The following is a 72,089-nucleotide window of genomic DNA, read 5'->3' on the forward strand; positions in this document are numbered from 1 at the left end:
AGCAGTGGCAGTGGAAGTAGAACGCTTACGCAGTTTTGACTACAAAGCATACACAGTGAGGACCCATGCGGAGAGCGACAAAGCAGGAACTCTGCTGGCATGGTTGGCCAATCCTATGAAAAGAAGCTCCCCTATTGTAGCCATAGATACAGCAGAAGGACGGGAAGTGCACACCCAAAACGAAATACTCCAATGCTTCGAGCACTACTATGGAACCCTTTACAAAAGTAGATTAGAGACTGGAGACCCGACGGTAGATATATTCCTCAGAGCCCTGCAACTGCCAGAGTTAGATCGGGAACAGGCAGAGGAACTGGGGAAAGATATTGAAATAGGAGAGACATGAAGCGCCATCAAAAATATGGCCCGCAATAAAACCCCGGGACTGGACGGCTTGCCCATTGATTTTATGCGAAATATGTAGACCTACTCGCACCCAGACTCCACTAAGTCTACAAAGAGGCGAAGACGTTAGGGAGATTGCCGCAATCAATGCGAGAATCGTTAATGATACCCCTACTGAAACCAGGGAGGGAAGATAAGAACACAGCATCTTATATACCTCTATCAATGTTAACTACTGATTATAAAGTCTCGAGTAGTATCCTAGCGACCCGGTTGCTGCAACATATGACCACACTAGTGCACGAGGACCAGGCAGGTTTCATACCGACGCGAAATACAACTGCGAATGTCAGGCGATTGGTGCGCCTACTGGGAGAAGATTGCCCTGAGGCGCGACAACTGATGATACTGTCGGTGGATATTGAAAAGGCTTTAGACAGCTTGGAATGGGACTATTTATAAAAAGTGCTGGGATGATTCGGCCTGGGAGACGAATATTTACAATGGACAAAAGTACTATACACATGTGCGATGGCTAGAGTAAAGGTGGGAAAACTAGTGTCCTCACAATATCCAGTAGAGAGGAGGACGAGGCAGGGGTGCTCATTGTCCCCGTTAATATTCACCTTAGCAGTAGAGCCGCTGGCGATCACGATCAGGATGGGGAACCACTACTAGGGACTGAGTAGTAAAAACAGACAGCAGTATATATTTCTATACGAGGACAATCTGCTACTTTTCCTCGAAGATGCTGACGAAGCAATGTCATGAGCTGAATGATTGCTTTCTAACTTCGGGGAACTTTCGGGACTGAGAGTGAACTGGTCCAAAACGTGTTTGTTCCCAATGCTTCAGGGGGAACAACGGCCCAACACATCATGGGCGGTACGATGGGAACCTAACTGCCTGAAATACCTGGGGGTACACATATACCACGAGGCGGCAGACCTGCTGGACGGAAACATAAGACGAGGAGTAAGGGCCTTGAAAAGCAGCATGTCCTTCTGGTCCACTCTCCCATTGTCAATGACAGGCCGCATAGCGCTGTTAAAGATGATAGCGCTTCCCAGGCTTCTGTATTATTTCAGAACACTGTCAGTGTGGATACCTAACTCTATCTTTAGCCTGTTGAAATCTATGGTAGTATCCTTTCTATGGGGCTCGGGGAGGCGTAGAGTAGCACAATCAACGCTAATGAGACCTAAGGCCGAGGGGGGACTAGCGGTACCAGATTTTGAAATATATTACCTGGCGGCCCAACTGCAGGTTTTTACGCAAGAGGTAGCAAGAGTGTTCAGGGGGCCAGAACACAAGCCAACAGGGGGAACCCCACGACATGTCTTATCATTTATAGCTCTACAACAGAAACTGAACCACAGGGACTTGACACTAGAAGAGAACACACTGTGCTGGAATCGATCTCAACGTAAGGCAGGGGTGCTTCATCCGCATGCACCCGAAATTCCCGTAGGAATGATGACGGCATTACCAAACGGAGGCGACTGGTCACACTTACAAGTTTGGGAGGAGGCGGGAATCCAAATGGTGGAAGACTTATTCGAAAATGGAACAGTGCTGCCCTATCAGATACTTCAAGACAGATTTGAATTACCGAGAGGTGACTTTCTGCTGCACGCAGTAGTGATAAGAGTGATGCAGGCACACTGGCAAGAAGGACTAACGGAACCTAAGACAAGGAGGGCTTGCCAATATGTTATGATGGCAGGAGGTACCTTCAAGGTGGTTACGTGCTTATACTCTAGAATGCTTAATGAAACGATATTACCGTTAGACACTTTGAAGGGGAAGTGGGAGGAGGACTTGGAGAAAGCCATCCCTGATGTGGCGTGGGCGCAGATAGTTCGAAGGACCTGGAAAAGCACAAGGAACGCTAGGTTTCAACTAGTACACTTCTATGTCCTACACCGAGCGTACTTAACACCAGGGAGGGTGAAGAAATTCTTTAAAGTGGAAAACGTGGCATGCCCCAGATATAAGAGAGCAGAAGTGGAATTGGCACACATGCTATGGTCATGTCCCGAAGTGACTAAATACTGGGAGGAGGTAGGAGACACACTAAACGTGATAACAGAAAGGCGGCTCGATGTTGATATGGCCGTCAGTATCCAAAACTGGTTCCCTAACACACCTAAAAATAAGAACACTAGCAAATTTATAGACGTGGGACTCATACTGGCAAAGCGTGAGATTACAAAACACTGGAAAGCAGCAGTAGGCCCCAGCAGACATAGGTGGAAGAACAAATTACTCAAGTGGCCAGCAGCGAAAGCACACTAAGGTATCAACAGGAGCGCCGACTCAAGAATGACAAAATGCTAGAAACAGCGACAGCATGGGAAACGCTAGTTCAGGCGTTACGGGACCATGAGACGCAAGAAGAGAATGTGACTTAGATCATTGATTGAGGTATGACCCTAAACCATGACAGGGCATCAAGTGTGGGAACTCACATACCTTCCTGCGCACACATGTATAGAAATTACGATCCATCTGCAGGCGTCAGTGACGGGTTTGGGGAGAAGGGGAGGAGGGTAGGGTTTAGCTAGAAATATGTTGGGGGGAAATAATCAAAACCTTGTTTAAATAGAATGCTGAATGTCAGAATGGCTGTATCCCATGATATGCCTCCAGGAGATGAGAGGAATGCATGTTTTGTAATAATCAAGTATGTTTTTGTGTGCAAAAAACAATAAACTTTGTTTTGAAAAAAAAATCAATTTATCTTTTGAATCTCTGTATTTGTTTCAGTACAAATGAGGTATGTACACATTATAATCCTGTACACAGAATTCCGAAAGTGACAGAATGAGTGCGGGAAGTGATGGGTCAGCTTTCAGTAGACAAAATAATAGAACTTGTATTCCTGCTCTCTGTGAAGTGCGGTCCCCTGAAACTTTAGTGTGTGTGTGTGCAGCACCTTGAAGTCATCATCTTGAACAACTCCCTGCACCTCAGCAAATGCCACTAAATGTTCTTGCGTAGTTCCACTCACAGACGCTGCAGTGCCGTCCTTGTAGAACACACTTTTGTAATAATATATGGGTAAAATATTTGGAGTTTGTGGAATATTCTGTGTTTACTGTAGAACTTCTTGAACTCTACGTGTAAAAACTTAGGGGCATATTATCAATACAAGCGATAAAATGATCTCCGTTTTAGCGGTAGAAAACTGCCGCTAATACGGCAATAATGGGCTTGATAATATGCTCTATGGAATTCCAATTGAAACACATGTTAAATGGAAAGGACATCTAACATGGGCTTCAGATGGAATTCCATAGAGCATATTATCAAGCCCATTATCGCCATTTTAGCGGCAGTTTTCTGCCGCTAAAACGGCGATAATTTTATCGCCTGTCTTGATAGTATGCCCCTTAGTGTAATTAAACATCAGTAGCATTTAAAGATACAATGCACTGCACCCAAAGAAGGTGTAGAATAAGAATACTAGCTTTAGTAGATTTTTTAATAAAGGTACAGAGGAAACGATATTTATTTTTTCCCTGTGGCACAGAACTTCCCTTCAATATGGCTGCCTGACCAGGGGAATTTTTGATAGGAGTAAATTGCCCCACTGCTATGGACTATAATTGTGATTTATATGCTAAGGGGGTTACCTGTTCTTTATTCCTCATTGTAAAGTACATATCGGTAGTCTGAAGTGGTAGAAACAACAACCTAAATTACCAGGGTGGGTTTGTTACCTTGCATCTGTTAGTATGTATTGGGCAATTCATACAGGTAATTTACAATTGTCAGTAATTTACACATGTAATTTACTCTTACACTTTAAATAACTTCACAACATTTGACTGCTCAGAAGATTGAAGTGTAAAGCATAATTAAAAGGGTAGACTAAGACATCTCCAGTTCCTGAAAAAGGGAGTGGAGTCACACTTACGACTAAGGGGTAGTTTCCGATGTCGTGGCGTGTTTGGCGAATCCGATCCGGAGCTCCAGTTTCTGACTAAATCGTTCTCTGTTCCGAACTACTAAGTACGATGCCTGTAACCCGTTAAGGCTGACTGAATCATTTCCGAAAGGCACTGGAACAGGACAAACCTTTCCAGAGCTGATTCGTACAGCTCTATGGATTTGGTTTCCGACCAAATGAATACGATGACCGATTCGGACAACCTTTACAATGAGGGTTGCCCGGAATAAAAAGGCTGCCAGAATTGGTGTTTGGGGGCCCGTAGCAGGCCCCTCTTCACCTGGGGCCCTCTGAATCGTGCCTATGGGGCTACCCTCCGGTCCCCTTTTTCCAACCATGTACAGTGTAGCTGGCACCGTGGGGAGCCTGCCACAGGGTGCAGGATTTTTCCCAGCCACCCCTTTCTTCAGTACTAGCCTGTGTTCTTGTACTGAACACAGGCTTCCATTGAAGTCAACTGGAGTCTGACTGAATTGGATTCGAAAGCATAGGGATGCATCGTACTCATTCTGACTCCACCGATCCGTGTCGTACGGAAAGCATTCAAAAACCAATTTGCCGGTATGCTTTCCGTTCAAGATCGGAATCGGACCCTCAAAGTTAATACTTCCAAAAAGAAACAGTACTCTTGCTTTAACTCCCTAAATGGAATTATCTAAAATAATAAAAAATATAAATTCAGGATTTTAATGTTAAAAGTAAAACATATTTATTATTTAATTGTAAAATGTTTTAAGAAATGTATCAGAATCCTTAAAGAAATAAAAAAGACTTTTTATTAAAATAAACTAAAATTACTTTCAATTAATTCTAATCACTTTCGACAATTATTAAGCATAAAAAATATATAATAATCTTTTTTTGGTTAGGTGGAAATAGATTTTTTAATTTAAACTTCAGAAAAATGTATTTCATTGTATTTAATATATTCTAATTATTTAAAGATTTGATGAATATTTAATTTAAAATTAATTTAATGATTAAGCTTTTTTCAGTTCTTCAGTTGTAAAATATAATATTAATATACATCAATATTTAACATAAACATATTTTAACTAACATATGGTGAAGTTTCATAAGCTTATTTATTTGTTCCTATACTTTACCATAGAGAGATCGTCACTCGATTTTGGAATCCCCCAATTTTAATCTATATGAAGATGAATTTAAAATAAACTAGGTTTTTCAAAATCTTTTGTAAACTGCCTCAATAACACTCACCATCATTTGATATTCACTTTCAATTATAAAAAGAACCCCTTAACTTTTTGGACCTCAGTATCAAATTGTTTGATGGCAAAATTAGTATGTCTCTTTGCTGTAAATCCGCAGAGAGGAACGCCAACCAATTCTATAAAAGCACTCATCTGTGATATTAGGAATGGATGAAAAACCAAAGGAAAAGATGACGGAGCGTTGACAATACAAGCACTCACCCCCAGTCAACTGATCTGGGTTTCATCCATCACCGTTCTTTAGCCCACTCTGCCACCCCAGTTCAGACATGGCCATATGCAAATCACTCTGACCCTGTGCCTCATGGGAACAGTCCAGCCCGATCTGCCAAGCCATGCCTTCCCTGGACCGGAAAGAAGCTACCGAGGACCGGTTTCTGGCATTCCAGCCTTCTTCAGCCCGGCTTGCTTGAATCCAGTGGCAAAGTGACCTGACCTCAGGACACCCCCACCTCGCACGGCCCTCCAGCTGTAGGCGAGTCTGTGCCCCAGCATCTCAGGTCCGCCCTTGACCTCGGTGCCCCCTCGCTGCTGCTCGTTCTTCCTTCCGTTTTTTTGCCCTCCTGTGCCTCTGTTTTGTTTCGTTTTTTGATTGCACTGTAAACTCTGTTTTTCTCTCTGTAGGTTAGCGATTTTGCTGCCTGCTCCCCTGGTGTGACCCCCCCTCCGCTCCCCGCTTCCCGCCGCTGTTACATTGCGGCCCGCCCCCTTTTCTTTCTGTGTCCTCCCCGCTCCCGCCTCCCAGCTGCTCCTCCCTCCCACTTCGCCTTAAATGGAGACCGCGCGTACGTGCAGCGGTCACACGCATCGGGTGCGCCGATTGTGTGCCAAAGGCATGCCAAAGGCAAGCCTGTCTACACCCGTCTGCGCCTGGACCGCGCCCAGCGCCAGGACCCCTGGCCGCCGCCGTCGCCAGACCAGACGACGGACCTACGATGCCGCCACCCTCAACGCACTCAACACCGGCCGAACCACCGCCTGTTACCAAGCCACCCCGAAACGCACCCACGGACCCTTCACCTGCCAAGCCTGCAAATTCACCTGCCTCCGGACCTGCACCGCACCCGCCAAGCCGAGCACCAGCAGCAACCACCTCAAGTGCATCCTGCTCAACACCCGCTTCGTCCACAGACACGCCGTCGAACTCTTGAACCTGCTTGACACAACATAACCAGACGTCGCCTTCCTGACGGAAACCTGGATGAACGCCTCCTCAGCGCCTGACATCGCCATCGCCATCCCGGACGGATACAAGATCACCCAGAGGGACCGCGTCAACCAGACCGGAGGAGGCATCGCCATCATACATAAGAACACCATCCGCATCACGACCAGCTCCGACGACACCTTCACCGCCGCCGAACACCTCCACTTCCAGATACACACCGACCCCAAGACCACACTCAGAGGCACCCTCATCTACAGACCCCCGGGACCATGCACACAATTCAGCGAAGACATCACAGACTTCATCAGCCCGCACGCCCTCCCCTCCGCTGACTACATCCTCTAGGAGACCTCAACTTCCACCTGGAGAACAACAAGGACAGCAACACCACCACCCTGCTGGACAACCTCGCCAACCTCGGCCTCAAGCAACTGGTGAACACCCCCACTCACTACGCCAGCCACACGCTTGACCCAGTCTTCTCCTCCAGCAAGTACATCTCCTTCAGCCACTCCACCAAACTTATTTGGACTGACCACAGCTGCATCCACTTCAGCTTCAGAAGAACCACAACCCACCACCACCCGCAACAGGTTCCTCGCAGGAACTGGAACAAGATCACCACCAACCAGCTCACCACCTCCCTCAGCAAGAACCCTCCCGCCAGCACAATGGACCCCAACGTAGCAGCCAGCAACCTCACACAGTGGATCACCAACTGCACAGACGACCTTGCACCACTGAAGACCCCTCCCAGCAGACACGGCAGCAAGAAAGCCTCTTGGTTCACCGACAAACGTAAGAACTCCAAGAAGAACTGCCGCACCCTCGAGAAAGCCTGACGCAATGACCAGACCACAGACAACATGACTGCCCTCAAGCATGCCACCTGCAAACAGCAACAGCTGATCCGCACCACCAAGAAGACAGCATTCAAAGAACGACTGGACAACAACGCCCACAACAGCAAGGAACTCTTCGGCAACGTCAAAGAGCTCTCCAACCCCAACGCCGGAAACAACAACATCACTCCCTCGCAAGACCTCTGCGACTCACTCGCCTCGTTCTTCCACCGCAAGATTGCCGAAATACACAACAGCTTTGGCGCACCAACCACGCACCCAACCACTGAAACAACACCCCCCACCACCACCCTCTGCGCCTGGATCCCGGTCAGCACCGAAGACACCACCCGCACGATGAACACCATCCACTCCGGATCCCCAACCGACCCATGCCCCCACCACGTCTTCAACAAGGCCGACTCCATCATCGCACCCCAACTCCATGACATCATTAACTCCTCCTTCAACACCGCCACCTTCCCGGAAAGCTGGAAGCACGCCGAGATCAGCGCCCTCCTAAAAAACCAGCAGCGGACCTCACCGACCTCACGAACTTCTGCCCCATCTCGCTCCTCCCTTTTCCTGCCAAAGTCATTGAGAAGACCGTTAACAGACAGCTTGCCGCTTTCCTCGAGACGAACGGATCCCTCGACCACTCGCAGTCCGGCTTCCGAGCCAACCACAGCACCGAGACCGCCCTCATTGCAGCCACTGTCGACATCAGATCCCTGCTCGGCAACGGGGAAACAGTGGCCCTCATCCTCCTGGACCTCTCTGCAGCATTCAATACTGTCTGCCACCGCACCCTAGTGCAGCGCCTTAGCACCTCGGAATCCAAGAGAAGGCACTGGAGTGGATCAGCTCGTTCCTCGCCGGTAGAACCCGGAGAGTCCGCCTCCCCCCGTTCAGATCCAAGGCCACCGAGGTCATCTGCGGAGTACCACAGGGATCATCGCTCAGCCCCACCCTCTTCAACGTCTACATGAGCCCCCTCGCAGCCATCGCACGCAAACACAACCTCAACATCATCTCCTACGCCGACGACACCCAGTCGATCCTCTCCCTCACCAACGACACAGCCACCGCCAGAACCAGCCTACACGAAGGGATGAAAGACGTCGCCGAGTGGATGAAGAACAGCCGCCTGAAACTGAACTCAGACAAGACGGAAGTCCTCATCTGGGATCATCGCCCACTGCCTGGGATGACTCCAGGTGGCCCCCTGCCCTAGGCACCACTCCCAAGCGAACGGACCACGCACGTAACCTGGGCTTCATCCAGGACTCCTCCCTCTCAATGACCAGACAAGTCAACGCCGTCTCATCATCATGCTTCAACACCCTGCGCATGCTCCGAAAGATCTTCCGATGGATCCCCACCGAAACCAGGAAGACGGTCACCCAGGCACTCATCACCAACCGACTGGACTATGGAAACACCCTCTTCGCCGGAACCACAGCCATACTCCAGAAAAGACTCCAACGCATCCAGAACGCCTCCGCACGACTCGTCCTGGACATCCCCTGACACAGCCACATCTCCGGCCATCTGAGAAACCTGCATTGGCTCCCCGTCAGCAAGAGGATCACATTCAGACTCCTCTCCCACGCACACAAGGCTCTCCACGACCTGGGCCTTAAGTACCTCAACAACCGCCTGGCCTTCTACACGCCCACCCGCGAGCTACGGTCAACCAGCCTCGCCCTTGCCGCCGTTCCACGCATCCGCAGAGCCACCGCCGGAGGAAGATTCTTCTCCCACCTGGCAGCAAAGACATGGTAGTCCCTCCCCATCCACCTTCGGCTAACCCTGGACCATCTCTCCTTCAGGAAACTACTCAAGACCTGGCTTTTCGAGCAGTAACGGCCCCCTCATCCCCAGCGCCTTGAGACCCTTCCGGGTGAGTAGCGCGCTATACAAATGTCATGATTGATTGATTGACTGAAAGTGAGCAAGGGACTCACGTCTGAGCATACCCTGCCAACTTATGGCAAACAAAGAAAAACCAAAGGAAATGATGGACGGAGCGTTGACAATACAAGCACTCACCCCCAGTCAACTGATCTGGGTTTAATCCATCACCGTTCTTCAGCCCACTCTGCCACCCCAGTTCAGACATGGCCATATGCAAATCAGTCTGACCCTGTGCCTCATTGGAACAGTCCAGCCTGAACTGCCAAGCCATGCCTTCCCTGGACCAGAAACGAGCTACCGAGGAGCGGTTTCTGGCATTCCATCCTTCTTCAGCCCGGCTTGCTTGAATCCAGTGGCAAAGTGAGCAAGGGACTCACGTCTGAGCATACCCTGCCAACTTATGGCGAACAAAGAAAAATGATGGACGGAGCATTGACAATACAAGCCCTCACCCCCAGTCAACTGATCTGGGTTTAATCCATCACCATTCTTTAGCCCAAACTGCCACCCCAGTTCAGACATAGCCATATGCAAATCAGTCTGTTAGCTCAGCTAAAACAATTAATTAAAATACTTAGACAATTGGTACAGTATGTCATGCGAACTTTAACAGTCCAACCTGCTATTAGAATTCCACAACACACCCCTCAACAGGGGAATACAAACAAAATCACACCACAGACTATACAATCAGTCATTGGTAAATTGCCCGCAAAAAGGGAACAAATTCCATTCTGGTTAGCCCAGAAAATTACTCAAATAGAGGCAGTATTTCCCGATAGTACACCTCATGAGAAACACAGGATTCTAACAATCTGTTTACCAATGGGGATTGCACAACTGAGGTTGAGGACTGTGACACTTGGGGTACAGTCTTTGCATCAATCTACACAAAAACACATGGTGTCCCATCTATGGCGGTGATACCAGACGTTCTGAGACAGATTCAAAATTAATACGGTCCAGAACCAGCCTTGAATCTTGGTATGAGATTACTGAAAGATTTCAAACAAGTCTCAGCTATTTTATCAGCTAACTTTAAAGGTGAAGCACCATCCGTGACAATCCGCCAAAAATTAAAAGAACTCAATATTACTGAGCAACCGTATGAACTTGCCAGAATTATTGAAAAATCCTAGAAGAAATAGGAAGAGATAGTTTGGGAGGGAAACCTGTAAAGCCTGAATTAACAGAAAATCCTGGAAAAGTTTTTATCAAAAACAATCTAACTACTCCGAAAAAGAAATGGGAAAATAGTAGACAGCCACTTCCTAAAGAGAAGCGCTCTCAGTCCAGAGGTAGATCTCCTCAAAATGAGCACTCTGAAAAGAGGTATAACCTTAGAAATAGGGATAATTTAGGAATCTGATAGATATCAAGATACTGATACACAATTCTCTCGTACCTTACAGACTTCCTCGCAGAACTCCGAAAGAAGAGGACGATCAGAACACAAAGAAAAACGTGTGAAGTCCAAAGACGATCAACACGTTATAAAAAATAAGAAAACTCAATTCTCCAAAAAGAAGGTAGCAAGTATTAAAATCAAACATGCCGAGGATCTTGAGGACACAACTCAAGAACGAGGAGTGGGCCCAGACAGTGCTGGACAGTGCAGCAGAGATCACCATAGCTCGCAGGATCCTGAAAGATCATCTGGAGACAGTGGATCTGAATGAATACATTCAGGTTGAAACTGCCGACACCAGGGTTAGTGTACCCCATACGTTTTATGAAATAACACTCTGAATAGAGGGGGATATAACTTGGAAGATAACCGCACTCTTTTGGGAAAAATTATCTAAAGGTTATGACATCCTTTTAGCTGAAAAAGACTGGCCACCTGAATTTGTCAGGGAAGAGATCATTATGCCAGCCTTCTCTAATAATATTCCTATTCATGAAAAATACACCTATGCCAGAAAATGGGCTGTTGCCCAGGTTGCAGCATTATATAAAAATCATGTGAGATGGGATGAGGACCCTCCTCACCACCTAGCATTCAGAAAGCAGCTTAAAACTTGGATATTCGACAAATAACCCCCCCCCCTCATCAAGCGCCTTGAGACCCTATGGGTATGTAGAGCGCTATATAAATTTTTTGACTTGACTTGACTTGACTAGGAAGCTAAAAAAGAAGTCAGGGAGGTCTTAGATCAACCTGAATATCAAGGGGTGATTGAACCATGCACCTCATCAATTAACAATCCTTTGTTTCCTGTCTCCAAACCAGACGATACATATCGTCTAGTTTTGGATTACAGACATTTAAACTCTTGTTGCAAAACTTTTGCAGTACAAAATTCGCATAGTGCAGCACTAATGAATAATATCGTTCGGAAAAAATATAAAACTACTTTGGATATTTCAAACGGTATCTTCTGTCAAACCATTGCACCAGAAAGCAGGTATTTGACCGCTTTCTCAATCATGGGGACACAGCGTCATTTTTGCAGTCTCCCACAAGGATTCAAGAATAGTCTAGGATTATTTTCAGCCAGAGTAACAGAGTTACTACAAACGTATGATGATGAGGCATTATCTTATGTCAATGACAACTATCTTACAGATGATGATTTGGACAGGCACTTGAACAAGGTGAACACCATAATACTTGAATTCGCCTCTAAAGGGTATAAATTCAACTTTAAAAAAATCAAGAATTGCCCATCTCAACGTCCTATTCATAGGATACGAACTTTCAAGTGAAGGCATATGCCTAGCAGCAAACATTTTAAAAAAATGTGCGCTGCTCCAAAAACGCTGAAAAACTTACAGTCAATTCTAGGATTCCTAAACTTCGGACGAACTTACATTCTGAATTACACAGAAAGGGTTAAACCTCTCTATGAAATAATAAAACCTGATTTCAAAACAACTAATTGGACTCAAAAACACACAGAAATTTTGCGTTCAGTACAAACAGACATGTTGGCAACAACACACTTATAAAACACGCGACACTGTACGCAACCTTGTTATCCGAATCATCCCAGGGAGATGTGGATTCACATACCTAACCTTTAACGAAGCTGAAAAGGTACCAATAGCTTACAAATCACACTTGTACACACAAGCTGAAATGAAATTCACTTCAACAGAAATAATTCTGACAGTGGTTCAGACTGCTGTAGCAAAGGAGAGAGCCCTCGCACAGGGTAAACACATTAAAGTCATTACACCTGCACCTGCCTTAGAGGCAGTGACGAAGGCAAGCATTCCAAATGCAAAAGCTCTACAGCCAAGATGGATACAATGGGTTAATTCTCTTGCTGCAACAGACGTTGAATACGTTTTTGACCCTTACTTGAAGACACAAGAAGTTCTCCAATATGAACAAGAATGTCCTCTGCCCACTGAAATCCTACCTCTAGAACATTAATGCTGTATAATATATACAGACGGATCAGCACAGCCCGCAATTGGAGGTGAACAAGCTTATAGTACAGCGTGCACGATTGTTAAAGGTCGCTGGCGCGATAGTAAATTCCGACCTATGGTCACAAAAACTCAATCTCTAGGAGACTGTTCAGCTCAGCGAGTTGAACTCTAAGCTTTCAAAATGGCACTTGAAAATACCGATCGCAAATTCCCCACACTCATAGTGTGTGATTCGTATTACTGCGTCCAGTCTTACAATGAATATCTGCAGAACTGGGTTCAAAATGGTTTTAAAGACGCAAACAGTGGCACAATCAAGCATAAAATGCTTTGGGCACAGGTAGTTCTCTTGCAGAAAGAACTACAAAAGACTCGTACAATGAGTCATCAGCGTGATGGCGTTCACGTTGAAGGGAATTCATTGGCTGATAAAGCCGCAAAGGCAGCTGTGCAAACGGCTTCCGTAGCTACAATCAATCGTTCTAAAAAAACAATAGACGCTGAAACCATGCATGCTGTCAATGCCATGGCAAAGGCAGCAGAGCAGCGTTACCTCTAAATTATCCACTCGAGTATAAATACATGATTGATGCAAACTCTGTTCCTTTTCCTCGAATCCCTGGAGTGGGGGATAGGGTAATTCCAAACAGGAACCAGAGAGGTGCTCTGATTCACAAAGCACATATGGAAGAGGGTCTGATACATCAAGGGATCTCTAAATCTCTATTAGAATTAGAAGAGATGTACTGGTGGCCAGGGATGAAAGCTCACGTATACGAATTTGGAATTAATTGCGATGACTGTTACAAATACCACAGCTTTAAACACCACCAGATTCATGACTACAGCGTAGCCAGCCTAGTACAGACACCACTGTTAGACAGCATAAGGTTATCTACATGCGGACGTCCAAATGGACAGATGCAGTCCCACAAACAGTGGTGTAACGAAACTTGAGGGGGCCCCCCTGCAGGTTACGTGGAGGGGCCCCCTCTAGACTCAATCATGAACTCCCCAGCCGAAGTACGGTGCTGACGGCGCCCCCGCACTGCAGGGGCCTGTGTTACACCCCTGATTGGTAGTATCCTAGCTCAAAGGAGATGGTGTATGCTTGAGCCAGGGCACTATGTAACACAGTTATAGTTACAATACTGTTCAGCCCCCTTCCAGTCTCACCAGAATGGAAGGTGGCTGATTGAAGAACTTGGTTCTTAAAAGGGCAAGTGCGCTGTGCTGTCATTTTACTAGCCGAACACATTCCTTATCTGCAATGAATTGTATTGTTTTGTTCTTCATCTAACCTGCCCTTTGTGCTGCGGTCAAGCATGTAACTGACTACCCAAAACATAATACACAATATAACTGTATTTCAGGGCTACACTGTGCTAAAACCACACTCCTGCAAATGGGCACTGTATGCCATTTGTGATCATATATGACCTGGATAACTGAAGCACTTCTGAACATGAGAAAGAGCGTATAGTTCGTAATGGCAGATACCCTGGTTTATCACTGTATTAATGTTGCACTGCTGTTGTATTGCTCTTTACAAACTGAACCCCATGCCTACTTGAGATGTACACTTCCATAAATATATTAATCTATTTCTTAGGTACTATTAGACCAGTATCAATTAAAATAACTCCGGACTCGTGTTCTGATATTAGTGATCATTACGGCAGGACCTACACGCAAACATTCAAACAAAAGTAAACATGAAGGGACCATCATCTGCTTCAAGTTACTGGACCTAATTTACAAAGGAAAACTATCAGGTTACACCCCAAGGTAAAGCTATTACTTCCCAGAACTAATACAAATCACTGCCAGAAACAGGCCCTGTACAGAGGAGACAGACAGGGCTTCCACATGTATATGATAGGGAGATACATGAACGGTCTGTTTATCGTAAACCATAATAAAGAGTGTACCGGAGGAGCATCATAGTTGGATTTTGAAAGGTCCCCTTGGATCAGAGCCCCACAAACTCTTGTCAAAAGCCAAAAGATGGGAACTGCACGGGCAAATGAAGAAACGCAGCAATAATAAAGCTGCATCAACGGTCGTGCACTTTTTTCCTTACATATTGCTCTTCTCGGGTTAGACTGCAACGGGAAACTACTTGCCACCAGGAGTGGCTTGTTTATCTAAACAGCTGAAATTCCCTGAATCCATCCACATTCCCACGGGATGTTCAACATGCCATCTCAATTGCTGCCTCGATGACAAACTCCGGGTAGAGAATTCCACTGTGTGTTTTTGACTCCTCCTATGGAGTTGGGAGAAAACCCAATAAAAGCGAAGATCAAAGGAGTCAGCTTGGGCAATCAAAAGTTGCCGGAATCCGGTGCCTCACACAAACTTTTCAGGTGACCAAAAGCTCCTCCTGGGATGTCAGAGCTACAAGCAGAGAAACAATAGAACCATAGTTCTCCATGAAGTACTGGCAACCAATACCTACTGATATCCAAGAATGAGGAAACATGTCTGGGTGTTTGGGCTCTTCCAATTTAAATTGGTTCGAATCTTGGAGTTAAGAGTATCCACCCTTCCACCATCCACATGGGGACCAAGGCTGCACAATATGGACAAAGCTTACGTCAGGCACTTGTTTGCTTTCATTGTGAGGTTAGCTCACTTCAGCACCCACAACATTAGCCTGAGGAGAATCTGATAATTGGCCCAGTGGTCATTCAGCAAATATGTTCTACATAGGCAACACAAATTTTATCCAGGTCATTCAAGACATGATTTGACAACCACTGGAAAAAATATAATGTTTAATCCACAAGGCAAGGGCCTTACAAAGCCCAGGATTTCTTAAGTGGAGGTTAAAGTCTTCTCCTTGGAACCAGAGTTCCAGGCAATCTGTCAAGAGCCACTAATCCATGCAAATGCAGTCAAAAAATTAGCAGCTCCCAACTTACTGATGAGCTTATCACGTAAAGGAAGAAGGTTGCATGGCAACATTTAGCGCTCTCTGGTTCACTCAAAAGTGGGGGTGTGTTGAGCCCTACTCAGCACTAGTACAACAGAGTTTATCAACTAGTTTGAAGAGAGCTCAATGACTCCAAAGTTCAGCATTTGCGAGACTTCCACTTTGATGCAATCTGAAAAAGCTTGGCCCAGGGTCTCATTTTTCTTCTTTAACCTCTCCATATGGTGTCACATTACTACCCGTACAGTAGGTGCCATCTATCCACCCAGGTCTTATGGTGGTAGGTCCCTTTTTTTTCCAAGGGCATCAAGAAAGATGGACATCAGGGTTGAAGGATAGTGGCAGGTCGTTTCTCAATTCTTTCTCTTCTACACATACAATTATTTCCCTTAACAAATGCAATAGCTACTAATGGCCAAAGACCTGCTGCATGTTCACCCTGAGATTTTGGCCACCTACTGTGTAGCTGCCCACCTACCAGCACCATGCAAGCACATTTCAAAGTGGTGTACTTTGTTAAGACAATGTTTTAAGTGCTTCTATGGTGTTTAAGTACTGTGGAAATGTGTTCTTGGCACTAAGGATTACTCCACCCAAACACAGTTCAAAAGCATCAAATAAGGGATTACTTACACTGGCTATTTCTCCGAGGCCTGGGAATAATATCAATCATGCTGGAGTAATCAGACTAATTTCAATTCTGTAACACTTTTTAAAGAGAAATTACCATAAAAAACTAGATTACGCCATTTACGTAATTAAGAGTAATTTAGGGGGGGTTCTATGGTGAGATCACATTTAGAGAATGTGAGCAGCTGCTTGCACTGCAGTTTATGTTCTGTTGCATTTATTGCTATTTTCTTATACTAAAAATACACCCTCGCATCCATTTTGAAAGTGGTGGTGTATTTTGTGCTAAGAAACTGGCACTAAATGCCTTGAGTCCTTTGGGGGAAAAATCTTTTTCCACTTTCACATTGTTATTAATGTTCTGTTGCAGTTAGTGCTATTTTTAGAGAAAATGCATCCTGGCGTGCATTTTGAAGGCGAGTGGGTATTTGTGCCCAAAGAAAATGGTGCTAAATGCTAAATTACACTTACCTGATTCTGTGTAATCTCGCTGAATTTTTAGGTAATTCGGAAAGATTACGCTACACAGAATAATGTGAGTTACGCCCACCCCTAATTTCGACATGCTTTATCATAGTTATTGAATTCCTTGACAATTGTCCTTCTACAGGGGCCTTGTAATTTTGTGTCTGTGCGAATATTTTGAAAGTTTTCTCTTCCTTGAACTCTGACACTGCTGGGTGAAGACTGGTGGTTTGGGTGGTCAGTGGATAGATGGTAGAGAGTATTATGCAATTTTTCTCTGAAAGCTGTGGTAAGGAGAAAATGTGGAGCAATAACCAGTTCTGGACTGCGAGCTAGCCAACTTTCTCCCATGTATATTACCTTTATAGTGGGCACGAATGCTGTGGACCTTCAACAACACCTGGCTGGATCAATCAGGGGGGATTTTATAATGAACGTTTGTCTTTTTTGGTTCTTGGATTACCGTTGGGCATTCTTTTATAATTGTGGTCACTTTTAAGATCCTGGATGACACTGGCCATGGGTAACAAACCGTGACCAACATTCTGATTGAAATCCACTGGCTCCACTTTTAGGTCAGCACTATCTTCAAAACCAGCTGCATCATAACCAGCACCCATGCATATCTCTATAAAAAGCGCTCCGTCTCTGGTAACTCTCTGCACATCCGCAGCTGGGGCACCATCATACTGAAAGTAAAGAAGTGAAGGGGAAAAAAAGAGCCAATGTTGATTAATCCATGCACTTCGGATATAGAAATACATTCCATATCAATCAGGATCGCCTCAGCTCTGCTTTCATTTAGTAAAGCCCTGTCTACCCAACATACACGTTTGTCTGGGTCGTTTTAAAGATTTCATCTTTTCACGATTCTATCACACACAAAAAAAAACATGACATTAAAATCTCTGCACCTTCAAAGTTACAATGTATGAAACGTAGGTATCTGAAAAGCACACAACGCTGCATTTACGTCCGAGGTAGTAATACAATCTGGAGAGGGAGGCATGGCCATGGTTATTGACATAAAGTGAATGTTTCTATTGAAATTACCAAAGTGCTGACACTTTACTTATCATCATAACTGGAATTACATTTTGGTGCACATAACTGGTGCTAAACACCACTACATAATAACCCGCCTGCCCGGGCAGTCTCCCCCACAAAAACGCAGAGGGCTGGCTTCTATTCCCAAGCATGGGCGTTTTAGGAACAGTAGTCGTATAGAATGTGGAATGTACAAGTGATGTACGGAATCCACCTGAACTGTCTGTTTGATTAAACAATATTCTACAAAATATGTTGCCTTTGAATTGTCTTTACATAAATGTAACTTTTAATCCTGATTAAGGGGTCTTGCTTTAACTTCATGGGATCGAGTCTCTGGCAAAGGAAAGTTTAAAACATGAGGCTTTTTAGTTACTTTCGTTTTCTTCATGTCCATGCAGAATTAAAATTGGACAGGAGTACATCTGGAATTCAGAAGGTGAGGCTAGACCAGACACGTAGCGGTAATGCTGGTGGAGAAGGGAGTGCACTCAGAGAAAGACACAGAATCCTAAACTCAGGTCTGGGGAGGGGGCAGATTTTCCTCGTGTCTGGCAATCAACTCGTCGGACACCGCCCACACTAAACACAGCATCTGCAAATACAATGGAGAACTTCTTAACTTCCTAACAGAAAAGGTAAATGGGTGGACGACTCTGAGATTTACTCCAGCAAGACAACAATGCCCTCCCACCGACCACTTGTAGCTTCTTCCACCGGCGCCCTGACATCCAGCACACAATGCCGAGGCCTACTTCCCCCTGTTGAAGTAACCCCAACCACCCTATTCTCCCCATTCTAAAGAGCAGCCAGGGGCATGCCGCACAATGCCAGCCTGGGACCCCGTCTATCCACCGTTGCTCTCAGTCGAGACAGTCGCCCAGACAGACTGCCAAATATAATAAGTGCGGTGGAGCTCTTTGAGAAGCCCCTAACAAGCCAGGAGCGCTGGAGGGCCCCTGTCCTGAGCCCTATGCCATAGCCGTAAAACAATTTGTCACAATAAAAATACTCGTATCCCTGCCAGATCTTGCTATTTATCTGCCTTGGTCCTCGCGCAGGACTTTTGTTCTCCCCGCCCGTGACTTTGACCTCAATTAAATTATGAATTTAAAACCGATAGACTGCCCCACTTACCCTGCTGCTCTCCCTGGCTGGATTAATTAGCGTTGGCCAGATCTCCCCCAGTACCACCTTAAGGATGAAGAGCTGGCGCAGAAGTGGAGACAACTGCGCGCCGGGCACCATTTAATTTAAAAAAAGACCGTGCGAGTTGCAACGCCGGTGAGCGTAATCAGGTAAGTGACGTAACCCGTCACCTCCAAGCAAGACTGATGTATTTTGCATTCTGGCTGCGGAGGGGGCCCCTGGAGTGCTAGGGACCCCCCCCCGCAACGCGGGGTCTGTGGGGGCCTGTGTTACGCACCTGCCCACAAATATTAAGACCAGATTCATTTTTTGATGTGGCCTCAGTGCTGAGCTGGCGCTCGAACTGTTATAAAAGATTTGCCAGTCTTTATCGGCACATATGCAATCGGCACGCTACATTCTGACCAGGGTCCTGCGTTTAGCTCTAGAGCTTACAAGGAGGCCAATGCCAGCTTGGGCTTTGCATTCCGATTTTCGAGTCCATTCCATCCTGAGGGAAATTCGGTTGTGGAGAGAAAAAAACGTGACATAAAGCAATCTATAACAGCTAGGGTATTAGGTTCGGGTGATGGGTGGGTCAACCATCTAATAAATGTCTTAATAACCTGCCAAGAAATTCTCAGGGTGGAATCACTCCATATGAAATCCTTTTTGGTACTAGAATGTTGGTTGAAGACCTCGATCGTCACATTTCAGTGGTGGAAAGAAAAACCTTTGATATCAAAGATCGTTTGGCAGTTTTACAGGACTTAAATGAAACAAGAAGAAGTATAAGCAACGCCAGCAAAAAGCCAATGACCACTGAAGAAAAACCACCTGTCACAGCAAGACCTGTCTGGATTCCAAAGATTGGGGATCTAGTCAGGGAAAAAATAGCGGACAAGAAGGAATTTGGGCCTTCTTACAGAAAACCAGTACCTGTACTAGCAATCCACAGATCAAGAACAGTACTACTGTCGTCCTTTGCTGGAAAAAAGGAGAAACGGTCTGTATCAATTGACCTGGTAAAACCACACCATGTGGTCAATAATAGGTATAGTAGTAGGCCCAGTGGGCTCCCAAGATGTAGCAAATGACCAAATCTTGCTACTATCCAAGAGGTTCAAACTGAAAGACTCATCACTTTTGAAGATTCTAAAGTGAGAAAAAAAGGACTATGCAATAAAGCCATGGAGCTTGTGCCTCTTGAAACCCAAAAACCAGTTTGTCAAGAAACTCCCATCTACAATGATGTAGCATCTGACTATACAAACATGTCAAGGGAACAAGCAACTCCAGCGATTTCAAAGAATTCGGATGCAATACCAACTATTGACAGAAGTGCCTCTGGCTATTTTATCAACTTTGATAACTTCTCTTAGGATCCCAGTGAACCTGAAACTACGCCAGCAAATAAAACTTTCAAGGAAAAAGTAAAGGAACTTGGTCAAGAGCTTATAGAAACATATCTGGTTTCACCTTGGGTTGAACTTTGGATTGTGTTAGGTGTACTTTATCTCCTGCTATGGCTCATTCTTGTATTAAGTTTGGGAAAACTGATAGATGAAAAGCACATTAAAATGGACACAGCAAGTAAAATCATCAACTTGCTTCTGAAGCCTCACAAATCATCTCATCGTGAACGAGACCTGTCATCAGTGAACATCACAGCGGTTCCTCTACCTGGTGGAATAGCTTGGGATACAACTGACTATGACATTTATGGCCCAGTCAAGCTGCTGAAAATTCCACACCAATTTAAGGTTTACTTGATTGATTTTGTTTCACCCAGCGCATGTTCTGCTGATTGGGACTTTGAGACTGTTAATAACATAATGGCAGACTTAGAAATGTCACCAAAATTTAGAAAACATGAATACTTAGAAGGTTCAGCAATTTATCAAGAAATGTATTGTTTTAATCATTTTGGACATCATTATTAGCATAAATCTGCAAACTCTAGAAATGTTTTAACTTATAATCAATGGGAACATTACCCAACTCCTCGAATAAGGTAGCTCTAAAACTTTTCTTAGAAAATTTCCATAGTTAAAAGGTTTTAATGTTACAAACCCAGAAAGTTTTTACTTTAAAAATATGAATAAGATAGGCATGAAAAGTATGTTGACAAACACTAAACAAATTTATTCTGCGACCTTTTATGCTCAATTGTCCACCTTAGGTTTTGAATTTTGGAAAGACAACGTTGAGACAAAAACTGTTTGGAGAACAAAAAACTGGCAGGGTCAAGGTTTAGAAGCATTGTTCAGAGCCTGCATCATCCCAGAACAAATGATGTTCCTAAATGATACTGTTCAACAGACATCTTGTCTTGGCATTGCTAAGATAAAAGATTTAAACAAACCGTCCATACCTAAGCCCACACCTGATAGTAATTTAACTTCAGATGAGGAGGTAGACGTAAACTATAATTTACAACAGAATAGAACAAATACTGAATGGAAGAAATGGTTAATCTGGCCCTCAGACACAAATAACTGTCAAGATAGATTCCAGAACAAGACACAAGGGTTCACAGTAACTCGGCCAAATCCAAGATATATCCAAAGACAACATCCAGAGATAATAACAACTTGTAGTGTAGGAAAACTGTGCCTTGAGTGGCTACAGAGATCCACACTTCCAGAAATAAAACAACACTTATCTTTGCCATCTTTGCTTAAAGATGGCGTTGATTTACGAGAATTCTTACTGGGACCTCGTAATCCACATCATAAATGTTTCATATTCGCCGGTATATACGTTGCATACAATGAAGCACGGAAAGTCACGCAAATTGAAACAGCTGAAAGAATACCAGAAATTGATCGTATTCATTTAGAGAAATCACTCTCTGTAGTTGACAATGGGTTAACAACTCTGTCGTACGGAATATATTCTTTGGACAGCATTGCATCCTCTGCCATAGATATAATGGAACAGGACTTGCTGATGTTACAACATGGCCAGTCTCAATTACGTTCTATAGTACTGTTAGGCTGGACGTTACAAATCCTTTGTCTGGCTATGTGCCCTGGCGTTTAATCTACACTACGTCATTGTTTACTGTATTTAACCCACAGAGGGGGGCAGACTATATGGTGCTGAGCATAGAAAAACTGGAGAGATTACCATTGACCGTTTCTGAGAAACCATCAGTTGAATGGATAATACATGGCACCATCACGATACCAGTGACGACTTTCCAGTTTCAGTATTGCTTAAAACACATACCAGCAGGCCTGTATGAAAGGTTGGGTAAAGAATACATTAAATCGACCTGGGATTAACCATACACACACAAATGTTGGAGTGGGGGAAAGGAAGTATTTCTTAGTGGTAAAAATTTTGAAAACTCACTATTGTGTCAAGGTATTAATTTACATGGAGCCTGCGAAGGTTCATCCAATAACCTTTCTTGCCACCTGCAGGGTTCGCCCACAGCGGTGATAGATCCAATTTTCAGGCAGCTTTCCAATGGTAGCTACATTATGTTAAATGATCACAGCTGTTGTGGAATAATGCCAGGAATAAGCTTTTTCGTTACTGTGTCAGCCAGGGTCACTTGCTGTATGCAAGTATTGTTTCCTAAAACCAAGACAGACGGAGAGTCACCACTATGGCCTTCACTGAACATCTCTTCTATACGAATTGATAATTTAAGCAGAATGAAAGCCATTCTTTGACAAAAAACGATGCCACTGACCTCGTCCAGAGAGACTTATGATCTGCAAGTTGCAAGGACTTCTGCAGAGATACATGCATTATTATCAACAAACTGCCCAATACATTTTGCAGAAATGTTAGGTCGTATCTTTAACATGTCTGATACCAACGGTATTTCACATGTATTTAAGACGATTTTTATGGAACTGTTAGCACCCTTTGAAGCAGTCCTGGGCATTTTTCCTAACTTCATCCACTCTGTGTTCGGCGGCTTGCCTCTCATTTTGGGACTCGTAGCAGGGATCCTATTTTTATTCCTCCTGCTCTGTTATGGCACATCCGGCCACCAGCGATACCCAAGCCAGCATGGAAAATGCGCTACAGGCTATGAGGTACTGTGACAGAATGACACAGATCCTTGGCTTAGCTTGTTTGAGAGATCTGAATACCACATGGTTCCTGTCATTCAGACCAATCTGGCAAGATTGCATCTTACCTGTTCTACAGTGCCTGCTTTGTGGAGAGGAATGCATGTTGGATATCTGTCTAAAACTACCATCGGTTATGCCAACGGATGCTGACGCATTACTGGGTCCGGTAACGGCTCATGTGTTGTGTTGCCCCCAGAGGCTAGCGATCCTGATGACGGCTTTCATTGCGATATCACCGAAAAATACAACTGGAGGTGAGATACGCGGACCATCAGGCACACAGGTACCATCTGCTATGAACATTGCTAACGCAGCTGACGCTGACAGCGATGCTTCGCATCTGTGCACAATTGACCTTCTTAATGAAGTAGTCGAACTTTCACCTACTGCGGTAGAAGATTTCTTTGCCAGGCTTGATCACTTAATGTTTTCTCCTGACACAGAGAATAACCTTTGAAATTAGCACACAGTGTTCTTCCGAACTCTGAAAATTCGACCTTCACCTTTTCTTTTTTCTCTTTCTCAAAACTAAGCTACCAAGTGTGGAACTCTATTTTTACGACAGATTTATTTGACTTTTTTCCAGAAAAAAACAGAACTTTGGCACAAAAAAGTAATCTGCTTAAAATAGAACTATTCTTAGAGAACAAGAATTCCTTGAACACTTCCTAGAAACAATATTAGCCTAATACAGGAAACCAAAACAGTTAGTATATTCTGCTATGGGATGGTCTCAATTTTTTTTTCTGTAACTCAGAGCCATTTCATAAATTTAATTTTCGTGATTTATTCAGTTAGCATTGCTAATATCATATCATATGCTTACAATGAAATCATTGCCTTCAAATGTGTACTGTACAAACCATTTGCAACCATTTTAAATGCATTATATGATTTATTGGGGGTTGTAAACACATGATCTAGATTATGTTTTAGTGCTTGAACTTAGATGAACATGATAATGTGGAGAGGGTGATATGTATTATTTTAGGACCCTATTGTAAGTTTCCTGATTCATGCCCTTATACAGGTATAAATCACCATATTCTTATATAGGCATAGAAATCATAACCATATTTAGGCATAGCTCATGCAGTCCAAATATGGCAGGGCTATTTCCACTGGTTCCGAAAATCCACAACGATTTCTTGAAAAACTCAGCTTCAGCAGCTAGGGACTTCCCCTTGCTTGAATATTGATTTGTCCAAGAACTCATGGAGTTTTCAAAGAACTGAGACTCTTTGATGATGTTATTATGTCCAACTGTACGTTAAACTCGGCACCTTCACGGTATAAATATGCCCACACTCACCCAAGCAAACACACAGTGGTTTGGAGCAGTTCGACTATCTACTTGCCCGACGTGCCCTGTTACAGCAAGTACTACAATATAGTGTTTGTGAATAAGGCCCTGTATAGCTCAATTGTCTCATATTTTTCAATTGCTAACAATAATATGGCAAGAAGCAAGTTTTGCACTCACAGCAGCATTTTACATTTCATGGTTGTTGGGGATTTGAACAGAAAATGTGTGCAAAGTTCCATATTTGAGTATATGGGGAGCTACAACAGCAATAGCTTCCACGTGCTTCCTTAAAATTTGACAGAGGCATTGCTTAATATCCTGAGCAACAAAAACAGGAGCAGACATTGAGCAAATTTCTCCCCGGTCCATAGACCACCATACATTCTTGTGGAGAAGCGTGGCTCAATGGTTAGAGCGGCAGACCCTGATGCAGAGGGCTGACCCAAGACCAGGGTTCAATTCCCACCTCAGCGGCTCTTGGACTCAATCTCCCCGGACCTGATAATTCTCACCTTGGTGCCTAGTCTAATCATGGGTCCCACTCTGTGACTCTGGGCAATAGCTTGCTTAATCTCCACAAAGGCCCCAGCAGCGCTTGGATGCCTGGCTTCACCTTGGGAGTGCCCAGGAGTGGACATTTCACATGGGCAAGCCAGCAAGGGTTCCACAGCAGTATGAATGCAGTGCCGGGACGCCCGGTCGCGTGGGCAGCCATGTGCTTTACAAATACAACGCATTTACATATATGAAATAGTGATGAGATAGAAGAAGGCAAATGAACGGGTTGCCTGAGAGATACTTAGCAGCCTGGATCCAATTTCAGGCATAAAGGCATGAGGGTATGTGGAACATAACATGACTGCCTAAATATACTATATTAATTCTCCAATGCTGCTGCACTACTCCACTTCCTCCTCATTTTTCTAAGTGTTTTTTCCTTCTTTTGCTTCCTCTTTTACTGCTTTTAGCTTCTCCTCCCCCTTTTTTCTGTTTGCTTTCTCCTGCTTTGCCTAATTTTTCACTGCTTTCTCCGCTAAGCAGCTAGCAACTCCAGTGCCTTGAGACCCTCATGGTTGATTTGCTGTGTTTTATAAATCCTAATTGATTGATTAATTGATTGAATCAAGATGTAAACCAGATAATGAGAACATTGGCAGTGTGTGTGATTAAGTTATTAGGAATGTGTGAAGAAATATTGGTGTGTTTTTAACATTCACCAATTTTTCCTTTTTTCCAAGTAGTTCATAATTTCGGTTTTAATTCTTACTCATATCATTTGTAAAATAATAGCACATAACAAACATAAGTTATGAAATACCAATTTTTGTTAGGGTGTGCTGATTTCTGGCCTAGGAGCAGCTCATCATTTCCACCTGCTAATGAGATATTTTCTGACTGGTCACCATTATCCATGTAACCACAACCCAGTGGAATGAATGAGCGACACCTGCTATTTTTCTTTTTCTTTGAAAATGCCACAGTTTACATTTGAGGCTCACAAAATCTGCCAGTTGTGCCCCCTCTCACTTCAGGGAACAAGACAGGCTGCTAGAAAGATTCAGGTTTGCATGTATTAACCCGTTTGATGCGTTCACCAGCCAACGGCCGTCGCGAGCACTTCCTCCGTAGTGCTGTGCACATCTGTTGGATGATAAGGCCCCGCCCACTCTGCTAAACCGCTGCATGCGCAGTGGAATTGCCGCCGCGGTTAAGGGGATTATACTGTCTGGGGTGTTAGTAACTTCTTCCTGAACTTTTTTTTGGATATGAATTATGTACTTGAGAAAAATGTAGTGGTGTCTATTGAATTGGTACTGCTATAATGTTTAAAGCATATTTCTGTTTTGAATACTGCCTGTATTGTAACATCAGAAATCACTGACGTGTGGAATTAGAGAGAAATATTAGAGCTATATAAAAAAAGCCAAAATACAAGACTCAAGAATTAGATATGTTCTCTGTAGCCCCTCAATGCATTAAAATATTATGTTTTCTCAGCGTTATAATATGGTGGTGCATTAGAATCTCATGTCTTCTTTTAATTAACCGCTTGATTAACTGTGCTGTGTTTTCCCTTGGTTAGTTCTCTGGGATATACATTCCATTAGTGCCCTTCTTTCTTTGATATAAAGTTAGTTTCTTATTCTTTTAACCAAGGGGGGTTATTATGTGATTGTTGAATTGTCTTTCAAATATTGTTCATTTGCTTCATTAAGGATTCTGATGAATAATGTCTATTGATTGCAGTGATCTATTTCCCTGCAATAATTACTTGAAACAAAATAAAGCATAGAAATGTGGGTAGAAATAGCTATGAATGTTTCAGGAGCATAGCAAATGGATTTGCTTTTCTATGAAATGGTTCATCAATCCTGGAAAAGTTAGGACCAGGTGCAGATGGGCCATAAAGGATGCTGTAGGTTTGTTCGCTCACATATTTGATTATGGTATGGAAATGTCTCAACCTGAACTAGGGGAATTAGTATATCATTTCCTATTGGTAAATGGTAATTCAACAATATTGTCAGACAGGAAGGGATCTTTAAGGAGAAGATGGATCTGGAAGCACCATTGATGACATAGAGGTTAATTAGTACAGATGTAAGATTTGCTTCTTCGTTAAGGTATAGTCAGACATGTGATGAATTATGTAAAGGCTTTAACATTTCTCGAGCATGCACAGTCAAACGTGCACACGTTTGAAATATATTGTAGTTTTAAGGTCTGGGATAAAGGGGCATTTCCAAGCAAGGTTTTTCAAAAATAACTGCATTGCGCAGGGTTGAAGATACATTTATTACAGGCTTCTCCTATCACTGAGGCAGATTTGACAGGGGAGGGATCTATCTTGCAAGATAGCAAGGCCGTGTGTGATCATCTATAGGTCTCCCAGCGTATGGGGGGCGTACAAAAGATGTTGTGCAGCTTTAGTGTAAGAATATTATGGATGGGTATGCACTGACAACTTTGAAAGTGTATTCAATCGAATTTTAATTTCCTCCTTTTGTAGGAAACATAGCACCATAAGGACAGATGAAGCTGAGTGAGTGAGTGAGTGAGGGCATCAAGGCACCCAACAAAACAAATATCAAAATAACAGGTCTCAGATCACCGCATCCATGGCTACGAGTAGGCCTCTCGAAGGAGCCAGGTTTTCAATTCTTTACGGAAACGTGCCAAAGAGGGTTGTCCTACCAGATCAGGGGGAGGGAATTCCAGAGCTTAGGTACTAAGGTGGAAAAAGCCTTACCTCCCATCTTGCTTTTGCAAATCTAGGGGAAGCATGGGCTGAAAATCCATTCCGCTCGCGGATTTTGTGGATATTCGGTAAATTCGCAATCCGCGAGATTCGCAAATTTCCCGCAAAATCTGCGAGCGGAACGGATTGGGTCAAAAGTTCAAGCTTACTTTTTGTAACTATTTTAGAATGGCGCCGGCAAGCTGCCAGAGCCTTTAAAATAGTTACAAAAGTCAGCTTAAACAGGAAGCATTAATAGATAAAGTAAAGCAGGTGCTAGAGTTGCATCTCAAATTCAGTTACTCAATCATTAATCACCCCAAACTTGGGGTGATTAATGACTGTGTAACTTAATTTGACCTTCAACTCAAGCACCTGCTTTACTTTATCTATTAGTGCTTCCTGTTGAAGCTGACTTATGGCTGAGGGCAAAAGGGCACAAAGTGGGACAGAGGGCATGAGTTAGGCAGAGGGCAGAAGGGCACAGAAACCAGTGGGGCAGAAGGCAGAAAGGCACAAAAACAAGTGGTACAGAGGGCATAAAAAACAAGAGGGTGGCAGTGATGAACCAGGCAAAAAAAAACACGAACACGCAAAGCGCTCCGCGAATATGCAAAGTTCCGCGCGAACACCCGCGAACACGCAAAAATAAAAAATCCGCAAATTTGCGGATCGCGAATTCGCAAAATTCGCCCATGCTCTATCTAGGGACTAAGAGGAGATTTTTAGTGGAAGACCGGAGGGCTCTACTAGGAAGATAGGGAACTAGGAGAGACCTAATGCCCTCTTATCCAGAGCCATAAATAGCCCCATTGGCAAGGCAAAGAAGCTTAAAGGAGATCCTGGTCTGGACGGGCAGCCAGTGAAGGTTTTTCCTGGCCAGGGAAACAGAGGAAAGCCTAGGGAGATTGAGGACCATCCTGGCTGTGGCGTTCTGGACCATCTGTAGGTGGTGAATGAGGCTCTTGTTCATGACCACATTCAGTGTGTTGCAATAGTCCAGTCTCAAGGAGACAAGAGCCACTGTGGCCTGCTTCCTAGCATCAGGGGAGAGATAGGATGCAATCTTTCTGAGGATCCTGATGATACCACAACAGGTGGACACGATCCTGCTGACCTTCCGGTCAAAGGAAAGAGAGGTATCTATCAGGACCCCAGGTTCCTAGCAAAATGGGAGGGGAGAGGGCAGTCCCCGAGGGAGTCCGGCCACCAATCTTTTGACCAAATGTCATGACCACCCCCGAAGATCAAGACCTCGGTCTTTTCTCCGTTGAGTTTTAAGAAGTTCTGCATCATCCAGCGGGATACTGCCTCCATGCAAGTTCTAAAATTGAGGGCAGAATCATTCACAGACTGAGTAAGGGAGACCATGATTTGTGTGTTGTCGGCATACAACAACACCTCAAACCCATAAGATCTCACTACCCTGGCAAGTGGGGCCACATGGATATTAAAGAGGGTGGGACTTAAAGAAGATCCCTGGGGAACCCCACACTGCACTGGTTTGGGAGGGGACAAAAAATCACCCAGCTTTACTCTCTGTTCCCTTTGATGTAAAAAGGAGGCTAAGAGACCGAGGGGTGGGCCTCCAACACCTATCTCCCTGAGCCTGGAAACCAGGTGTCGAAGGCTGCCGTCGGGTCGAGTAGGACTAGAAGAGTGGTATGGCCCTTGTCGACCTTTCGAGTAGATGTTATTAATCACCACAGTAAGGGCAGATTCAGTGCTGTGGGCTCTTCGAAAGCCATGTTGCGAGATGTCCAGCAGATTCGAGTCATCTAAAAAGGTGGTAAGATGGTGATTGAGATGGATTCCAGTATTTTAGCGGGGGTCGGTAACAAAGAAATTGGTAGAAAAATATTCAGGACCCAGGGGTCCAGGGAGGCTTTCTTTTTTTGTTTGTCCTCATTTGCCTTCCCCTCCTCTTAGTAAGCCGCCAACCACCATGCGTGTCGTACTCCGAGATACGAGGTGTTTACTGTTGCCTACTCGGTGACACGATTTATGAAGATTGGCAGTCGATGGACCTTAAGAGGTATAGGGAATAAACAGGAGCGAGCCTGCACTTACTCCATCTTGGTATTAATTGCCTGTAGGATCAACCATGGTACGAAGGGGAGGGACCCTGGTCCTTGAAGTCGAATGGCATAATAATAGGACAGGGGAAAAAAAATAAAAAATAAACCCGGCAGCTATTTCCACTGAACCAAAAGGTCCCAGAATGCCAAGTTGTGATTACTGCAAGATCTGGCCATATACATTTTAGATGTTTCGTACATAGATGACAACCAGTTTGCGTGTAATGGTGCCGTATTTTCTGCCCAGACTTTACAAATCTGTCTCCTGGCCAACAAAACTGCATAAAACAAAAAAGCCCTTGCATGACCAGTTATACTAGCATCCCAGCCAAAGATAATAAGTGGCAGTGTGATGGACACAGGTATGTTTAGGATTGATTCTAGGGTTACTTTCATTTCCTCCCAGAACTGGGCGATGCAAGGGCAGTCCTTGAACATATGGACGTCCGAGGCCTCAATGTAATTGCACTTATTGCATTTCTTACCAGGGATAAATTTAGACAGTTTCAAGGGTGAGAGGTAGGCTCGGCGTATCGTAAAAAAATGATTACGCCTCAGCCATGCTGGTTTAACAATTTTGTACAGAAGGGTACAAGATCTCTTCCAAGTTTCTGTACATTGGGCACCTAACTCTCCCCCCCACAATTCCTCCGGGAGAGTAAACACTCCATCAGCCTCCTCTAGCAAGCTCCAGTACCACTGAGTCACCTCTTTACCCCCCCCTTGTTGTTCCACCAACTGCTGTTCCATGGTACTAATCTTCCCAATTGTTACCCCTGTCCTACACAGGGCCTTGACCCAACTGTCTATTTGTAAGAACTTACATCTAGAGAACCCAGGGCCCAACTGTTCCCGTAGCTCCTCCTAAGACCTCAAGGACCTTCCTGCCATCAGTTCTCCCCATCTTGTTATTCCTCCATCCCTCACTGGAATTGCTTGTCTGTCTTTCAGACATAGTGGCAAGCCCGGGGAGTCCCATATAAGTGCATAGTTTAAAAAGTACGACAGACCTAATTGTTTCCTTATCTGTAGCCAGGCTTTCGCCTGAGACATAAGGATTTTTAACTTAACTTTTTAAAATTATTTTTGGTACCCAAATTTGAACAAATATCCGTCGGTTGGTAACGCCGCACCTACCAGCATGGCTTTAAACATTGTCCCAACAGATGAAGTTGACGGTGATTTTAAAAGCATTCTAGATTGGGACAGCTGAAAAGCCCATGCATAGTATTGCAGATCCGGCAAGGCTAGCCCCCCTTTTCCCTCCTCCTTCTCAGCTTCTTCCATGCCACCCTCGCCGTTTTATATTTCCAAATGAAGGAATTTATCTCTCTCTGGCACTTATCCAAGGTTTTACCATCAAAGGCAAGGGGGATAGTGTTAAAAATAAATGTAAATTTAGGAAGGATAGACATCTTTATCAGACTCACTCTGCCTAATATGGTTAGTGGAAGATTGGACCAAGTTTTTAACAATTTTCTACACTCATTATACACTCTCTCTAGATTAGCTTGAGCGATGTCTCCAACATTTTGAATCACCCGGATTCCCAGATATCGCATTGAGTTAGTCACATCCAGCTGTAAATTAGGGATGTTCCATGCCATGATGTCGGTTTTACTAGCATTTATGTCATACCCCGAGATGCGACCAAACTCTTCAGTCCTCTTAATAACCACAGGCAATGATGTCTCCGGATCTGATGTTAAAATAAGAATGCCATCTGCATAGAGTGTGACTCGCCTTTCCCACTCCCCAAATCTGAATGATGGAATATTTTCATCTCCCCTTAAGGTTTGCGCAAACTGTTCGATGTACAGATTGAAGAGGAGGGGAGAGAGCGGGCAGCCCTGCCTCGTACCTCTCATAATTTTAAAAGAGTCTGTCAAAGCACCATTAATTAGCAGCCTTGCCGACGGAGGATTATACATGAGGGATACGGTCCGACAAAAATTCTCCCCAAAGTTAAACTTCTTCAGCACTGCGGCCAGATAGGGCCAATTGACCCTATCAAATGCTTTGGTCGCGTCTAGGGTGAGTGTAGCCAGTGGAAGTGAAAAGGTCGAAGCAATATCTATTGCCCCCACCAAGTCGTACATCAGGTCAGATAGCTGACGCCCTTTGATGAATCCCCTCTGATCCTGATGTACAATTTCCCCTATTACTGACCCCAATCTAGCTGACATAATGGAAGCAAAGATCTTATAATCGCTATTCAATAACGATATCGGTCGATAAGACCCACATAAAGTTGGGTCCTTTCCTGGTTTGGGGATCAGTACTATGGTCGCCTCACCCCAAGATTTAGGGGGATCTTGCCCCTTTCCTAGGATTTCATTGAAGAGGGCAGTCAGAGTAGGGGCGATGATATCCCCCAAGGCACGGTATAGTTCACCTGGTAGCCCGTCAGGACCTGCCGCCTTCCCATGTTTGAGTTGCCTAATAGCTTTCCTAACTTCGGCCTCAGATATTTCCATCTCCATACCTTCGCTCTGTATTAGTGAGAGAGACGGTAGGGAGATCTGGTCCAACCATGTATACCATACCAGCTGGTCGTCTGGGGTATCTTCCCTATACATCCCCTCAAAAACTCCCTAAAAGCAGTGCCTATCTCCTGATTAGAAATCCTGGTTACGCTCTCACCTTCAACCTTGATTTCTCTGATGTAATTTTGGGCTTGGTCTGCCTTAACCTTCCATGCCAATATCTTGCCCGGAGCCTCCTCAAACTCAAAATGAGAGATCTTACTCGCCTCCCATCTCTTTGTTACTCTTTCTTGTAAAATGCTCTCTAATTGATTTTTCAGTTCGCCCAGATTTTTTGGGTTGTCAGGTGATCCAATTGAGGCCCCAAGCCTCTGCTCAATCGACTCCATTTCCTGCTCAAGATTCTTGATCTTCTTTCGATACATACTATGTCGGTAGGAGGCTCTGTTTGTTATGCATCCTCGCAGGAATGCTTTCAGAGTCTCCCAAACTGTATCTAGTGCTGCAGAATCTAGATTTGCATCCAAGAATGAAGTAGTCTCACCTACCAAAAACCTAACTTCCTCTTCTTCTAATAGGATTGTACGATCGAATGACCAAGATGGATGTTTAGTCTGGGCTTCAAGTTTAAGAGCAAACAAAAGAGCTGAATGGTCCGATAGGGAGGGAAGATAGTTTATCCCAGAGAGGGAATTTTTAAGACAATAACTAAATAGCGAGTAATCGATTCTTGATTTATGTTTATATTTGAGGTTCCTATAAGAAACCCCTAATTTGTTACCCGCCTTTTCTCTCCATAGGTCTGCCAAACCCAGCTGTGTCATTATTCCTATAAGGGACTGTCTGGATTTGGAGGGCATGCAGGCTCTAGAGTTGGAAGATTTATCTAGTTTTGGGTTAAGTACGATATTAAAATCCCCAGCTCAGATGATAGGAACTTGGGAGGTCATTAAATGGTTCCTTATTACCTCTAAGTAGGACGGGTCATCAATGTTAGGCCCATAATACCCAACTAGATTACACACCCAACCGTCAATAGACATATTCACCAAAAGCCATCTTCCACTCTGATCTTCCTTATAATCTAAGATCTGAGCTTTCGCTGATTTTTTACATATTAGAAGTATTCCTCTTATATTGGCATTATGGTCAGTGCTGATAAATTTGTCTATCCATCTCTGCCTTTTTAAAAGGATATTGGCCTCTGCTTTTAGAAGATGTGACTCCTGGATGACAATGATCTGTGCGGGGAATCTCTTAGGTATTGTAAAATGCGCTCTCTTCTGCCCCTCATGCGCAGACCATTGACATTCCATGACAAAAATTGAACCGAGGTCATCGTCTGGTATCTATCCTCTTTCCCATTTCCTTCCTCTTAACAAATTCTTTTTTCCCAAGGTTGGCAGTATACCCAGCTAGGGCACAAAACACAGATAGGAAGACCTGACTTCTGAGGATTTTTACCTTTTTTATCCTTCCCCTCCCCCACTCCCTCATCCCCACCCTTGAAGAACCCTCCCATACTTACTCCGACCAGATGTGAGGCCGGATTTGCGTCCTAGAACACCGTTCCCTCCAGCACCGCTATGTGCCCCTTGAACCACTCTGGAGCAAACACACGTGGTTAGATTTTTGATTCTTTTTTTCCTTTTTCCGCTTTTCCCCCTTCACCCCTTTTTTTTCCCCTTCTCTTCTTTTCCCTTTTTTTAAATACATTTTTCCTAGAGGACTCAAACTGAAACCCAATCTTCCCCTTTTTATTATTCATACTTCCTTTTTACCACCTCAACCTTTATACTCTACCCTATTTTTCGAGCTTGCTCAAGTCACGTTACAGGTCAGAACATTAGATGGCATGGGAAGAGGGAAGTGGTAACTTGTACAAAATCCGCTAATATATCCTATCTATGAGTGGGGAGTATGGGCAACAGTGCCCAGCCCGCTCTAATTGTTCCAGCACTAAACTCCACCCTGAGAGTGACTTCTGATGGACTCCAACAATTTGTCGGCCTCCAGAGGGGATCTGACGTTGTGCATCTTGTTATTGTACATAACCCGCAAAAATGCGGGGAACATCATCTGGGCAGTTGCTCCGGCAGACCTAGACTTGTCCATCCTCTGGCCCAGTTCCCGCTGTCTATCCAGAGTGGGTTTGGAGAGGTCGGATCATACTTCGAAGGAGAAGTCAGGGCCCTTTAATGATTGTACTTTTAGTGAGAGATTTAAAATTTTCTCCTTCAGAGTGTATGTAAGAAAATTAATCAAAATCTTCCTATGCTTGGTTCTGCTAGGATTTAAACGAAATGGGTCGCGATGAATGCGTTGGATATCTTTGTCAAATTCCTCGACAGATTCCTCAAGATTAAGGGAGTCCTTCAAAATTTTGATTGTAAAGGCCTTGAGGTCCCCCCCCTTCCTTTCCGTCTGGTATCTTCAGGAGTCGCAGGTTGTTTCTCCGTGAATAGTTCTCCAATGATTCGACTCTCTCTTTCATGGCATCTCCTTCCCTCCGTAAATTTTGGATCTTTAGTTCGGCCACTTCGAGGCTTGCCTTCATTACCCCCACAGAGCCCTCAAGTATTTCTGTCCCTTCACTCAGCCCATCTACTTTCCTCTCCAACACCTCACATGATGCTCGTATATCATTCTGATTTGCTTTAGAAATCAGGAAATCATTCCTGATTTCTTCTCTCATTGACGCTATTGAGGCTGCGGGGGCTTCCAAAGCGCTCTCGGTATTAATTGCCTTCTCACTTTTGGCCCCTGCGTCAGCTCCCTCCTCTAAATCAATTGACTTCTCTTGACCTGTTGGATCTTGCTCACACCCAACATCGCCTTCAACACCTATGGCTGGAAGAGGCGGGGATTCAGCCATTGCTGGAGCTAATGTGGGGATTTTACTGTAGATACTATCAGCGAGAGTGCCCAAAGATGTAGGTGAATTCGGGAGAGATATAGGCTGTTGAACGGATTTATCAGGGTTTTTTTGCAGGTAGCAAATCCAACACCTGGGGCAAAACTTTGAAATATGAGCGCAAAGAGGGGGTGATCTTTCCAGTGCCACTATTTGAACTTAAAGTGTTAGACCTCTTTTCGGGACCTCCTTTGTTTTTTTTATCCTTAGCCTCAGCCTTAGCCTTACTGCTATTAGCCCCTTGGTTGAGCCTGGTACTTTCTATACTTTCTATACCAGAGGCAGGTGATTCCGCGAACTTAGCTCCCTCTGTGATGGAGGATTCTGGGACTTGTAGTTTCTTTTCAGGTTTCTTTTCAGGTTTCTGATTCTTCCCCCTCTTCCTGCTCGCACTCTTAGAAATTACTTTACGATTAGGGGCTCTCCTGCTACTGAATTTATCTGACTCCGTATCCTCCTCTACCCCCCGACCTCCTTTATGGGATCCACTGTCACAATAGGAGTGCATCCAGACTCTCCCTCCGAATAGACTTTTCCCTGATTTTTCTCTCCGTCACTGGGGTTTCTGGCTAATTCTGAGGAGGTCTGCTGTTGAACCACGCTCCCATCGCAGCCCAGCTGACCTCGAAGGAGCCCCCGAGCCGTGCGACCTCTGCGGAGTTCCACGGCTGCTTTCTGCCACCGGCTCCACAGAGGCAGCGAGGTAGGGGGGAGGGGTCGGGAAGCAGTGCCTTCAACCCGGCACATCCGCGAGTCTCACGGCGGGGAAAAAACACCAAAACACCGAAGAAGCAAGTGGGAGACGTCTCCGCGGCTGCACAGAGCGAGCGAGGTAAGCGGGAAACAATTCACTGACTTTGGGGCTCCATCAGCGCTTCAGAAGGGCAGCAGCACCGCGGTGCCACAGAGAACCGTCGTCTGACGCGCGCGCCGCATTAGCCTGCAGCCGTCATGTTCTAGGGGGAGGCTTTCTTCAGGAGAGGTTTAACGACCGCCAATTTCTAGGAGAGGGGAATAACCCCCTCTGTAATTGCAAGGTTCATCACCTCTAGAAGGGGGGGCAAAACCACCTCCCTACAGGTCTTCAGGATTTTCAACGGACAAGGGTCCAGAGGGGAGCCAGATTTGATGTTATCAAGGAGGCAGTTAGTCTCATCTAGAGTGAGAGGAGGAAAGCTGGATTAGGAAATATAAGAAATGCTGGAATAAGGCAAACTTGTGCAGGTACTCATGTGTTTTTATGGTTTTCTAACCATTGCACTTTTGATCAGGAAAAAGCTGAAAGTCATAGAGTTTTTTTCTAAGTCTATGGGCCTGATTACGTGTCTGGTGGTCCACCATTTTTCCAATGACGAATTAATAAGTAGTATCGGTGGTGGATCGTCAGTTGCGCCAGTTTTTCTTTGGCAGTGGCGCAGGTGCGCCACAATGCATTATGCTGAGCACGGACTGACGCAGTCCCAATCAGCATATTTTTAGTTTCTGGACCACCAGCCTTTCCATAGGGGAGCCTGGACATTAAAAGCTGTTGGTGTAGGAACCAAGGGGGGCCAAAGGGCCCCCACGTCCCCCTTTCATAGGGATACATTCGGAGGGAAACAACATGTGCCCCCCCTGTTTGCATTCCCACCAGTTCCAGCACGGCATGGACGTTACCGTCCATGCAGTGCTGGAAATTTTTAGCCGTTCCCATTGCGGAGCCTGTTTTTAAGGCACCACCACGGAAAAGGGCAGAGTGCCTCCGACCATATTGCGAGTTGTACTTTTACAACTCGTAATATGGCCGGCAGTCCATGCACAGGTGTGGAGCAGCGGAGCCGGCATTGAGCCAGCGCCGCTGAGCCAAACTCGTAATCAGACCCTATGTTCTCTGTCAAAATGTGCATGTTACATGCAGTCAAATATGTTGTGACACATGGTACTTTCAAACAGCGTCAAATCACAATGAAGTGAAACTTCATGTGCCTTCCATTTGTGCTTTCATCAGTGCTTTAGTATTTTTCAAAGCCTGTGAATCCAGTAGTAGCGTGCCTGGGATGAGGTACAGAGGAATGCAGTCCATTCTCCATTTGACTTGCCCTCTTTGTTAGTCTAAGGATTTGAAGCAGCTAATTGGGGTTTTCACACAAAATATCAAGTTTCAGATACTGCCATACCAGAATGTCAAGTCAAATGTGTTGTGATATGGGAATATCGACAGCTAGAATATCGATGTCAAGAATATCAATTTTAAGGTAAATACTATTAATTTTCCAAAAATCAAAGTAATTAATATCATTTGCGAAAAATATAGTTGTTTAAAATATTGTATTTAATTATTGCTATGTATTTGAGTAGGTGTTTGAAATGTATATGAAGAATTTTTTTTGTCTAATTATTGTTTATGTTTTTTAATATATTTGCACATTTTTTAGTAGTTATTAAACTTAATTTATTTAATTTGGTGTTTTTTAGTTCCATAGCGGGTTCTGGGTTTATAGAGGTATAAGACATATAGTAATTGAATTATAATAAATATATGATTATTTTTTAATTAATACTATTTATTTAATTGATGTTTAATTATGTTTATCATGCTATTACGTTTTTTAAATGTAAATTGTATGTGTGTGCTGTGGCGTTTATAGGGGTCAAGAGTCGGAAGTAATTTATTTTTAATTAATAATTAATTTGTTGTTAATATTAATTAATTAATTGATCATGGTAATTGTGTAATTATTTTTTTTAGGTGCGGGTTGACGGGTTATAGGGGTAAAGGGTGGGAAGTAATTTATTGTTAAATAATCAACAATGAGGGGCTTATTACGATGGCTGTCGAAAAGCCGCTTCTGTTTCAATCCTGACCGGCTGAATATGAATCAGCCACTTGTAATTGAAACCGGCCAGTCATTCCTGCTGGCTTCCAATGGACTCAAGGAGCCAGTCGGCTAGTCAGAGACCAGACCGTAATCCCAAAGGGTAGCCTTTCTGCCATTGGGATTATGATACTCGGTCTCTGGCAGGCTTTTCATGCCGGGATTCCAGCAGAGTGAGTATGGGGGCCCCTAGCAGGGTCCCTTTCCCTGGCAGCCTTGGGTTGATGGCCGAGGGGGCACCTAAGGTGCCCACCTGTTAATCCCTGCACCACGTGGGAGGCATCTCAAGGTGCCCGCCAAGGGGTGCAGGGATTAACACCACTTCCCATTTTCCTATGGGAGCATGTACCACGGCCGGTTTACAGCGAGACATATGCTCCCATAGGGAAATGTCAGAAGGCGGTCCCATTTCCGAGACGGAGAATATGCCCCTTAGTTTTTAATTATTATTAATCAATTAATTGATAATTAAATATTTTAATTATGTCATAAATTCTTTTTCTGTGTGGGGTATGTGGTTTATAGGGGTAAAGGGTGGGAAATGATTTATTAAGAAATAATTATTAGTTTGTTTAATAATAATTACTTAATTGATAATTAATTATATTTATTGTTTAAAAAAAATTCGTGCAGGTTTTGGGGTTGTCAGGGGTAAAGTGTGAGGAGTAATTAATTTGTAATTAATTAATACTTAGGGCATCATTAGGATGGCGGGCAGACTTTGTCCGCCAGCCATCCTGACATAAAGAGGGACCGCCCGCCATAAGTGCGGCCATCCTAAGGGGGTGATTAGGATGTGCCCTGGCAGGCATATCCTGCAATTTTAACATTGCGCAGCATCACCCGCCGCAATGCCAAAAATGCATGTTGTGCATATGCATGCACAACATGGCAGGCACTGTACGGTGCCTGCCATGTTGTGTATGCACATGCAGGGGGGTACCATAGGTACTGACCATGTGCCTCTCATCCTCCCAACATCTTGGGAGCCCGCAACAGGCCCCCAACTTCAAAATCAACATGCCTTTCCCTGGGGGCAATGGCGCCATGGAAAGGCTGCCTCCCGCCTGCATCCTGTTATGGATGGCGGTGTCTAGCAGACACCACTATCCAATGCGGTCAGTAGGAGCATCTCCAAACATTGGAAAATATTAACTAGCAACAGACACAAGTGGGATAAACCACTTTTCTCGTACAAAAGAGCCTCCAGCCTAAAGGATTCTTTGGTCCACACTCGCCCCAGGGACCTGACTTCAACGAAACCAGGGTCAACAGTGCTTAATGCCTGGGGTTTGCCAGCAGTTACTGGACATTTCCCCTGTGGGAATTGTAGTATATGCCATCCTACTACCCACACCAGAACATTAAATCTTTCAAATGGCCAAGTCTGGGAACAACGTGGACACACGAATTGCAACACAGCCAATGTCATTTATCTAATATCGTGCTCTTGTGGCTTACAGTACATTGGCATGACGTCCAGACGCATTAAACTAAGAACAGGCGAGCATCGCAGCAACATTCGTTGACGAAAAACAACAACTAAGATGACTGCCCATTTTTTGGAGAAGCAACATACTCCTAATGACATGCGCTGGACTATTTTGGAACAAGTGACATCGGGATCGGAAACTAAGATGTTTGAAAAAGAACAACAATGGATTTATCGCTTATCAACCAATAAGTCTGGTCTGAATGATGATATCCCGTGGGGATCAGTGTTGAGACGGAACTGACTGCTCAACATCTTGATCATTGATGGTTTTCAGATTCATTATGAGAAGGGGGCTTTGTCACCACTCGTGATCCCATAGCAGTGTTCTTTGTTTTTTCCAAAAAAAAACCTTTCGCATAATCTGATACTGTGGCGGTTGGGTTTTCTCATTTTTCCTGGGCGAACAACAAAGGTGTTCATTGAGTTCTGGCAGTATAATAGTTCATCTACATCCAACAATTGCCATTACTTATCTGGATCAATTGTAAATTGGTGATTTGCACTCACCGTTATATAATACAGGTAATTCTAAAAACATCGACCTCATTAGGTTTTGATGTGTTTTTCCACAAGACAAATCCAGGTTTGGTTAGTAGATACAATAGAACCTATTAACTATTTACCCAATAGTGATCTACAATGGTTCAATTGATGGGATCTCTATGATTCTCATTATTGTACTCAACAATAACGCTATGACTTTACCTGGGCATATGCAGTATTTTCTCCTAATTTGCCTTTTTTGCGTGTTTTGTATTTCTTGCACGATATTGAAAACTAAATTTCTAGGGGCATTTGTGGGAGGGACACGGGGGCTCGAACCCTGTAGCCACGTATTTTAATGTTGCCCCTTTAAATTTTGTTGAACCTCTCGTGGCGGGCCCAGCGTCACCGACGTCAGCGTACGCCGGTCACGTGACCCGCTTCAGGGAAGATGTAAACAGCCCGGCTCCATTGCTGATTTACTCTTCGGGCAGACGGCAGTCCCTGAATATAGGTGCTGGGCGGGGAGTCGCGGGCGTAGAAGTAAGTACAAGGCCAGCGTGTGCATCTGTTCTGCTACTGATTTTGATACATCGGCTTTTCGGAGGTGTTGTTTACTGTCTACCTCCGTCCTAACTTATTTACAGAGGACGCTGCGTGAATATTGCCCAAACCGTCCTGACCCCGGAAGTCAGTGTTTTTCTAATGATTTGTAAGTGCCTCCTCCATGTCCGGTATAATTTACCATGCTGAATTGACACAGTTAATCTTGTTCAGCATAATTAACCCTGCCGTATTGACAAAATCTGCTGAATTTACAAAAACTTGTCACTGGTGTTCCACCTCACTGAGGTCCCTGTCTATATATGTATTTTTCGTGAGTCTTCTAAATTGACATAATGGTTTCCCTGCCTTACCCAGCATGATTATAGGCTGGATACCAGCAAGGATTTCCTAACTGCTAAATTGGTGGAAATCTGTATATGCAGATATAATCACATTTGCTGCATCTTAGGGAACGCATGTTTCCACAGGCCACGCTTGATAACTATTCTGGCATAGGCACTAATGATTTCCTCACTCAAGGGGGATTATGACCTTGTAATCGCACGATGGGGTCTATGACACGGGGGCATTAATGAGCCTTAGTGTTGCCACATGACATGTGACTGAGTTGGATTACATGATTCATTGTTGTTTGTGTTCTAAGTGTCAGTTTGTTCCTATTTCTTCCCTCTACAGGTACCTTTTGGCTACTGTACTCTACAGTGTGCCTGCACGGTTAATACCCGTGAGTAAATTCTCTTTTACTATTTAATTTTTGTAATTTTTCACATTAAGTGCCTCACTGGAGGGTGTACCTTAGCGCGTACATACCCCCGGAGTGCCATTTAGGTGTGGTCCTGACGAATGCTGTGCAATCCCGCTTTTTTGACAGCAGAAACATGTTAATTAAGGACACAGGTCTCCTAACAAAGAACCATTGGTTGTCCAACCTTCACGTTTTTAACCTTAATACGGGTTGGCCCGCATTAAATATTTTGTTTGGGTTCTAACCTTGTATTTTTTAACCCTGAACTCACTTATTTTGCATATACATTTGAGTTTAATCACTAGTACACTCACCATCAACCCGCTCCGCTGTAACTCAGGCGTTGTAGCACGCTGGGGCGGTATTCAGTCACCCCAGCGGGGACCCAATGATGAAGCATGTCACCAACTAGTGGTGAGTGAGGGTCCTTCTAAACAAAAGGCTATTTGCCTTGCCTTGCTGGATTCAGTCATTCCTGTCCACAGGGTGGTTGCCTCCTGACTATTAGGACAGGACATGCTAAAACCTAGCACTACCTGATCCAGGTAGGGGTCCGGGCCTAAACTGTCACATTATTTTGCTTTAGTATTTGGATTTTAAGTTGCACATAAGCACTCCTCTGTTGTTTCTAATAAACTTTATGGGGCACAGGAGTGTTGACTCGAGCCCTACCTCTCTCGTTGATATTTAGAGTCTAGCAGACACCGCCACCATCTTAAACCCTTTTCTGTCCGGTCGACTTGTCTTCCCGTCCGCTGCGGTACCCCCGCCATACAAATATGGTGGGAGGAAATGGGTGGCGGGCGGGGAAGTATGTAGGACAGATCACCACAGCCATGCGGGGATGGGGATCCGCCCTACAGCCTAATGGACCCCTTAGTTTTTAATTAATATTAATTAATTATGTGTTTATTAATTATGTTAATTGTTTAATTACATTGTTTTTAGATGTGGGTTGTTGGATTTATAGGGGTAAAGGGTGGGGAGTAAAATAATTTAAATGAATTAATAGTAGTTAAATACTATTAATTATTTAATTTACAATTAATTATTTTAATTGTATATTTTTTTAGGTTTAATTTTAGGTGCGGTTGTGGGGTTTATGGGGGTAAAGGGTGGGAAGTAAATTATTTTAATGAATTAATATTTATAGCCTTACTACGATGTTTGTAGGAAAGGCTCCGAATGGCATTCAGATTTTCCTAACAGTTTCAGAATCCATGTTTCCAACGACTCTGAAACTTTTCCAACCAACCTATTATGATAGAAGGTAACAGTTTGGTGTTTCCCACTCAATTTCAACCGGCATTCGGAGAAAAAGAGTCAGTTGGAGCCAAATCGTATAGCTCCACGGACCGCATTCCCAACCTATGTATTACGATGTCCGATTCAGACAGCCTTTCTGACTCGGTTTGTCCAACAGGGAACTGCTGTTGGAAACTGACTTTGGGGGCCCGTAGCAGGCCCCCCCCTTCAACCAGAGGGCTCCAGTTGGGGCCTATGGTGTTACCCGTTGGGCCCTTCTTTACTACCATGCACACTGTGGCAGGCACCATGTGGTGCCTGCTACAGGGTGTAAGGTTTTCTGCAACCACCCCTTTCTTCAATAGGAGCCTGTGTTGTTGGTCAGAACACAGGCTACTATTGAAGTCAGTGCTGTTCGAAAACATCATAATCGGTCAGTTGGACCTGATTGCGACAAGGGGTCGGTCAGAATGCTTTCCGACCGACATCGTAATGAGGCCCTTAGGGACAGATTTACAAGGCACTTGCTCCAATTATGTGTCACTTTTAATATGGGTAAAGTGACGCAAAAGTGGCGCAAGGGGCTTGTAAATCTGCCCCTTCATTTTTAATAAGTAATATTTGTTTAATTGATAATGAATTATGTTGTTTGGGCAATAAAATGTTTTTTAAAGATTTTACAAATAGGTTGTGGGTTTTGTAGGGGTATGAGGTGGGAAGTAAATTAATTTTAAGCAACTAATAATCATTCTTTTAATTCATATTAATTAATAGTTTGATAATTAATTCTGGCAATTGTGAAAATAATTTTCCGTTAAATTTCATGAGTGTGTTGTGTGTTTTATGAAGGTATATTGTGGGAAGTACATTAACTAAAGTTCTTTAATAATTAACATTTAAATAATTATAATTGGTTTGCTGATAAATATTTATATCAATAGTGTGAATCATTTTTTTTAAAGTTAAGTTTTAGGTAACCCTGGGCGTAGTAGGTGTAGTGGGGCTACGCGAAGCTACGTGAAGTGGGCGAGAAACTACGCCCACCTACGCACTTCACGTAGCCCCACTACGCGCCACCCGCCTCCCTCCTGCCCTCCCTAAATACTTAAATTACCTTTTAAAAATGAATTAAAAACCACTTACCTTGTACGCTGCGTCCCCCGGGGCTCCCTCTCGTAATCGTGCCGCCGTCTTGGATACTAATGCGCATGCCCAGCCGCCCGCGCATGCGCATTTCTCTTTTTAAGTTTTACATGTCCTGGTAGTGAAAAACTCCTAAATGCAGATCTTCACTACTGTAAGGCCTACCTCTCCCTTAGGATAATATTGCCTTACCTTTTTACATTATATAGGTGCTAACTTTTGATTGGGAGTGGACGGAGCTGTTCCTTGCCCCACTTACATTATAAAGGGATGCTTCCAGCGCACATACTTAGGAACCTGACACTAGCCTTTTGTCACCCTAGTCTTTTTGGAGCCTTGGAGGAGTAAGGAAAGAACTTTCCAGAACCAGATGTCGGGGTATCCTAGAAGATTTCCCCACTTCAACGCCTGGCAGTAGATATATATATCGAACACTTAGAATACTTTTTCAGTACACTCCTGGACCTGTGGAAGACCTCAGAAGGACTACCTGGACTCCCAGAGGACTGTCCTGGTGCTTAGGCCTGTCTTTCTCCTTAGAAGATTGCCCTGCTGCCCAGATGACTGACTTGCTGCCTGAGCCCTGTCTTGCTTCCCAGAGGACTGCCCTTCTGCTGGAGACCTGCCTTGCCACTTGAACCTAGACTACCAGAGTTAGCTGGTTTCCTGTGTGAGCAACAGCAACATAAAAAGCTCCAGAGAACTTGAATACTGTACTTGGCCTCTGCTGGAATGAGTCCTCAACCCCCCCAACCCCCACCCCCGCCCAAGTGGTGCCCCCAACCTCTGGCCCTTGGAAAAAGTGTTAGAGGTGCTGCTCCTGCCTAACTTAAAACCTGGGACCTGTAAACATTTTCACCAAAAAGTGTCAGACGAACCGACAGAAGCCAGGCACCTACCTGTTAGCTGATCTGCCCTAGGTGTATCATCGGTTGGCTTGACGTTGTGGTATCCCTCAAAGCATTCTTCTCCATAGCAGTAATCCTGTTCAGCAGAACCTACGAGCAACCGTATCTGGCCTCTTGGAACCGTCTTCGGCTTCCGCTTGCAGCTTTGTCCTGCTGGAGGTTTTCAACTTCCAAAATAATTGTCTAAGTCCGAAGGTAACATTTTTCCCAGGGCTTAATGAATTTAGGCTCTGCATCGACAACAATGAAGTTCTTTGGCTCGAAATTAAGCTTCTAATACTGAGACCTTTTTCGCACAATCATGGATGGCTTCGATGAGACCTCACTCAGCGCTCCCCTGTAACAATGACTCCTGCTTGTACACAACTAGCTCCCTTTCCCAGCTGAGCTCAAAATGTTTTCTGAGTCCGAAGTTAAGTAGAGAGCAGGTCCAGTCCACCTTGTATATCAGTTCTGCACTGCATTGCTGTTGCTCCTGTCTACGCAGTTGGTGCTTTGATCTTTTAGGCACTAGATTTTACTAAAAACTTTACAAATTCATAACTCCAGTCCATTTAGGTATCATTTTATTTATTAAATTTTACTCATTTTTTTCCTAATTGGTGTAAGATCTTTTTTGTGTTGTGCTTTCACTTTTTAATGTCTGTTCGCTGCATAAATACTTTGCACATTGCCTCTAAGTTAAGCTTGACTGCTTTTTGTGCCATTCTACCAGAGGGTTAAGAACGGGATAAATTACTGACTTATGGGTTCTCCCTGACAAGGATTGTGGTTGGTGCTTAAGTAGGGTTTTAAACCCCCTCAACCAATTATCTAGTCTCTTACAGCCTCTGTCACAGATGTTTGTTAAAAACAGAATACCTTCCTGGTTTATCAAATACAGTAGCAGACTGGAATCCTTGGTCACTGTTTGCAAACAGGTTGAATATACAGTTTCCCGGGTGAAGAAGCATCGACTCAGAATCGTTCTGTCAGGGTTGACCAAGGATAGAGTGATATGTGTTCTGACCAATTTCCATGATATCCAAAGTTCTACTGCATGTAAGGATAGGACCAGACTGGCAACCATAATCAGTTGTGGCTACAGGAGGCCACAACTGCAAACACACCCAGAGGGAGTTGCACTCAAGACAGTGTATACAATGTTAGGTAACAATATTCAACCCAGATAATGACAAAGTGACAGAATTTTCAAAACAGAGAAACTCTCAATGAATCTTGGAGTCTTTAATGTAGCAAACCGCCAGCCGACACGTGTTTCATCGCACTCGCGATTCCTCAGGGCTGAAATGAACAAAAGTTGACAATGGAGCATGTATCTCGCACAGTTCAATTCATACAATAAGACCTGGTTACATGGTCTTGTATGCTCAGTTATTGCTTCTACTCAGTGGGTGTACAGAAATACATATTCGATTACTAAGTGCCACCCCAACACATCCGTGTCGTAAGTGTGAAGATTTACACTATTATCACTAACCGTGCAATTTAATAGTGATTTTGTGCATTAATGCATGGGTGTAGCATAATTATTATTCTTAGGAGACAGAGTCTCTATTTGAAGAGTGAGCTATCTGTGTACGACTCAGTCATACCTCATGCATAGTGAGATTGTGAAAAATGTAGAAACTCTGGACCTAAGAGTGTGTACGTAACATACCTAGATGGCTGTGTTCCGGTCAGAAAGGTCTGATTGTTCAACACGAAAACAATAAATAAAAAGGATGACAACAGGAGAAATCTCATCACTGAATGTCATATATCATTCACTAAGGCAAGAGAAACACAGTAGTGAGAATGTGAGGTAAATAATTCGAAGCTCACCGCTCCGCTGGTGATAATTCCAACCCAGCCGGGCCCTTGACCGTAGATACTCCGTTTGAGTATTCGAGTGAAGTTAGATCTGTAATCAGATTAAGTCATCTGAATTACTCCGAACAGGTCTGCATCTCATTATTTCATAAATGCAGCCTAAACAAAACGCCTGTTGTTTCAACACACAGTCACCCGACTTCCAATAAAACAAGAGACATCGCACTTGGACCTATCATACACCCAACATCTTATAAGTACGATGTACAATGCACCTCTCCCTGATACATGCGTAAAAAGATTCACGCATTCTATTATAGTACGCTTCAGCAGCATGTAAGTATAAAATACACTTACATTATAAGGTCTGTTTCAGTAGTCTCAGGTTTGAAGATCAAAAGTGTATTTCACCCCAATTGTTGCCCACGGCGAGTAGGGTAATGCTCTGGGGAAATTCAGGACAATAATGGTTACTAGTGCTGCCTTAAGCTCTGGCATAAGGATATTTAAACGGGGTATGATACACCCGTAGTCTTACCTATTGGTGAAGGTATATTCGCACTGCCATGTATGGCTCCGATATCTGTGGTGCTTCCAGCTGAAAAACACCAGAAATAGGAATGGAGTTAAGCCCCCGGAGTATTAAAATAATTGGTTTTCATGAGCTAATAAGATAGCGCAGGCCAGTATGTATTGGAGCAGTTACCTCGATAAAGCGAAGAAGCGGCGTGTAGTGCGTCCGGACCCCACGGCCGTGTTCCTGTTTGGACACGTGACCGGGATTCACAGGACGCTAAAAACGCGTCTCTGCGTCACGTGACGAACAACTAGACCGGTCGTGTCGTTTTAGAACTATCCATGTTGGGTTTCCATATTAACCCTCGGAATCAACAATCCACTTATGGATTTATTGTGTAAAGCATATTCTATCACATTTTATAGGCAATATATTTAGGGAGCGTTGTATCGGTATAATATCGTGTCCGCCAGAGAGGACCAGATTACGGCGAATATTAGACAGGGGAGGTATTATTAATCATCTGTGTAGATTGTGTGGTAGGTAAAGCGCGATGTACGTCCTCAAGGAATTGATTCATTCCTATATCATATTACCGGTCGGTCACCGTATACAAGAAGCCATGTTCAGGCAACCATTTTCTAGAATCTGAACAGAAGACATGGGTAGTCCTCCAGGTGAGCTATATTCGTGAGCACCGTGCTTTGACATCTACAGACTACAGTGCCCATCCCAATCACACGTGGGTATCTTAATATAAATTCCGCAGTACATTACCAGTTATCTATTGTATATCAACACATCAGTTCTTTGTTCATATACAAGTGTGAGACATTACACAACGTCAAAGCAAAGCACAGGAGAGTTATCCTGACATGAGGGAATAGCATATTCATAGTACTACGATATATACAGCATTCATTATTATGAATCGAAATGCATTGCAGTAACATAATTATAGACCCATTTTATATGTCAGTGACCCCAGAGATATAGCATTTCTTAACTGCATCACATTAACATAAGCATAGTCCCATTTTGTATGTCAGTTACCCAAGAAATATTGCATCTCGTGATCATAATTAAGTCCCCGTTCCACAGACTTAAGACGCATAATCCAGGTTGCCTCTGTGCGCCTAAGCCTCAATTCACGGTTGCCCCCTCTGACATCCTGGGGGACCGTGTCTATGCCAAAGAATTTTACCACTTTGTTAGCCCTGTCACTTTGACAAGAGGCTACATGTAGGGCCACCGGATATTTCGGGTCACGGTTTAGTATTGCCCTGACATGTTCCATCATTCTTTCTTTTAGTTGCCTGATGGTGCTCCCTACGTAATACTTGCCACATATACATTCTATGATATAAATCACAAACTTAGTGGTACAATTGATGTTGTATCTCACAGTGAAGGCCACACCATCAGGACCCATGAATTCGGTAGTGCCATGTTTTGCCCATTTACACATAATGCAAAATCCACATTTATAAAAACCTAGACTGTGTTGAGTCATCCAAGTTGTTATTTTAGTGTCTCTAGGTACAGTGGGACTCAATTTACTTCTCAGTGTATTACCTCTTCTGAATGTAATTTGAGGTCTGTCTGTAATACAATTGGTGAGAGCTCTTTCTGACTTCAATAAACCCCAATGTTTGGTCATGCTTTTCCGTAAGGCGTCATGGAGTGAATTGTAGTCAGTCACCATTCTGATCTGTTCCCTCCCAGAAGTGGTCGGTTTATGTGTAGAGGTAAGGGTATGTGTTCTCTTAACTTTATTAACTCTTTTCTCCGCTTTCCCAATGATCTTGTTTGAGTAACCTCTATTGTAGAATCTTTCCTTCATGCTAGTCAAACATCTCCTGAACTCTCCATCCTCACTACAGTTCCTTTTTGCCCTTAAGAACTCGCCAAAAGGTATGGCATTTATTTGGTGAGGGGGATGTGAGCTTGAGGCATGCAAGACTGCATTGCATGCAGTGGATTTCCTGAACAGTCTACTGTGAAGACAGTTTGATGATACATAGAATTCAATATCCAAAAATTCAATATTCGTCGTACTCCAATTCATGGTAAATTGGATTTCCCAGGTATTGTCATTAAGATATTTGAAGAAATCCTGTAAAAGTTCCTCAGAGCCGGACCAGATTAGGATACAATCGTCAATATACCGACCCCAGAAAATAATGGAGTCGATATATTGTGCACCCTTCTCGCTCCAAATAAGGTCGGATTCCAATGCCCCCATGAACAAGTTAGCAAACGAGGGTGATATTTTAGAGCCCATGGCCACTCCCTTCTTTTGACAGTACCAATTTTTGTCAAACATAAAAAAGTTATTTTTCAGTATGAGTTCAATCATTGTAGATAACATTACAGTATGTTGCCAAAGTGTGGCAGGTCTATTATGCAAACATTTGTTCACTGCCTGTATGCCCAAATCTAAATTAATACTGGTATACAGTGAAACTACATCTAACGTGACCAGTAGAGAGCCTTCTTGCCACTGGATGTCTGCTAGGGTACTCAGGATGTGTTTACTGTCCTGTATGTAGGAGGGTAGGTTTCTGACCAGAGGGCCCAGAAAGAGATCCACGTATTCCGCCATTCTTTCGGTGGGGCCCCCTATGCCAGAAACAATAGGTCTCCCCGGTGGAAAAGGGAGTTTTTTGTGGACTTTCGGAAGAGTATATAGCCATGGGTAGATTGGTCTGAACACCTTGAGATAAAGATATTCTTCCTCGTTCAGTAACCCAGATTGCTTCCATTTAAGTAATTGTGAGTTAATCTCCAGTGTTAAAGGACCAATGGGGTTATATGTCAGATGTTCGTAGCAAGACTCATCCTGTAATTGCTGGGAGATTTCATAGTGATAATCTACACGGTCCATTATCACTACGTTACCCCCTTTGTCCGCTATCCCTGATAGTGATGGTGTTGTCTTTCATGAGTGTGGCTAGTGCATGTCTTTCCCCATGGGTGAGGTTATCCTTGTATTTAAACATCCTGTCCTTTCGGTGACTATTCAGGCTGTCCAAATCCTCTAACACACGTTTGTGAAAATTATCTATTGGATTGCCACCAGGTAGTGTGGGAATCCATTTGGATTTTGATTTTAAACCACTGACAATGCTAAAATCAGATTCTATGTCTAGTTCCTCTAGCAATTGATCCATATCTAGAGGAGAATCCTCCATATCAGTTAATGACAACAGAAGGTGGGTTGTATGCACATCTTTTATTGACAATGAATCAGAAGTACTTTGTACAGGTGTGATTCTCACTTCTCTCTCTCTTTTTTCTGACCCATGGAAATGCTTTTTTAACTTTAGATTTCGAATAAACTTAAAAAGATCAATCTTTAGTTTGCAGATATCTCCAGTCGCGTAAGGGTTAAAGTTCAAGCCCTTACTCAAGAGAGAAATCATATCTGGAGTAAGAATTAGTTTTGAGAGATTGATAACCTGTACACCCTGATTCTCAGTGTTTACTGGTTCTTGTTGGCTCCTGATCTCAGTTTCCTTCGATAGTCCTCTGAGCTTGCTGCCCCTACCTCGTCTGGTTTTGGCTCGGGTTGGTTTCTTGGGGGCACGTATCTGTTGCCCTTCCTTATGCGTAAAACCTCTTGAAAAAATGCAGGCATATTTTGTCTGTCTTAATTATCTGAGTCCCCCCCCGTGGTATTGACGGAATTTAAAGAGGCGTTACTGGAGGACAAGGAGGCAGGTTCTAAGCTAGTCTTGTTTTTACTATTAGTTTTGGAACTATTCGGGATCATAGAGTCATATTTTTTATCAAAAGTGAAAATTCTTCCACATGTGTAATCCAACTCGTCCCTTCTAAGTTGCCGAGCTTTCCTGTTCTTAATATTCGATTGGTGTTTCAATAGGATTTCATCCAAAATGGTGTAATTCTTAACTGTTGGTTCGGGCAAATTCAGATCCTTAATTTCTTGTTCTAAAGTTGCTATATCCGCCTGCAATTTGGTTACTTTACGTTCCGAACTAACAATCAATATCTCCATAAGAGTAATGGAGTTATTGGTCAGAGATTCCTCCCATTTTACCATGAGATCCGCATCTAGGTCGTCATAGGTGGGGAATATTTGGCCTCTTAACCCTCTAGGAATACGTTTTAGTCTTAAGTATTGCTTTAAGGTCACCCCATCCCACCATTTTGAGTTTTCCAATTTCTTTAATCTTTCTAACTTAAGAAATTTGTCTTTAAGACCCTCTATGCGAGGGGGATTAGAGCTGGTAGAAGCAGATTGAGTGGACATCCCTTTAGCTAAGTTGTCAAATAGCTCTTCTGCCACTTTGGTACGATCCATATTGTGGATGGTTGTACTTCCCTATCTAGGGGTATTCTAGACAATGCGGGATAAAGAAGAAATAAGATTGTGCGTGGCGGCTACCCTCAACTGACAATTCAGTACAAAGTTTGGAGGTTTTTGATCAGTTAGGCTCCGGGTGCACTGCCCGTTTATACGCACACCAGTATAAAGTTGCTAATTATTGAGGTGCAAGACGGCGAGTGGAAAAACCCTGAACCACTCAGTTGAGTAGAAAGAAACTACCTTTACAAAACACGCTCTGTTGCCGTTGCACTCAAGACAGTGTATACAATGTTAGGTAACAATATTCAACCAAGATAATGACAAAGTGACAGAATTATCGAAACAGAGAAACTCTCAATGAATCTTGGAGTCTTTAATGTAGCAAACAGCCAGCCGACACGTGTTTCATCGCACTCGCGATTCCTCAGGGCTGAAATGAACAAAAGTTGACAATGGAGCATGTATCTCGCACAGTTCAATTCATACAATAAGACCTGGTTACATGGTCTTGTATGCTCAGTTATTGCTTCTACTCAGTGGGTGTACAGAAATACATATTCGATTACTAAGTGCCACCCCAACACATCCGTGTCGTAAGTGTGAAGATTTACACTATTATCACTAACCGTGCAATTTAATAGTGATTTTGTGCAATAATGCATGGGTGTAGCATAACTATTATTCTTAGGAGACAGAGTCTCTATTTGAAGAGTGAACTATCTGTGTACGACTCAGTCATACCTCATGCATAGTGAGATTGTGAAAAATGTAGAACCTCTGGACCTAAGAGTGTGTACGTAACATACCTAGATGGCTGTGTTCCGGTCAGAAAGGTCTGATTGTTCAACACGAAAACAATAAATAAAAAGGATGACAACAGGAGAAATCTCATCACTGAATGTCATATATCATTCACTAAGGCAAGAGAAACACAGTAGTGAGAATGTGAGGTAAATAATTCGAAGCTCACCGCTCCGCTGGTGATAATTCCAACCCAGCCGGGCCCTTGACCGTAGATACTCCGTTTGAGTATTCGAGTGAAGTTAGATCTGTAATCAGATTAAGTCATCTGAATTACTCCGAACAGGTCTGCATCTCATTATTTCATAAATGCAGCCTAAACAAAACGCCTGTTGTTTCAACACACAGTCACCCGACTTCCAATAAAACAAGAGACATCGCACTTGGACCTATCATACACCCAACATCTTATAAGTACGATGTACAATGCACCTCTCCCTGATACATGCGTAAAAAGATTCACGCATTCTATTATAGTACGCTTCAGCAGCATGTAAGTATAAAATACACTTACATTATAAGGTCTGTTTCAGTAGTCTCAGGTTTGAAGATCAAAAGTGTATTTCACCCCAATTGTTGCCCACGGCGAGTAGGGTAATGCTCTGGGGAAATTCAGGACAATAATGGTTACTAGTGCTGCCTTAAGCTCTGGCATAAGGATATTTAAACGGGGTATGATACACCCGTAGTCTTACCTATTGGTGAAGGTATATTCGCACTGCCATGTATGGCTCCGATATCTGTGGTGCTTCCAGCTGAAAAACACCAGAAATAGGAATGGAGTTAAGCCCCCGGAGTATTAAAATAATTGGTTTTCATGAGCTAATAAGATAGCGCAGGCCAGTATGTATTGGAGCAGTTACCTCGATAAAGCGAAGAAGCGGCGTGTAGTGCGTCCGGACCCCACGGCCGTGTTCCTCCTAGATGCGTCACATTGTAAATAGGGCGCAGGGATGCGCCACGTTTCCGTGCCGTTGCGTCACGCAACGGCGGCGTAAACGTGGCGCAAGCCCTTCATAAATCTGCCCCTGAGAATCAGGGTGTACAGGTTATCAATCTCTCAAAACTAATTCTTACTCCAGATATGATTTCTCTCTTGAGTAAGGGCTTGAACTTTAACCCTTACGCGACTGGAGATATCTGCAAACTAAAGATTGATCTTTTTAAGTTTATTCGAAATCTAAAGTTAAAAAAGCATTTCCATGGGTCAGAAAAAAGAGAGAGAGAAGTGAGAATCACACCTGTACAAAGTACTTCTGATTCATTGTCAATAAAAGATGTGCATACAACCCACCTTCTGTTGTCATTAACTGATATGGAGGATTCTCCTCTAGATATGGATCAATTGCTAGAGGAACTAGACATAAATTCTGATTTTAGCATTGTCAGTGGTTTAAAATCAAAATCCAAATGGATTCCCACACTACCTGGTGGCAATGCAATAGATAATTTTCACAAACGTGTGTTAGAGGATTTGGACAGCCTGAATAGTCACCGAAAGGACAGGATGTTTAAATACAAGGATAACCTCACCCATGGGGAAAGACATGCACTAGCCACACTCATGAAAGACAACACCATCACTATCAGGGAAGCGGACAAAGGGGGTAACGTAGTGATAATGGACCGTGTAGATTATCACTATGAAATCTCCCAGCAATTACAGGATGAGTCTTGCTACGAACATCTGACATATAACCCCATTGGTCCTTTAACACTGGAGATTAACTCACAATTACTTAAATGGAAGCAATCTGGGTTACTGAACGAGGAAGAATATCTTTATCTCAAGGTGTTCAGACCAATCTACCCATGGCTATATACTCTTCCGAAAGTCCACAAAAAACTCCCTTTTCCACCGGGGAGACCTATTGTTTCTGGCATAGGGGGCCCCACCGAAAGAATGGCGGAATACGTGGATCTCTTTCTGGGCCCTCTGGTCAGAAACCTACCCTCCTACATACAGGACAGTAAACACATCCTGAGTACCCTAGCAGACATCCAGTGGCAAGAAGGATCTCTACTGGTCACGTTAGATGTAGTTTCACTGTATACCAGTATTAATTTAGATTTGGGCATACAGGCAGTGAACAAATTTTTGCATAATAGACCTGCCACACTCTGGCAACATACTGTAATGTTATCTACAATGATTGAACTTATACTGAAAAATAACTTTTTTATGTTTGACAAAAATTGGTACTGTCAAAAGAAGGGAGTGGCCATGGGCTCTAAAATATCACCCTCGTTTGCTAACTTGTTCATGGGGGCATTGGAATCCGACCTTATTTGGAGCGAGAAGGGTGCACAATATATCGACTCCATTATTTTCTGGGGTCGGTATATTGACGATTGTATCCTAATCTGGTCCGGCTCTGAGGAGCTTTTACAGGATTTCTTCAAATATCTTAATGACAATACCTGGGAAATCCAATTTACCATGAATTGGAGTAAGACGAATATTGAATTTTTGGATATTGAATTCTATGTATCATCAAACTGTCTTCACAGTAGACTGTTCAGGAAATCCACTGCATGCAATGCAGTCTTGCATGCCTCAAGCTCACATCCCCCTCACCAAATAAACGCCATACCTTTTGGCGAGTTCTTAAGGGCAAAAAGGAACTGTAGTGAGGATGGAGAGTTCAGGAGATGTTTGACTAGCATGAAGGAAAGATTCTACAATAGAGGTTACTCAAACAAGATCATTGGGAAAGCCGAGAAAAGAGTTAATAAAGTTAAGAGAACACATACCCTTACCTCTACACATAAACCGACCACTTCTGGGAGGGAACAGATCAGAATGGTGACTGACTACAATTCACTCCATGACGCCTTACGGAAAAGCATGACCAAACATTGGGGTTTATTGAAGTCAGAAAGAGCTCTCACCAATTGTATTACAGACAGACCTCAAATTACATTCAGAAGAGGTAATACACTGAGAAGTAAATTGAGTCCCACGGTACCTAGAGACACTAAAATAACAACTTGGATGACTCAACACAGTCTAGGTTTTTATAAATGTGGATTTTGCAGTATGTGTAAATGGGCAATACATGGCACTACCGAATTCATGGGTCCTGATGGTGTGGCCTTCACTGTGAGATACAACATCAATTGTACCACTAAGTTTGTGATTTATATCATAGAATGTATATGTGGCAAGTATTACGTAGGGAGCACCATCAGGCAACTAAAAGAAAGAATGATGGAACATGTCAGGGCAATACTAAACCGTGACCCGAAATATCTGGTGGCCCTACATGTAGCCTCTTGTCAAAGTGACAGGGCTAACAAAGTGGTAAAATTCTTTGGCATAGACACGGTCCCCCAGGATGTCAGAGGGGGCAACCGTGAATTGAGGCTTAGGCGCACAGAGGCAACCTGGATTATGCGTCTTAAGTCTGTGGAACGGGGACTTAATTATGATCACGAGATGCAATATTTCTTGGGTAACTGACATACAAAATGGGACTATGCTTATGTTAATGTGATGCAGTTAAGAAATGCTATATCTCTGGGGTCACTGACATATAAAATGGGTCTATAATTATGTTACTGCAATGCATTTCGATTCATAATAATGAATGCTGTATATATCGTAGTACTATGAATATGCTATTCCCTCATGTCAGGATAACTCTCCTGTGCTTTGCTTTGACGTTGTGTAATGTCTCACACTTGTATATGAACAAAGAACTGACGTGTTGATATACAATAGATAACTGGTAATGTACTGCGGAATTTATATTAAGATACCCACGTGTGATTGGGATGGGCACTGTAGTCTGTAGATGTCTAAGCACGGTGCTCACGAATATAGCTCACCTGGAGGACTACCCATGTCTTCTGTTCAGATTCTAGAAAATGGTTGCCTGAACATGGCTTCTTGTATACGGTGACCGACCGGTAATATGATATAGGAATGAATCAATTCCTTGAGGACGTACATCTCGCTTTACCTACCACACAATCTACACAGATGATTAATAATACCTCCCCTGTCTAATATTCGCCGTAATCTGGTCCTCTCTGGCGGACACGATATTATACCGATACAACGCTCCCTAAATATATTGCCTATAAAATGTGATAGAATATGCTTTACACAATAAATCCATAAGTGGATTGTTGATTCCGAGGGTTAATATGGAAACCCAACATGGATAGTTCTAAAACGACATGACCGGTCTAGTTGTTCGTCACGTGACGCAGAGACGCGTTTTTTACGTCCTGTGAACCCCGATCACGTGTCCAAACAGGAACACGGCCGTGGGGTCCGGACGCACTACACGCCGCTTCTTCGCTTTATCGAGGTAACTGCTCCAATACATACTGGCCTGCGCTATCTTATTAGCTCATGAAAACCAATTATTTTAATACTCCGGGGGCTTAACTCCATTCCTATTTCTGGTGTTTTTCAGCTGGAAGCACCACAGATATCGGAGCCATACATGGCAGTGCGAATATACCTTCACCAATAGGTAAGACTACGGGTGTATCATACCCCGTTTAAATATCCTTATGCCAGAGCTTAAGGCAGCACTAGTAACCATTATTGTCCTGAATTACCCCAGAGCATTACCCTACTCGCCGTGGGCAACAATTGGGGTGAAATACACTTTTGATCTTCAAACCTGAGACTACTGAAACAGACCTTATAATGTAAGTGTATTTTATACTTACATGCTGCTGAAGCGTACTATAATAGAATGCGTGAATCTTTTTACGCATGTATCAGGGAGAGGTGCATTGTACATCGTACTTATAAGATGTTGGGTGTATGATAGGTCCAAGTACGATGTCTCTTGTTTTATTGGAAGTCGGGTGACTGTGTGTTGAAACAACAGGCGTTTTGTTTAGGCTGCATTTATGAAATAATGAGATGCAGACCTGTTCGGAGTAATTCAGATGACTTAATCTGATTACAGATCTAACTTCACTCGAATACTCAAACGGAGTATCTACGGTCAAGGGCCCGGCTGGGTTGGAATTATCACCAGCGGAGCGGTGAGCTTCGAATTATTTACCTCACATTCTCACTACTGTGTTTCTCTTGCCTTAGTGAATGATATATGACATTCAGTGATGAGATTTCTCCTGTTGTCATCCTTTTTATTTATTGTTTTTGTGTTGAACAATCAGACCTTTCTGACCGGAACACAGCCATCTAGGTATGTTACGTACACACTCTTAGGTCCAGAGTTTCTACATTTTTCACAATCTCACTATGCATGAGGTATGACTGAGTCGTACACAGATAGCTCACTCTTCAAATAGAGACTCTGTCTCCTAAGAATAATAATTATGCTACACCCATGCATTAATGCACAAAATCACTATTAAATTGCACGGTTAGTGATAATAGTGTAAATCTTCACACTTACGACACGTATGTGTTGGGGTGGCACTTAGTAATCGAATATGTATTTCTGTACACCCACTGAGTAGAAGCAATAACTGAGCATACAAGACCATGTAACCAGGTCTTATTGTATGAATTGAACTGTGCGAGATACATGCTCCATTGTCAACTTTTGTTCATTTCAGCCCTGAGGAATCGCGAGTGCGATGAAACACGTGTCGGCTGGCTGTTTGCTACATTAAAGACTCCAAGATTCATTGAGAGTTTCTCTGTTTTGATAATTCTGTCACTTTGTCATTATCTTGGTTGAATATTGTTACCTAACATTGTATACACTGTCTTGAGTGCAACGGCAACAGAGCGTGTTTTGTAAAGGTAGTTTCTTTCTACTCAACTGAGTGGTTCAGGGTTTTTCCACTCGCCGTCTTGCACCTCAATAATTAGCAACTTTATACTGGTGTGCGTATAAACGGGCAGTGCACCCGGAGCCTAACTGATCAAAAACCTCCAAACTTTGTACTGAATTGTCAGTTGAGGGTAGCCGCCACGCACAATCTTATTTCTTCTTTATCCCGCATTATCTAGAATACCCCTAGATAGGGAAGTACAACCATCCACAATATGGATCGTACCAAAGTGGCAGAAGAGATATTTGACAACTTAGCTAAAGGGATGTCCACTCAATCTGCTTCTACCAGCTCTAATCCCCCTCGCATAGAGGGTCTTAAAGACAAATTTCTTAAGTTAGAAAGATTAAAGAAATTGGAAAACTCAAAATGGTGGGATGGGGTGACCTTAAAGCAATACTTAAGACTAAAACGTATTCCTAGAGGGTTAAGAGGCCAAATATTCCCCACCTATGACGACCTAGATGCGGATCTCATGGTAAAATGGGAGGAATCTCTGACTAATAACTCCATTACTCTTATGGAGATATTGATTGTTAGTTCGGAACGTAAAGTAACCAAATTGCAGGCGGATATAGCAACTTTAGAACAAGAAATTAAGGATCTGAATTTGCCCGAACCAACAGTTAAGAATTACACCATTTTGGATGAAATCATATTGAAACACCAATCGGATATTAAGAACAGGAAAGCTCGGCAACTTAGAAGGGACGAGTTGGATTACACACGTGGAAGAATTTTCACTTTTGATAAAAAATATGACTCTATGATCCCGAATAGTTCCAAAACTAATAGTAAAAACAAGACTAGCTCAGAACCTGCCTCCTTGTCCTCCAGTAACGCCTCTTTAAATTCCGTCAATACCACGGGGGGGGACTCAGATAATCAAGACAGACAAAATATGCCTACATTTTTTCAAGAGGTTTTACGCATAAGGAAGGGCAACAGATACGTGCCCCCAAGAAACCAACCCGAGCCAAAACCAGACGAGGTAGGGGCAGCAAGCTCAGAGGACTATCGAAGGAAACTGAGATCAGGAGCCAACAAGAACCAGTAAACACTGAGAATCAGGGTGTACAGGTTATCAATCTCTCAAAACTAATTCTTACTCCAGATATGATTTCTCTCTTGAGTAAGGGCTTGAACTTTAACCCTTACGCGACTGGAGATATCTGCAAACTAAAGATTGATCTTTTTAAGTTTATTCGAAATCTAAAGTTAAAAAAGCATTTCCATGGGTCAGAAAAAAGAGAGAGAGAAGTGAGAATCACACCTGTACAAAGTACTTCTGATTCATTGTCAATAAAAGATGTGCATACAACCCACCTTCTGTTGTCATTAACTGATATGGAGGATTCTCCTCTAGATATGGATCAATTGCTAGAGGAACTAGACATAGAATCTGATTTTAGCATTGTCAGTGGTTTAAAATCAAAATCCAAATGGATTCCCACACTACCTGGTGGCAATGCAATAGATAATTTTCACAAACGTGTGTTAGAGGATTTGGACAGCCTGAATAGTCACCGAAAGGACAGGATGTTTAAATACAAGGATAACCTCACCCATGGGGAAAGACATGCACTAGCCACACTCATGAAAGACAACACCATCACTATCAGGGATAGCGGACAAAGGGGCTAACGTAGTGATAATGGACCGTGTAGATTATCACTATGAAATCTCCCAGCAATTACAGGATGAGTCTTGCTACGAACATCTGACATATAACCCCATTGGTCCTTTAACACTGGAGATTAACTCACAATTACTTAAATGGAAGCAATCTGGGTTACTGAACGAGGAAGAATATCTTTATCTCAAGGTGTTCAGACCAATCTACCCATGGCTATATACTCTTCCGAAAGTCCACAAAAAACTCCCTTTTCCACCGGGGAGACCTATTGTTTCTGGCATAGGGGGCCCCACCGAAAGAATGGCAGAATACGTGGATCTCTTTCTGGGCCCTCTGGTCAGAAACCTACCCTCCTACATACAGGACAGTAAACACATCCTGAGTACCCTAGCAGACATCCAGTGGCAAGAAGGATCTCTACTGGTCACGTTAGATGTAGTTTCACTGTATACCAGTATTAATTTAGATTTGGGCATACAGGCAGTGAACAAATTTTTGCATAATAGACCTGCCACACTTTGGCAACATACTGTAATGTTATCTACAATGATTGAACTTATACTGAAAAATAACTTTTTTATGTTTGACAAAAATTGGTACTGTCAAAAGAAGGGAGTGGCCATGGGCTCTAAAATATCACCCTCGTTTGCTAACTTGTTCATGGGGGCATTGGAATCCGACCTTATTTGGAGCGAGAAGGGTGCACAATATATCGACTCCGTTATATTGACGATTGTATCCTAATCTGGTCCGGCTCTGAGGAGCTTTTACAGGATTTCTTCAAATATCTTAATGAAAAATACCTGGGAAATCCAATTTACCATGAATTGGAGTAAGACGAATATTGAATTTTTGGATATTGAATTCTATGTATCATCAAACTGTCTTCACAGTAGACTGTTCAGGAAATCCACTGCATGCAATGCAGTCTTGCATGCCTCAAGCTCACATCCCCCTCACCAAATAAACGCCATACCTTTTGGCGAGTTCTTAAGGGCAAAAAGGAACTGTAGTGAGGATGGAGAGTTCAGGAGATGTTTGACTAGCATGAAGGAAAGATTCTACAATAGAGGTTACTCAAACAAGATCATTGGGAAAGCCGAGAAAAGAGTTAATAAAGTTAAGAGAACACATACCCTTACCTCTACACATAAACCGACCACTTCTGGGAGGGAACAGATCAGAATGGTGACTGACTACAATTCACTCCATGACGCCTTACGGAAAAGCATGACCAAACATTGGGGTTTATTGAAGTCAGAAAGAGCTCTCACCAATTGTATTACAGACAGACCTCAAATTACATTCAGAAGAGGTAATACACTGAGAAGTAAATTGAGTCCCACGGTACCTAGAGACACTAAAATAACAACTTGGATGACTCAACACAGTCTAGGTTTTTATAAATGTGGATTTTGCAGTATGTGTAAATGGGCAAAACATGGCACTACCGAATTCATGGGTCCTGATGGTGTGGCCTTCACTGTGAGATACAACATCAATTGTACCACTAAGTTTGTGATTTATATCATAGAATGTATATGTGGCAAGTATTACGTAGGGAGCACCATCAGGCAACTAAAAGAAAGAATGATGGAACATGTCAGGGCAATACTAAACCGTGACCCGAAATATCCGGTGGCCCTACATGTAGCCTCTTGTCAAAGTGACAGGGCTAACAAAGTGGTAAAATTCTTTGGCATAGACACGGTCCCCCAGGATGTCAGAGGGGGCAACCGTGAATTGAGGCTTATGCGCACAGAGGCAACCTGGATTATGCGTCTTAAGTCTGTGGAACGGGGACTTAATTATGATCACGAGATGCAATATTTCTTGGGTAACTGACATACAAAATGGGACTATGCTTATGTTAATGTGATGCAGTTAAGAAATGCTATATCTCTGGGGTCACTGACATATAAAATGGGTCTATAATTATGTTACTGCAATGCATTTCGATTCATAATAATGAATGCTGTATATATCGTAGTACTATGAATATGCTATTCCCTCATGTCAGGATAACTCTCCTGTGCTTTGCTTTGACGTTGTGTAATGTCTCACACTTGTATATGAACAAAGAACTGACGTGTTGATATACAATAGATAACTGGTAATGTACTGCGGAATTTATATTAAGATACCCACGTGTGATTGGGATGGGCACTGTAGTCTGTAGATGTCTAAGCACGGTGCTCACGAATATAGCTCACCTGGAGGACTACCCATGTCTTCTGTTCAGATTCTAGAAAATGGTTGCCTGAACATGGCTTCTTGTATACGGTGACCGACCGGTAATATGATATAGGAATGAATCAATTCCTTGAGGACGTACATCGCGCTTTACCTACCACACAATCTACACAGATGATTAATAATACCTCCCCTGTCTAATATTCGCCGTAATCTGGTCCTCTCTGGCGGACACGATATTATACCGATACAACGCTCCCTAAATATATTGCCTATAAAATGTGATAGAATATGCTTTACACAATAAATCCATAAGTGGATTGTTGATTCCGAGGGTTAATATGGAAACCCAACATGGATAGTTCTAAAACGACACGACCGGTCTAGTTGTTCGTCACGTGACGCAGAGACGCGTTTTTAACGTCCTGTGAACCCCGGTCACGTGTCCAAACAGGAACACGGCCGTGGGGTCCGGACGCACTACACGCCGCTTCTTCGCTTTATCGAGGTAACTGCTCCAATACATACTGGCCTGCGCTATCTTATTAGCTCATGAAAACCAATTATTTTAATACTCCGGGGGCTTAACTCCATTCCTATTTCTGGTGTTTTTTAGCTGGAAGCACCACAGATATCGGAGCCATACATGGCAGTGCGAATATACCTTCACCAATAGGTAAGACTACGGGTGTATCATACCCCGTTTAAATATCCTTATGCCAGAGCTTAAGGCAGCACTAGTAACCATTATTGTCCTGAATTTCCCCAGAGCATTACCCTACTCGCCGTGGGCAACAATTGGGGTGAAATACACTTTTGATCTTCAAACCTGAGACTACTGAAACAGACCTTATAATGTAAGTGTATTTTATACTTACATGCTGCTGAAGCGTACTATAATAGAATGCGTGAATCTTTTTACGCATGTATCAGGGAGAGGTGCATTGTACATCGTACTTATAAGATGTTGGGTGTATGATAGGTCCAAGTGCGATGTCTCTTGTTTTATTGGAAGTCGGGTGACTGTGTGTTGAAACAACAGGCGTTTTGTTTAGGCTGCATTTATGAAATAATGAGATGCAGACCTGTTCGGAGTAATTCAGATGACTTAATCTGATTACAGATCTAACTTCACTCGAATACTCAAACGGAGTATCTACGGTCAAGGGCCCGGCTGGGTTGGAATTATCACCAGCGGAGCGGTGAGCTTCGAATTATTTACCTCACATTCTCACTACTGTGTTTCTCTTGCCTTAGTGAATGATATATGACATTCAGTGATGAGATTTCTCCTGTTGTCATCCTTTTTATTTATTGTTTTCGTGTTGAACAATCAGACCTTTCTGACCGGAACACAGCCATCTAGGTATGTTACGTACACACTCTTAGGTCCAGAGTTTCTACATTTTTCACAATCTCACTATGCATGAGGTATGACTGAGTCGTACACAGATAGCTCACTCTTCAAATAGAGACTCTGTCTCCTAAGAATAATAATTATGCTACACCCATGCATTAATGCACAAAATCACTATTAAATTGCACGGTTAGTGATAATAGTGTAAATCTTCACACTTACGACACGGATGTGTTGGGGTGGCACTTAGTAATCGAATATGTATTTCTGTACACCCACTGAGTAGAAGCAATAACTGAGCATACAAGACCATGTAACCAGGTCTTATTGTATGAATTGAACTGTGCGAGATACATGCTCCATTGTCAACTTTTGTTCATTTCAGCCCTGAGGAATCGCGAGTGCGATGAAACACGTGTCGGCTGGCTGTTTGCTACATTAAAGACTCCAAGATTCATTGAGAGTTTCTCTGTTTTGATAATTCTGTCACTTTGTCATTATCTTGGTTGAATATTGTTACCTAACATTGTATACACTGTCTTGAGTGCAACAGCAACAGAGCGTGTTTTGTAAAGGTAGTTTCTTTCTACTCAACTGAGTGGTTCAGGGTTTTTCCACTCGCCGTCTTGCACCTCAATAATTAGCAACTTTATACTGGTGTGCGTATAAACGGGCAGTGCACCCGGAGCCTAACTGATCAAAAACCTCCAAACTTTACACCCAGAGGGAGGGCTCCCTCCATCCTTCTGAAAGTCGCAGTCTAACTCTCTGCCCACAGAAAAATTGGCAGAGACAGAAAATCTAGAGTCGAGTCCCAGGCACAGAGATTACAGTTTCATTGGTCACAGTGATCTTATTTTCAATGTGGCAGACATGGTGTTTGTCTCTATTAATGTGGGAAACAACCTTTACAATGCAACCATTACTTTGCACTGCACTTACAATACAGGCATTACATCGCAACATCCATTACAATGCATGACACTACAATGCAGGCAATACAACGCATACCATTACAACGCATGACACTACATCGCATGTCACTACACCGCAGGCATTACAACGCATACCATTACAACGCATACCATTGAAGTTAGAATAGTAATTTTTAACCCCAACACTATCCAGCAATTACCCTACTGTTGCACCCCCTGGAGTTAGAATAGTAATTCTTACCCCTACACTATCCAATACTTACCCTACTGTTGCACCCCCTGGAGTTAGAATAGTAATTTTTACCCCTATACTATCCAATACTTACCTTAAATGCAATGTAATGGTATGCGTTGTAATGGTATGTGTTGTAAAGGTAGTATGCGTTGTAATGGTATGCATTGTAAAGGTAGTATGCGATGTAGTATCATGCGATGTAATGGAATGGGTTGTAGTGGATATTGCGATGTAAAAACTGCGTTGTTGTAAGTGCATGCGTTGTAAATGTATGCGTTGTAATGTCATACATTCATTCATAGGATGATACATTTGCTTCTTATGAAAGGCTCTAGAAAGTCTGCAACATGGTTTGGCTTTGGTTTTTAATTGGGATTTGTCTCAGGATTTAGCTGATTTAAAGGGAACCTGATTTGCTGCAGGACTGTGGTGACCTGCTTTTACCTTGGGCAAAGGGATGACCTTCATCATCAAGAACAAGGAAGAAGTATCCTCGTTCATTGTAATCTTTGCATAGCTGGTTCATCATGATGGTTCGATCCCTTTCAGGCCCCTCCTATATCAGCCGTGAAATGTTTCGTAACAGCTTTGTTAAAAAAGGTTTTGACTTTTTGGACAATTAATAATCAATATTCAGCAATTGTAGAAAGTAATACATTGGAAAATAGGGTCTCTGTTGGAGGTTATTGAAAAATAGAACGTTCAGGGTCCACTGACTTCTAGGAATTTCTTCCTTCTCGGCCAAACACCTACGACGACTACAACGCATCCAAAACGCCTCCGCCCGACTGATCGTCAACGTCCCCCGCCGCAGCCACATCACCCCCCCACCTGAGAGACCTACACTGGCTCCCCGTTGACAAGAGGATCACCTTCAAGCTCCTCACCCATGCACACAAAGCACTCCACAACGCCGGATCAGCCTACCTGAACAGCAGACTCAGCTTTCACACCCCCACCCGCCAGCTCCGCTCCGCCAGCCTCGCCCTCATTGCTGTCCTCCGCATCCAACGAACGACCTCCAACTGCAGATCCTTCTCCTACCTCGCCGCCAAGACCTGGAACATCCTCCCTACCCACCTACGGCAGACCCAAGACCTACTCGCCTTCAGAAGGCTCTTCAAGACCTGGCTCTTCGAGCAGTAGCAGCACCCCCTCCCTCCCCTCAGCGCCTTGGGACCCTCACGGGTAAGTAGAGCGCTTTACAAGTACTCTGATTGATTGATTGATTGGTTGATTGACTTCTTCATTTTATGGGAGTGCTAAATTTTGTTTGTGATTTGTCCAGGTTTTATCTCAGAAGAAATCTTCTTGAACTTGACCAAATTGCCATGCTTGGTGACTTTTGGTAGGGCTATGAATGTGAAAGCATTGGACTCCACTCACTTGCACTTCACCCACCCCCTCGCTTAACTAAGTCCTATTACATCAGTCATTGCAAATTCATACTGCGGCCTGCCTGCATCTAGCTATACACTCTCAGAATTTCCCTTCAGGGGTGTTATATGTTCCATCGACTGTACCCTCCCCTTGCCCACACTTCCCTTCCACACAGCAAACATTTTTGCCAAAATAGCCTTGGTCATCAAAATAGGTTCTGTTATCTAGTGAAAAGTTGGTCTGGTTCGTTTTACCGTCTACCAGAGGGGCAATGTGCATTTTTTAGGAGTATTGTAAGTTTATTTCATAGGAGCGACAAGAATTAGTGAATCCGTGATGGTCAGGTAGCCCATTTTTTAAAGACTATATATGTAAATCCTGACTGGTGAAACAGCAGCTTACTCACAGACCACCCCAGGGCTCCCACCACATCCTGTGAATTTTGTGCACCCCTTCCTGAGAGTTTCTGACACCCGGCACTCCTGTTTCCAACAAAAGGCCTGGCGATCCACCACCACTGCTCCCTGGACTGACTTGGCACTCCTTCTCGGGATTCAGATTCTGGTTTTTGGGCACTTGCTGCACATACCTTGGAGGATCCTATCACCTCCAATGGTTACTGGATCCCGCGGCCTTCCTTTATGTCAGAGCTCCAAGGTCACCTGTTTCCAGAGGTTGTAGGTCATGGGACATACCCACCATAAAAAGGGAAGCTACTGATCTAAGGCTTGCAATGGGGCTGAAGGGATCCTCTCTTTCCAAGATAAAAGTCTGTGATCCTCTGTATCTACTAAATACAAAACATACAGGTAGTTGCGTCCCGTGCAGGTAAGCGCGGTGGATGGGGCAAGGGTGGTTGGCTGGAAGACGGCATACGACGACATAGTTAACATAAAATAAATAAATAAACCACTTAGCTTACACTCGCCTCATCTCTGACACGCCCCACCGCGCTTACCTGCACGGACCGCGACTGCGCCGTAGGTGTGTCACTTTTAATATGGGAAAATGAGACCTACCAGCGGCTCAAGGGGCTTGTAAATAAGACCCACAATCTTTTGTGCCCTGTCCGATAAATATCAATAACTTGTGCACTTTGTCCCTCTCCTTCAAAAAGTGAAAATTACTCAACTTGATGCTCTCTTGCTTGAAGAATATTTAGTCGTCTCAATTGTGCTCCAATATGTGCAAAGCAGTAGAACAAATGTATAAAAATGTATCTTACTTGTTATTGTTAGGGCATGGCTTGGTGGCATAAGATTTGTCTAGAAATAGTGATTGTCTAGAAAACTCTAATATTGCTAAATAAAAGAGTATTTTCTCTGCAGAAAAATAAAACTCCACTGTTGTGCATTCTATTTAACCTAATGTACCAAGGGCCATGTTTTAAAATTCAGAGGCATGAACATTCATTATTGTGCCAGGCCCTTCAGATCTATGTTTCGGCTTCCCTCCCTTACTCAGGATTAGAGCCTCTTCTGTCTACCTTTATCAGTTAATCTATAAACTATCAAGAGCCAAATGATTTATTTATGCATAATCATAACTGTAATGCACTTCATACATTTATAAAGAAGAGGCTTGTGCGATTCTTTACAGATATTAATTTTAAACTTTTGGTAAAAGTAATTGAAACGGGGACATATGAGGAAGTTTAATTAAAAAAGTTAGCCTAAGTCAAGTCATTTTGCAGCTTTTGAGACATTTAGAAGATTTCATAATTAATCCGCTGAACTGCTTCTGAAGCACCAAGAGGAAAGAAGAAGGAAAGGCAGGGCTAGTAGACAGAGGCCCCTCTGTGCACAGACAAAGAGAGGGAGTCCAGGACTACAGAAAAGACAGATTGTTTGCAGAAAAGTCCTTGGGCGAGATGAGGAAGGCTCACAGCAGGCTCATTTTGACTCTGAGAGGTGAGGGTTTGAGAGTGAGTGGGTATGGGATGGTAAGAGGAGTGTGTGACACAAAAGGCCTTTCAGATGGGTGTAAGACGAAAGTAAGACTAAAAAATATGTCTGTGCCTGTAGACACTGCTCACCGGTTGAAGGCCCTGCATTTCCCGAAGCTCACGCATTACTTCGTGTGTTGGCACATGCACTGTAGAGAGTGGTGAATGTGAAAAGGGGGGGCCCTCGGCCCCCCCACCCGCATGGCGGTGCGGCGATCCCCTTTCCCCTTGCCTCCCGGTGGTGGGGGCGTGACCTCCCGGCGCTCAGGTGGCCCTTCTTGTCACCTGGACGCTCCCCCACACTGGTCGTGCCCGGCGCTCGGGGCTTCCTAATTTTCCCCACCCACCATCCCTGGAACTTTGCGGTGTTTAGTATATTGTATACCTGTCTTATTGTGTGGATTGACGTGTAATAAATATTTTTTCCCCGTTTAGGAAGTGTTAATAAAGCATAAAATGTTGGTGGCATTGTTGTTTGGCGTATATTGTTTAACTGTTGCTTATGTGTAGTGTCGTGTATTAACTATTTTATTTCCCAATTGAGAAGTAGTGTTGAAGCATAAAAATGCCGGTTGCAATTTTCTTTAGGCCTTTTTTCCCTTAGTAGCCTGACGATGGTATGTCATGACATTTTGATTTAGATAGTGTAGTTGTCCTTTAGTTCTTTTTCCACAGGTCGTCGTATTTATTAGGGTATGGACATGCGGTAAGGTCATGACCGGTGAGCAGCTATTTTAAGGTCCGGCACCATCCTTTGGAGGTGTCTGCCCAGGGGGGAAGGGGTCACTGGCCCCTCCTAGAACTTCAGGGGCAGGTATAACTGGTGCTGCGAAGGGGCGCGGGTAGGGGAGTCACGCTGTCCTTAGGCTGGTAGCCACCCCGCGCATACTCATTTCGTCAGCGTATGACGCGAGTAAGGGCCCTCCTTCAGTGGTTAAATGGAGTTCACAGAGTGGACTGAGTAATTAAGGGCTCGGCTGCACGGGTGGACCGAGTAATTAATGGGCTCGGCTGCGCATGGGGCTGCACGACGCTTATCTCGGCATCAAGCAAATGTTGCATGTGAAAAAATTGCAGCGCCAAATGTTGACCTGAGAGCGAGGCTAAGACAGCTTTGCATCACCTTGCGCAGAACCCCTAATAATCTATGCAAAATATGCGTTATACACAGGAATAGCGCAAACACATTGACGGCCATATTTATCATTTTTTTATACACCTTGCTGCACTGCATGAAAGGGCAGGTATGTGCCAGATCTATCAAGATAAAGCGTACTCCTCCTCTCTCCTTGCAGTGGTCTTTTGCATGCTTAGCGCCAATTCAGGCACCCTTGCACCACAATCCAAAGGTACAGGAAGGGAGACCTTTTTTATGGACTTTTGTATTGCATGAACTTGATCCAAAGGTATCAGGTATCAGAGCGTTTTACAAGAGCACCAGTTGCAATACATGAGGACACATTCCTGTAGACCTTGCTGCACAACGACAACCCTCAGAGGATTTTTCTCTTTCCATGTGTGTTGAAGATTGCAGCACATGTAGAAAGAGAAAAATAACAAGCAGAATTAAACTAATTACTCTGCATTACGCCTCCTCTTGGAAGGCGAAGCATTTTGATGCATTCCCAGGACTACCACTCATAGTAAATCTGGGGGACCACAAATATCCATGGGAGATCATGTGGGAACACCTTTACTACAGCCATGGAATGCCTCTCTTGGGCAGAGTAACCCAAGGAGGTGACTTGCAATGCGTTGTTTTACTCCAGATTTCAGCATTGGACTCCCCGAAAGGCGAGTACAAGTCAACCCCCCGGATGAGTAATAGGGGCCCACACCACGACCAGTCCCTCTTACAAAGGTTGTCTGCAATGAAGCCCTATAATTTCAATCAAAGCCCATCCTTTTTGGGTCTAGGTGAGAACAACCCATTGGGGGAACATACCTCCAAGCATCCATCGAGCGTTACAAAGCTCACAACTCAATCCGGGTGTCCTCAGCAAAATTCCCTCTTACTCTCAATAAACTCTACATTGACGACTGCTATTGATTCCCTCACATGGCAAATGCAAAAACTTGAAATTCAAATTGACACTATGCAGGCAATAGCAACAGCTATAATGAATAAAGCTAAAAATATTGAAAATTTAGAGGGAAACCTGGACTGTTGAAGAAGTAGTATTCTGTGAGGTGCTCCTGCCTCCCAATCATTGAGAAGCGCCCAGTGGAGAAGTGTGGCTCACTGGTTAGAGGAGGCAGACCTGGAAGCAGAGGTCAGCCCGGGACCAGGGTTCAATTCCCGGCTCTGCGGGGTCTTGAGTCCTAAAAATGTCCATGGACTCGACAATTCTCGCTCCGGTGCCTACTCGATTCACGGGTTCACACTCTGCGACTCTGGGCAATAGCTTGCTTAATCTCCACAACGGCCCCTCGCGGCGGGCTGCCTGGCTTCCACCTTGCGGATACCCTGCCAGGGTTATCTCACAGGGGAATACCAGGACTGGTTCCCTAAGCAAGCGCTTAGAAACCGCTTGGTGATTTGCGCTATATAAATTCCTGTAAATTTACATTTACAGCTCTCTACCAGATGTTTTTACATCACTAGTCACAGAACTTAAGGAAAGGAAAACAACAATCATAGACCAGCTGGACCATTGCACAACGGAACGGGACCCAGCCAAAGCTAAAAACAACGGAACCAATGAGACAGTTGGGGCAAGATTCTTACAAGCTTGCTGCAGCCGAACATAATGAAGAGCTCAAATCATGCTCTACAGAATCTATATGCTGAAGCTAGGCCAGCCACCTACCCTAACAATTAAGCCAACAACCAGATGGCAACCCCAGACCCTCCTCTAACTTCCAAGCAGTTGGCTACAGCTACGAGCCTGAAAAAAAAACAACAAAACTCATCAGCAATGGGAACAGCGGGGCCCTGGAGCCAAGCCCGACCAGACAACCTTAAAGGGGCTAGCAAACTACTATACAGAAGAGCTAAAAAATGTTTAAAGAAGTAAAGAAAAAACATCAAACATCAGTGCTACGTAAAGGAGTTATAATTGCGCCTGGCAGCATCAATGGCAACTCAGGCTGTAAAATGGACCTAAATACTAATCAACAATCAAATTCACTCAGGCCACAGAAGTTTTACCCAATCTTCCAAAAGGCTAGGCCCATCGCCAGCTCAGGGAATGCCCAGTTAACAACAGCAATGACTGCCCCCTCTTATATATGCGGCCCGTGGATCAGGTCCGGTAGACAAAGGTCAAATGCAAACTCCACAGGATGCTATGTCTGTGTAGGGTTTTTAGTAAAGACAGGAAGATTGGCACTCAGACTAATTCGCGGAGTGTCTACTGTGCTCAGAGTATGCATGGTGCTGCAAGGTTGGGGGAAATACCTTATTATGTTAAAAGGGGTTCAAAGACAACCAGTAACCAAAGACCCCTTTATGTTGCCCGGCGGTGTCGCCTCTATGACCCACCAATATTAATCAATGAAGAAGCAGGCGCTGGAGACTGGAAGGCAGGAAACGAGGATTTTATTCTCTCCGGAGGAGAACACATCAATTCAGACAGCAAGTATCGTCACGAAGTGCTCTAACCACATCTCTGAGGCCTGGCCTCTTATACTAGGGTTTATGACCTTTATTGCACGTAACACATTCTCGCAACACTTTGATATTTGAAAGAACATCCTCGGAATCTCCCCTTCAGGTCCGTTCCCACATACATTTACAGTTGAATTCCCCACCCCGGTCACAACAGGTGATGATTGTCGCGCAGCAGGGCATTCCGCCGATTCACGGAATGCGTGGAGTTGATCGGATCTCATAGGGTGGGGGCTTTGATCGGCTCGAGGGTCTTTTGATGGGGAGGGGAAGCTTCCTACTGTACGGTGTAATAAACAGTATCCGCAGGGCCAGGTGGCGGCCTGGGAACAAGGAAGACAAACGGGGACACAGGGAAAGGGGGGTTTGCATCAAAAGGATCTGAGACCATGAAAGGAATGAGGGGAGGTGTCGCGCTGGGAACAGGATGGGATTCTGTGGTGAAGCTGCGCTGAAGAGGGGTTTATGGCCCAAGGCATGTGAGAGCGAGGGGGTTGTCAGCGTGCGGGGGATACCTGCGAGGATAGGAGGGAGAGAGAGACGCGCTGGCTATCAGGGAAGGGGCAGGGAGGCCATGGTGCTTAAAATGGCTGCCGCTTACGCTCAAGGCATCTGGGAGCGGGAGTGATCAGTGCATGGGGGTGTTGGTGAGGGTGAAGGTCCGTGTTGGGGGTCAGGGGCGCGCAGAGAGTGGTTCTGATCAGAGCAGCTAAAATGGTGGGGACACATGACAAAAGTGTGGCATCAGAAAAAGGCAAGATGGCGTAGATAATGTTCACCAAACTGTATTAATTTTCCACAGTCCTCCCTTTAACATTTCCAAGACATCTTGCTGGCCTATTTCCTATCTATACCTATTGCAACGGTCATAAGTAAGGGAGAGGGGACTTAGGCAAAAGAACTGTACATAAACATCACATTGAAAAATCTCTTCATCTAGTAGGCGGGT

This window comes from Lissotriton vulgaris, chromosome 3_1 (assembly GCF_964263255.1).
Source record: "Lissotriton vulgaris chromosome 3_1, aLisVul1.2, whole genome shotgun sequence".
NCBI lineage: Eukaryota > Metazoa > Chordata > Amphibia > Caudata > Salamandridae > Lissotriton > Lissotriton vulgaris.